Raw genomic sequence first — 60,948 nt, 5'->3', positions numbered from 1 at the left:
TTTAATCTTTGAGTAGGTACAGGTACTCTGCTGAACCTAAAAAATTACATTCAGAAAATAAATATTTAAATTAAATACAAATAGAAGGATTTTACACATTATCGTAGTGTATTTAAGTTTAAATAATTTTAAGGAAAAAGATATACAGCTTTAAAAATAACATGTACCTAACTAAATGTAAAGTTTGAAAAGTTGCAGAAAACTTGAAAAATAATTGTATTACATATTTAGTAGATATAAATGTTAAAATGTATAATATTAGTTAATAGTTTTAATCAAGCAAGCCAGAATCATTTTAAAACAAACCGTATAATCTTAATTAACTTTTACACTTGTATTATGGCTAGTAAATACAGTTTCATTAAAATATTTAATGTTATAATTGAAGTTTTGAACTACAAGATGTTAAAACCCTTTAAGTATTTGATGTCATCAAAAAAATAAATAATGCAATCAAATTAATTTTTGTTAGAGAGATAGTCGTCTTTTTTTTATAGTTCAAAAATTATAAAAGTTTTTGAAGATGGTTCAGCAAAATATCAAATTTATATAATATTTTTAAAATGCAAAGTATAAATTAATTTTTAACTATTGCATTTCTCCATTTTTAATTTTTTACTTACTAGCGCCTCGCCCGGCGTTGCCAGTGCCAAAGATTTGTATTTTTTTAAATATATTTACAAAAAAAGTTATACACCATATTTCTACTAATTATAACAGTAATTTAATATACAACTAATTTTAAACTTAATGCAAGCAAACGAACTAAAAAATCTTCTTTTTTGGTGAACTGAAAGAAATGTATACGTAATCTAGACACTTCATTCTTTATTTTCGTAAGAACCTCTATCACGAACCATTAAAATAAAAAATAAGAATGAGCCAAATCGGACCATCGGTTACCAACAGACACCATTTCATTTTCATCATATAGATAAATTTACTTATAAATATAACCTTTATTGAGCTGATATTTTTATAGTTACTACCTATTTGTGCAATACTATACTAAATACAAACTTTTTTTTCACAACAATAAATTTAACTGTGAAAAGCTGCATTTTTTTATCACCACCCACATCGTACCTACAAATTATGAATTAATAGTTTTATTAAAAACGAAATACGATTAATATCTAATATTTATAGGTTTTGTATTTAATTTTTTATCTATCACCAAGTATTTTTAATTACAATGTAAAATTATTATTGAATAAAATATAAACTTTAGAATTTACATTGTATTAAAAGCCTAAAATGCATTAATAAATTAAATGCTAAGTATAGTGTTCATTGTAATTGGTTTTCATCACATAATAATATAAATATTTTCTATACTCCTCAGTCTTCACTATGCGGAATTCTAAATGTTCTAAATAAATCTAAGCACTTTAAATAAATTCCTTTTGATTAATATATAAATAATTATTAACTTGAAGGTCTTACCTATAGTTTATAAAAATATTTCAGTTAAAATAATCTTATTCAACTAAACTGTATAACTATCAATGATAAAGATAATAACACTATATTATTATTAAGATACCGATATTTTTCATTTGGAAAATAGTCGAAATAGTTTGATATGACTGACATTCTTTGCTGTTGTTAATAGGTACTGTAATATACTCTTTGATTAGTTTTAAAATATGTTCGATGATGCTGTTGGTAGGTTACCAAATATTGAATTACCAATCAATGAGTTTTCACCAGATTGTTGTATTGTTTGCATTAATTTCTATAAACATACACAACATAAAATTATAAAATTATAAAAATAAAAATATTATCTGTCACTACATCTCTTTTGCATACATGAAGTTGGTCCCCAGACACTCGATCGGACAGAGCGTCGAGGGCAATATGCATTTACCACCCTAGGACTAATTTTTAACTCAACAACCGAATGAGATATATTTACAAATTCAGAACGATTCAACTTTACAATTATTCACTATTAATTTACAATTGTTTGAAATAATTTTTAAAGCAATTTCATCAGGTCGTGGGTCGCCAGCGCCCAACTTCATGTACCTGTCACATCTATTATAAATTATATTATACTAAAACTATAAAAATAATAAAACAATATTTTCTGACTGTTCTAAAATTTTAATTTTAATTTTTAAATTAAATGTTAGCCAAAATCACATTATTTTAAACCCGATTGATCATCGAAACTTTACAATACAATTTTAAACTTTTTATTTTCCATCAATTGTTCCGCAAATTATTGTTCCACGCATTAAACATTTTTGAATAAAAACTTTTAACTCATACATTTTTAGATTTAAAACATTTTATAAAATCAGTTCCAAGAGATAATTAATTATCCAAGCCCCCGAGGTGTTATAATTGTGTCACGGCCACTCCACCAGTTGGCTCTTGGCCAAAGCGTGCAGAGCTGCAGAAGGGGTGGTGAGCGGCACAGAAACTGCATCGATGACTAAAAATAAAATAACACTCGGTATTGGGGTGAAACCCACGACCTTTCGCACTGTGTAAGTTAACAATTTTTACACTGGCGGGTGTAAACACTAGTCCAACGCAGTTTATAAATTTAATATTGTTGCATTCCTTGGATCAATGAACGAATCGTAAGGTTAAAGTAGTAAAGTACAGGAGAAGGCAAGAAATTTGACCCTGTCAACTATCCACGATGTATCAATCATAATATTTTATACGTGTCTTACCTGTACCACTTGGATGACAAATACACCAAACATTAAAAATGACATAGTCATTATTGAACGTTCAAACGTCGGTTCTAAGATCACAGAGGAAAACGACGGGTTTTTTTTATTCCCTTGTATTCTCTTGTTATTTAATAAACTCCGTCGTTCAATTGAGTTACGACGAAGTCGACAATTAAGTTTCGTATCGAAAAACGTCCGTTGCAGTAAATTCAACAAATAATCTACGAAAAAATAAATAAATAGTAGGTAATATAGTCTTATAGTTACAACTCATAACGTAAAAAGCATTTATGGACAAATATTAAACAAGTCAGTGGTGGTCAAACGTGGGGGGGGATAAATCCCCCCTGACCTTTTTTTTCTTTAATATTTATAACAGTAACATTTTTGTATATAATACTTTAGTATTAATGTACTAAATTTTACTATTACATTTTTTAATTTATTTAATAATATAATACAAATATTATATAATAAATAAAGTACTAATTAAATAATGTATACTCTGCATAACCATAAATTATATTTTAATGATTAGGTAATGCATGTTAAAAAAATCAGCCACAGTACCGACTAAATGTCTAAATTAACATACAAAACATTTACTTTTTTATGGTCACCGAAAAATTTAAAATTGGTTTAATAGTATCATGGAAGCTAAAAAGGAATATAGGGCATCAATACCAAAGTAACGTAATATACGAATTCGAGTTTTTGTCGAACATTCCGGCATTTGGTCCTACTTGTTTCAATTACATGGATAAAAAACAAAACAAAATTATATATGTACAACGCCTAAAAATAAAAAAATTAATATTTTAACAAATTGTTATCCCCATTCGTTATATTTTATACATAGAAAAAAATACATTAATAATAGTACTTAAACGAATACCTAAAATGTAAATCAAGATATATTACAATATATTATTATACTAGACTACTAGCTGTAAGATTTTACCTAGATATCGATTTTGTTGTGTCTATTTTATAATTACTATTATTATTAATTTATTTTTATATAATTTAAAAAAATACTTTATATAACATGTTTATTTTAAACTGTATTTTTTTAATAATTATTAAACTAACTCTGTCACTCTGACACAAACTTTATGCTTCAAAGAGAAAGAGAAAATCACAAATCTGCATTCATACACAATCTATTTTGTAATTGTTCCTTACTTGTTGTTTCTTGATTTAAATAAACAAAATATGCATAAAAAGATCTGCAGTAACTACCTAATTAGTAAAGATAACTCTCGAAAAGATAAAGTGATAAAAATGTTAATACTCTTAAACCCATTCAAATACCTTCTTAGTTCTTAGATTTACAGCACACACAAATAAAATAGTATCTTGAAAAATGTTCACTGAATACATTTAAAATATGTAAAAAATTAAAAATATATATATTATGTATATTCCACCTAAACAAGGCTGTAATTATTTTATAGTTTTTAGTTTTTGCAAGACAGAATACATTTTTGTAAAAATATATTTTTATTGAATTCTCGGAATGAATAAGACATATTTATAAACTATAAGCATTACACATCTATTATTCGTTAAATCATCAATTTACTATGAAAATAATTGTATTGTTATCATAATGCATATTTAAAAATACTATACAGATAATTGCATTATGTTCCTCAACCATTTTAAAGCCATAGAGTATTTTTCATTTCCTATCAATTTTGAGGCACAAATAAAAAAACTTTGAATTTATTCAGTATAATTATAAGATGCATTTCCAGTAAATAATAATATTATTATCTTAGTTAACACTAGAAAATCGTCAGACTTACGTATCCTGTTGTACAATTGATTTCGGGCATCCAACAGGTATCCAAGCATCACTTTGGTCACAGCCGTACCGCGTCGCCGATCTTTATGTTGATCTTTCACGCCACTATTTCCATCATCTTTCTCTTTGGAAGCACCTTCATCAACTTCTACATTAAGGATCGTGACTTCTTCGTCGTACATCGCTTGGCCTTCATCATCATCACCGCTTTCAATTTCTACATCATGATCGTCATAGTCATCTTCGGCATCGGTGCCTGCGTCTTTTTCTTTTTCTTTTTCCTTATCTCTTTCTTCTCCGACGTCTCCTTCTTCTTCTACGTTTCCTTCTTCTCCTACGTTTCCTTCTTCTCCTACGTTTGCTTCTTCTCCTACGTTTCCTTCTTCTCCTACGTTTCCTTCTTCTTTTTCTTCTTCGCCCACCTCGGTGGTCTTATTATTGAAGTGTTTGGTAGTCGAAACCCAATCTTGCCTGGTAGTCGAATTGCCGGGGTGTTTTTCTGTGTTGATAGTGTTTCGACCACCGCCTAGTGTGATTTTCACTTATTCCACCGAATCATCCCCCTCGCGCCAGCTTTCTGAGACGCGGCCATTATTGTCTTGGTAGACATCTTTGGGTTCATTACTTTTAACATGAACGCCGCACGGCATCGTCACGTTCATCAGCGAACTTCCATTACTCGTCAACGTACACAACCGGATCCATTGGTCACTTCCAGCACTGAAGTCTTGCGCAACGAAAAACAACACTGAAGATAACAATAGTGATTTTTCCACGAAAATTTGAGTCGTTTTCAACGACTGGGACGATGGGAAAAAAGACGACATCGTGTGTCTTGTCACCGCGATGAATGTGTGATGGTAAAATAATGCGACGGTGTGCTGAACGGTAAGTTTACGAAAGAGTTAAATAGGAGATAATGACAGGAATTAAAAACGTGTCCCAATTACCATCATTTTCGAAAGAAAAAAAACAGTTATTTTAATTTGACTAAGCCACAGGGAACGCGTCAACTGTACACATCACCATAGAGTACTTCTCGTACCTACACCGTTGCAGTAATTATGAATAACTGGCGGACGACTGCACGAATCTCATGGTCATGTATATTACAATTTATTATACACGGTGATTTTCCGGTACACATTACTTGCCACATTAATAAGAGCAGATAACTTGCGTCCAAACATTTCAGGCATAAGTTACTTGTTGGTTATTACCAGTGGTAAATTGCGCCTGAAGTCTGAACTGTTTAGACTCGACTGGAATCAACTTACCTGTTGTATTTATATTGACATAGTTTGATAAAATTATTATATTATTATTATATTAAAAACAATAATTTAATAATTTCTTATCTAGGACCCCCCCCCTAATTTTTTTAGGAAGAATTATTTTCTTAGAAGATGTATTATTTTTGTCAATAATAACCTCCAAAAACATTAACCAACTAAAAAAAAAATCAAGTTTCATTCAATTTTTAAGTTTATTCAATATTATTATAGTAGGCTGATGTCTCCCTCCCAAATCTCAAACACTTTTTGTGCCTATTAAATTCATTATTTAAGACGGACAATTTTTAAAAAAAAGTTGATTTTAAATATAAAAATTGTCATGTATGTAACAAACCGATTTCATTAATTTAATTTAAAGTTAAGATAAAAGAAGTGGACTAGAATAATCTGCAAGATTTGTAATGCAAGTTGCACATTCTCGAAACCCGAGGACGGAATACTATTATTAATTGATCGGTTTAATGCTTTGTCCACAGTATGTAAAGTAATTTACTGTTTTTCCCCTAGTTGTTATTTATAGCCGTACGCTGTAATTTATTGGAAATTGGAGATTAACCGGTAATATTTAGTAAATAAATTATTAACCATATTATGAGTACCTAAATCTGAACTGTTAGGTAAAATTACTGACTGAATAAATTTCTCGTTAGAGTATTTAGAGATGAAATCGGATTCCGCAATAAATTAGTGAAAATACCATAGAAAAACTTATGCGAAATAAATAAACCTATTAAACCACCAAAAACCCAACTTGGATCTTATCTTACATGTAATATATTTCAAATTTTTTCTCTCATAGTTAAACGTTATACGTCTATAAAGTTTCAAATAGCTAAACTATTGGTTTGAAAGGTTTTCAATAATTGGTATACGTATTACTTACTAGGTATTTTAGGCTTGTGATTCCTCCAAGCTTAGAGTAATATATTGAACAAACTTAAGAAAGTGTAGTTTTAAATTGGTTCCTCTTTACAGAGTTGTACAGATTTATTTTTGTTTTTAAATTTTAATAATTATAGCACTATTCAATGGGGTCGAGGTAATCAAAACAAGATGAGTTATCAGAATCCATTCTGTATGAATGCTGTCAGCTTTTTAAATAAAATCAGAATTATGAACACCTTATTAAAAGACCTTGTCTAAAATAAATTTTGAATGTAGTATAGTATTTTATTTTTGATCTTCACCAAACATAAATTACATGTGAAGCAAACTAACATATTTCCAACTGACACTATAACATTCGAAAATCAATAAGGCGCCATTGTGATATTTAAAGTTGAATAAAATAATAATTGGTTTTAACAATAAAAATGTTAGTATAATAATATACAGTATTGTATTGTACATATATTACAATAAAAACAGTTTTATACTTGTAATAACTTACAACTAACAACAGTTGTAGATACCTAGAAAGTTTTATTTATAATTGGACGACTTATTTTAATTATTCAGTAGCAGTCATAATAATATAACAATAAATACATTTATGACAAACTTCGCCGGTTGAATGTAACTCATCTAGTTAACCATATAAGTACCTATAGTAAGACTGCAATCAAAATAAATCCACTGAAATTATAGAAGGAGCATCTAAATAGTTTAAAATAAAATAAATAAAAGATTTTTTTTTCTGTTTAATATTACATAATATTATTTATGTAACATGAAAATGAAAAGTATCAACATTTCTAGAACATATATCATTCTCAAGTATTTTTATTGAAAATGTATGTGTTTTTGAGTGTAACAATCTTTTTGTGAATTTAAGTTCTAATCTCTTTATATTAAAACAAAAGGTTAAGTTAATTAAGTTATTTCAGTAATACGGAATACTAAATAAACTCAGTTTAACTGAGTATAAAAAGTTGTAATTCAAAATGAAATAATAAAAATGTATATCATTTATATTATCTAGTTTCTGTACGGTTACTGTTAAGTAACTATAGGTATGTAATGATTAAAATTAAAATAACTTAAGAAAAAAATGTAAGTTCTAAATCACTACTAGATTTGCGATAAAAACAACTTAATTTGTGAATTTATCAACTTTCACTATCTTAGTAAACTATATATATTTTTTGGCATACACCTCTATACTGAAATTAGATTTGATATTTCAACAAAATAAATTATGACCATAGTACATAATATTATAACCGAAAACAATTCAACATCTGTGAAGTACAACTCTAGTCATGTTTGGTAATTTATAAAAATGATTTGATTATTATTAATTTCTTATCAGATTATTCTTGATTATGAAACAGTCAGCGATGGCCATTTGGCAATCTTATCGGCCGTCATTTTTCATCTAGTATTTATCAAAAAGTAAATATTCATATTACTATTAGTAATATTATTTGATCCGTAGATTCTATCAACAATTATGAAATTAAACACAAATTATATTTTTTAACAACTAGTTAATTTAAAATTTGTAATGATAGCCAATTGATAGGCTTATTGATCCTGGTGGACTCTAATAAACTTCTGCATGGTTGTAATTTGCTCATTTTCCTCCTATTACGTTTTTTTTTTTAATGACTCTTTAAGTAATGTCTCTTTTTCCTACACCTATCTGTAGATCTACATTTATCAACCAGATTTTTTTTTCTTTAAAGAGATAAATAACTAATTTCAAATTACCGTCACATTTTATTAATCTTTATCATTCCCAAATTATTCTCTAACATCATTAATCCTAAGCTCGCCCCGCTTTTCAAAATTATTCTTGTCCAACAACAACACAGGCTTTTACAAGAAAAAAACTACTATCATCTATCACTAATTTAATATATCTTTCAAACAATACATTTTAAATTAATTTTATTTTTATAATAATCAACAGACTGACGTCATAAAATATAAAAGTACTGACTTCAAAAAAAATTGTCACCAAATACAAAGATGTAAAAATCATTTATATAAGCCCCTCGTTCTGATAAGTTTGCGCGTGCGCTCATGTGTGTGTGTGTGTGTGTGTGTGTGTGTGTGTGTGTGTGTGTGTGTGTGTCATATGAAAGAATAAACAAAAATAAAATAAGATATTCTACGTTTAAGAACACAGCAAGATAAGTATAGTAATTAATATATCTGAACAAGTTCACAAGTATTTCTTCACACTGTATGCATATAATATAGGTAGCTCGCGAAACACGTGCAACGAAGTTATACACGACTGATTAAAAAATGTCGATGAAAATCCTTTTTTTAAATTTCAGTGAGCAAAACACGACATGTGTGATAAAAAAATGCGAACTTTTCACAAGATGCGTTTAATTGAAATATATTTAACGGTATAAGAAACAATTGAACGAATACCGTTTAAAATTGACAATTATACCGCAATAGCAGTGTTTAGTGTTTACCGTCGTAGGTTTTTAAAAAATCAAGTGGACCGTGTCAAGCGTCCAGGCAGATATGGACACGTGTCAGCGGTCACACACACATTGTATCAATACGGGTTTAAATCGACGAAATGAAATCGTCATTTGAAATTACGAGTCAGAGTGCCAGTAATAAAATGTACGCACGAGTTACCAAGTTACAACGCGACTCGCGCAACAAAAAAAATGTATTTTTTTTAATTTGATCTTTTTGACTTCAGCGTAAGTAAGCTATATAACAAACTATAATTCACAATTCACCCACGTTGCTTCATAACGATCTCGGTCTAGGTTAATATTCGTATACGGATATTTTTTTCATTCGTACATTTGTGACTTTCCTCGTATTCCGCATCTGTTCGAGATCAGAGGACGGTTTTGTCCAGTTGGTTACGTACAGGTATATTGCACACTTTTTGTTGTTCGTCGTGCCATCGATATTATGCTGGTGTGCGTTTCACCGTTATAAGCTGTGCTGTTCCTCGAAATGTCAGACAATTAGCCGCCGTGTAGAGGAGGTTCACGAAAATATATTTAATATCAGATGGTTATTATATACTTTCAATATCAGCGTTGAAATATTGCACACGATTTATTTTCTTCGAGTTTCCCGACACGAAATGTGTGTACCTACTATACATTTTTGTGCGCATTAATATTTCAATAGAGCTTCCGATTTTCTTCCGATATCATATTTTAAATATGTCTTAAGTATATTCGTTGAAGATTACTTAATACTTTCTACGGGACGAAAATAAAATAAGATGAATATTTATCTTTTGAAAGAACCTCGAGTACCTAGTTCGAGTGCATAAACTTTTAAAACTTAACACCTCGGTTCTCGGTATATAGTAAGAGCGCGGGCGGCAGTAAAAAGAAAACGATTTATTATTATACATATTATACACATCACGACTACACGGAGCTTATTTTGTTCCCGTAAAAATGGTGTAATTTTAAGTATTTGTTTCCGATAATAATTACTCATAGTACCTATACTTACAGTACTAGCTGTGATAAACCACTAAATATTATTATGGGTTTTACAGTATATCAATACATTGTATTTAGATATATACCATCATTTAATCTGAAATGAAATAATAAATGTGCTTCAAGAATTTCAACTGTTTTACAAAATAAAAACGATTTTAGTTGATCAGCTTGCAACGCCATATGACTTATAGATATAATAATAATTGCATTAAATTATTTTAAACGAAAATAATTTGAATCTCACGGGCTACGTCACGTTTCTAAAGATAATTCTGAATTGGAAATATTATGAAAGATTTATTGGTGACAAACACAAAGTTCTCTGTCAACCTGACTCAGTATCCTCAGGCGGATATTTTATTAATAAAATGTACATAATATATTATAATATTATTATGTGTATAAAAATAAGTTGACAAATATAGAGCTTATCTGATAATATTTTTATTTGTAGAAAATTAGAATAGTACCTACCCAAGTTCATTATTAAAATGTTTTCTTATTTTTAACAGTTATAACTGCAGTTTTAATATAGGTACTTAAATAATTGTATAGGATAAAAATGAACCAAAAAAGCATATTTTGATGGTTTATCAAAAGTCAGTAACTTCGCTAAATATTTTTCGTGAATTAAGGTCAACAATCTAAATTTTAATGAAGAATGAGTTCAGTATTGGCTATATTACTGTTTTTTAGTTAATATAGGTACATAGAAAATAGAATAAAATACCAAAAAATATAATAATTAAAAAAAATTTAATTGTTTTGATTGTCGTTTTATTTTTAGCGCATATTTAACTTATGTACTAACTTATATAAGTAATAATATTATATTGATAGCATATTTTTAAAAAATTTAATTTTTACCGTAATAATATGGGTGGAGAAATTTTTTTTTTTTTGGTAGGTACATAACAGTCATCGCTCTATGCATAACTAACATTATAAAAATATAATATAATATTTAGTATAATTATTGTATATATCACAATGAATTTAATGTACTTAACAATTAAATATGATTGATGATTACATTAATAACAATATTGTCAATATTAAAATGTTATACCTTATATAACTTTTCAACATTCTAATATTCAAATTAAAATTAAAATGTCTATGACAATGGAAGTTGTCTCCTTCTTTCTGTTGAATCTGCATTGAACTGATCAATAATTATATCAAAATTGCATTTTAAAAATATTTTCATTTACTAAGTCTTTCTTGGCCAATGTTGATTTTCGTAAATGTTTTGAGGCGACGAAAAGATTCAAGCTAACGTTCACTCAAAGCAGAACTCATTGGAACAAAAAGGACAATTTTATAAATATATAGGCGTAAGGCGTAGCAGTACCTTCAATCTTCATATAATATTAGTAATTACCAAACGAGCCAAATAAATCTTTTACGAGTACAAATTTAAATGGGCTTCAAAATATTCAGTACTAATAGATGATGAACATAATTTCCCAAATAGTTTTAATTCTGCCTTTAAATCATCGAACTTAATATTGTTGGTGTTACAAATTTCCAAAATATATTCATCTCTCGAAATGAGAGTTTCACCTTACGTTTTGTCTTGACACGAGAATTACGAGAAGATTAAATGTTGTTATCATGATGTATTGTTGTGATGGCAAATGACAATTGTTTTATCAATCCATACATTTTTTTTTTATAGCTAATCGTTTAAAACATACTTTTTTGAAAACATATCTTACTTCATCATTCAAAAAATGCCTTTTCAATAATGTTTGTAAAACATTTACAAAATACCCAGGGGGCATTGCCCCCTTTAATTTTTATAGGAGGGTCAGTTCCCCCCCCCCCATGTCCCAGATAAACAAATATCGTCATAGGATATAATATAATATTAAAACCACCGTATAAGTCTAATAGTCGCACTAGTTGACAATAACTACCTATAACTCTGGCTAGTATTACAGGTACTTAATAATTATTGCGAATCGGTCGGCGCCGGTCGGCCGTGTAAATTTCTGTATTACAATTGGCAAATTGCCAATTACAATAATAAAACCAATAAGAGACCCCTCATCGCGTACATCATACATTACAATATGTAAAAAAACCGAACTACAATATCAACATACTTAAATTGTTATATATATATGTATTATATATAACAATTTATATTTAGATAGACTCGTGAGAGTTTACATATATTAAAAACTAAATGGGTACGTTTCAGGTAGGTACTAGGTAGTAAATACTGTCTACAGAAGTCTGAAGCAAACACCGCAGAGTTCACTATCTTTCCATTTAACATTCCAACCTGTAAATATTAAATAGGTAATACCTATATAACAAAATATGCATACACTGAAAATGTAATATAATATAATTTATTTTTTTACAAGTCACTTTCCCGTCTTGCTCACATGTACAACCACACTTGTTAAAAGCACTTTTTAGAAGTTTTTAAATACAATTACTGCCTTCAAAAAATATTTCAAATACTTTCAAATACAACATAGCCACATAGGTACTTACATTTTTAACAAAAATTATTTCCTCCATAATACCTGTTTAATTGTTAATACCTAAAATATTCATCATTGCCATTGATAACAACATTTAATAATGGTACTTACGTCATCGAAGATAAGTAATTTCTAGAAAAAAAATAGAAGAAAAACCAAAACTAAAAATCTAGTTTAAAAGAATTTTGTATTCAATATTTTTAAATATGTTATAATTATTTTTTGGGTAGTTTGGTAGATCCATTCATTAAAATATTGAAGCCCTAACGATCCAATTGAGATCACTCTATGTGCTATAGGCGTAAAATTGGGGGAAGGGAGCTACAGCCTCCACAGAATTCTGTTTAACCCCTTTGGAATTTGCTTGAAGTTCTAGCAACGTAGCCGATACCACAAGGAAAAAACGGCTACAGCCTACACTCCCACGTTTAAATTACGCCTATGCACATGTCCTTTACAAATCTTTATCATAAATTCATCTTATAATTTCAACATACACATAAAAAGAATTAACACGTCGCAATGTACTGAACTACACAAGTGAAATATAAATTTTTTTCCGCTTAAAATAAAAAGATACCATCAATTTAGATAGTCACTAATACAATTAAATAAAACTTAATTTAGAATAACAAAATAATTTACATATTTTAGGGATTTTGACCATTATGTAAAAATTTGAAATTCGAGTACTTATGTAAAAAAAATTATCGACAACCATATTGTATTTTTAATCTAAAACTAAGTTTTTATCAAACAACAATGTAAGAATTTGAGCAATGGTATTATTAAATTGTCAGTATCAACATTATAGTAGAAATTGTAATATAAGTTTTTTTTTTTCCTTAAGGGTAACATTCCGCAGTGTGAATTACCACTTTAAAAAATTGTACCTCATTTATTAATATTAATTTTCATAAAATTTGTCCATCAGAATAATAAACATTTCATTTCAGTATAATATTTTAGAGCACTGTGCTGTTATTGCCTTAAAATAAATAAATTTATCCTAGGCAAGGGATTAAAATACACTATTTTGTATTTATGCATTGCCATTGGTTATAAATAGCGTTTTGAAGATGTGATGCTGTGTAAATCACAGGCAAAAGGAAATCTATGATTTAGTTACAAGTTTATTTCTAAATTTTAAAAATGAATAAAAATCTAAATAGTTTTTTTTATTTTTTTTTTTTTTATTATTAATAAGATGATGTACAAGGAGTCAAACAATTAAAAATAAAATTTGTTTTTCGTTCTTTAATCAGCATTATCCTCTTCGTCATCATCTTCAGCATTATTGATCTATAACAAAAATTTTACAAATTAATTGTTTGGAAAATTATACCAATTGTTAAAGATAAATTTGATTAATTTTAAAAATTGAAGTGACTACCTAGTTATGAAATTCAAAGATAAGGTTAAGTATGATGGTTTTTACAGTAATTACATTTTTTAGTAAGTTAACAAGTTTTGAGTATGCACTTGTACAATTCTAAAATGTTCATAACTCACTAAAAAGTAAATTACCATACAATTTAAACATACAAATACAGATAATGTTCTTACCATTAATTTATAATAGGTAGATTCATTATAATTTTTAAACTAATGAAGCTAAACGTGAACACAGCTTAATGTACAATTGCTATACTTAACACTTGTAAGATGAAGACAACAAATACAGGTGTAGCGTTCTTAAAAAGGCATATTATATAAATTTGTATTCAATATTCATAATTTATTATAATAAATTGGATTATCATCAATCAACTGATTCTACCAATTAATTTTTAAAATATTGAGACTAGAAATATATATTTAGAATAATTAAAATACTGAAAAGGCAACACAGAAAATTAAACTAAAATTATTTATATGATTTGTTCAGATAAATAGGACACAAGACTATCATTCTTGGTAAAACAACTAAAATCACCATGGGTTTGTATACCATCATCTATTAAATTTGTTTGTAATTTATGGCTAAGGCAAATGATAATATAATGTAAAAGAAGTTTGTAATACGGGTGCTGTTAAATTACACTATACAGAAAATATTATTTTATACTATATTTTCAAAGAAGTAATTGAATATCAAACATCAGCCATCACATAGTATATGTTGCTCTGGTGTGTAATTTATACAACAATATAAGAGGTTTTAGCGTATTTGGTGTATTATGATCTTACATAAAAATGAATTAATAACCTATGTAATGTCTATAATTGTCAAAATATAAAAATAATAACTTAACAAATAAATAAATAAAAACAATTGACAAATTTTCAAATTTAAAGGTAAAATATTATCTGTGTTAGTTCACCAGTTTCCTCTAAATTTTATAATTTTGAAGTAAGCAATTACTATATGAAGTATAAAAATATTCATCTCACAACAGTACATATGATATTCTCAATTTAAAAATTAAAAATAGGTAAATTTACTAGAATATTAAAACGAACAGCACAAGATGTCCTATACTGTATGTTTGAAAAACATCACAATGTGCTTAAAATGTTTATCATTATCCTATTACTATAATTAATTTACTGTATTGATAATTTTAAAATTGTCTATTTTACCTAAGATATAACAACCTTGTAATAATTGTTTACAATAAACATATCTTTCCATTGTAAATAATACCCAAATTAAATTAAAATTATTTACCTGGAAGTATCTGAGTTCATAGCTGTCTGGTCCACTGTGGACTACCCTCAACCAATCTCTCAAATTATTCTTTTTCAAGTATTTCTTTGTTAAATATTTTAAGTACCTAGAATTAAAAAAAATAAATTAAATATGTTCAGTTGTAAAAATATTTAAAAGCAAATAATATGATTGATACATACCTCTTGGTGAAAGGTACATCGGAATTGACAATAATTTTGGTTTTCGTCTTTTCCAATGAGATAACATTACCAAAGTTATTTGTTTTTCCATTATACTTCATTCGTTCTTGGAGGAACTTTTCCTACAAACAAATAATTTTATAATATATAAAAAATATATAAATACTTGTCAATTTAATTTAGCCTTACGAAGTTATTGACATCCATAATACTGTCTTCCACTGGATGAGTACAATCGATTGTCATCTTTCTAGTTTCCTTCTTCTTTTTCAAAGCAGCTCCTTTACCCCTCAATGTTGCCTTGGGTTTCTTCTGTACAGTGTTTGCTTTCTTAGTTAAAGCGAGCTTTTTAGGTGCACCCGGTGCTTTCTTCAAGGTTGGAGGAGCAACTGTCTTCTTAACGGTTACAGCAGCAGTCAAAGGTTTTTTGGCTGGAGCAGGAGCAGTTGTAGCAGTGGCTGTTTTCTTATCGGTAGCTGGTTTCTTTTCAACAGTTTTCTTGGCGGCAGCAGCTGGAGTTTTCTTGGCAGCTTCAGGTTCTTTCTTGACAACTTTAGCTGGTTCAGGCTTCTTTTCTGCTTTGGCTGGTTCTTTCTTGTCTTTTTTGACAGCTTTAGGAGCTTCTTCAGCTGGACGCTTAGTTGCCTTGCTCTTGGGTTCTTCCTTCACTTTTTTAGGTTCTTCTTTCTTTCCCTTGGTTGGCGGTGCTGCTTGTTGTTGAGCCTTCTTGGTTTGTTTTACTTCAGGCTCTTTAGCTTTCACTGGTTCGGCTTTTTTAGCCTTAGGGTCAGCTTTGGCAGCTTTGGGTTTTTCCTTAGCTGGTTCAACTTTAGCATTAGCCTTAGATGGTTGCTGTGGAGCAGGCTTCTTACTGTCCTGGCTACCTTTTTGTGCAACCTTCTTTGGTGCAGGTGCCTTGGAAAAAAAAAGGTAATTTAAAATTGAGATACATATAATTAGAATTGTAAATAATCAAAAATAGTTACGGTTTCTTTCTTGGGTTGTTCCTTAGCCGGTTTCTTGTCTTGTGCTGGTTGAGCCTTAGGAGCTTGTTGTTTGGTGTCCTTTTTCGGTTGTTGTTTGGGTTCAACTACTGGTTCAGCCTTCTTAGGTTGGGCCTTAGGTTCAGCTTTTGGCTTAGGTGCTTCCTGTTTAGCCTTGGCGGGTTGCTGAGCCTGCGGCTTCTTGGCCGCAGGCTTTTTATCACCACCAGCGGCTTTTGGCTAAAAAATAGAATGCTTCCAATTATTTTGAAATAAGGTCATCATTTTAAGTAAGTAAATATAATAAGTGTAGATCAATAACATTTAGCAAACATTTTATTTTAACTAAAGAAAGTAAAAAAAGAAAACATGCCCTACGCAAAACACGAGTACTTGACAGTCATAAATTAGAGTATGAGATGGAAGTACGTGTATCACGATTAAATTTGTAATATACAGAATATACAATTAAAAATAAACTCTTTACCTGTTTTGCAGCAGGAGCCATTTGAAATGAAAATATTAGCTAGAAATACAAAATTCTACAAATTAAAGTAACACTCGCTAAATAACGTGGTCGAGTATCACGAACAGAGAGTGAAAAGACGTGAAAATTAATCGTCGATAGATGCGATGCGGGCCGGGGATGCTTTGGTGCTCATGGGAGAAAAAATATACACGAACATGGCATTCTAACCTGTAAATCATACAGTGTGGCACGCGGTACAATAGTTTTTTCACGGTTATTCTTTTTATCTTTTAAAACCATAGACCTTCTTTAATTTACAGTTGTCTTACCTACAACAACTTAGTATAAGGTCTATGTTTATTGTCTAAAACGCACGTGATCGTTTTTGTAATCAATTTTTAATAACATAATATGACGAGATTTGAATTCCTGAAATTTTCTGTAGATATGTAAATGACATGTCTATTGATTACAAAATATAAAAAACAATTTACGATTTTACAAAATGACTTTAAATGACTAATTGAATGCCTTAGATTACCATTACCATATTTCTTATGAAATATCCGACAATATTATTGACAATTATTATGATCGGAGCAAAGAGATTAGACAATGATGATTAGTGGCATTCAGTTTCAGTAAACGAATCGATATTTGACAATATTGCTCGCTGTTCTGCGACAAAACACAGTATTGATGATGATTACTGTAAGTTGTCTCTTATTCCTTCGACACTTATTGACTATCCGGTGAACACATAAAACATTAACTGTTCGAGACGTAAGTGCGCAACTTACCGAAACTCCACATATTCAACACGAAATAATATTCTTTTTAACCTCTTTGCTTGTACCTTTATAATTCTGTTAAGAAACAATGAAAGACTAAACTAAAGTTGCTCGATGTTCTTTTTTTTTCATTTGAAATAATGAATAATATAGTCCACGTTTTGTGTTAATGGTTGTATAGATGGATCGTTTAAAAAAATAACGCCACTCAAAATAAAAATTGACACAAACAACATGTTTAACAATAAACAACAAATTTAATCGTGTCGTACATATTAAATGATTTGTATAGACATGATATAAAATATAATTTAGATTATTGATAAGTTATAAATACATTTGTACAATTAAAATTCTACTTTTTGATAAGTGATAAATACATATTATTTTGTACAGTTAAAATTCTACTTATTGATAAATTTACATACAGTTTCACAATTTTAATATTATTACATGGTTGACAATATGAAGGCTGGATGCCTGGTTTTTATGAGTAATTTTTATTATTACAAATACATCAATTCTTTTCAAATATTATATTTTTTGTTTTATATAAAAATATAAAATTTACTTTAACTATTCATAAATAGTTCTGAATAAATGTTAATTTTCTACTTAACAAAATGTCAGTATAAGTTATCATTTCTTGTTGGATGTCAATAGCTGTATTGAATATTGTGGCCGGTAGACTGTTATTTATAAATTATTCAAAATGTACTCTATTAAATCTTAAAACATTATTAAGTATTGAGTCCCAAGAAAGACTATGAATATTGTTTAAAATTTAAATAGAACACATAAGTTGTGAAATACCATACTACTATTTAGTTTGTATATTGTGGAACTTGATTGCTTTAGAAAAAAAGTATAATTAAAATACAATACTGAATACAAGTTGTATAAATACGAAATAGTATAAAGAATATAATATGTATTTTGCTTATTGCTAAATGCTAATATTAATAAAAAATACTTATAGAAATATGTTTCCTTGTTTAGATCATTTAAAAATTGTTTATTTGTTATTTAACATAAGTCTAACAATTTAAAACCAGTCTTTATTAACCCATTTTCAGCCTTTATTAAGTACCAATTGGTATTTATGGGTAAAGTAGGAATTAATTAAAAATGTTTGTTTAGTTTCATATTAAAATTGTTTTTAAAGTAACTTCAATGTAAACTGTATATAAAACTCATTAAAATACAATTTTGTCATATTAATATTTCATAATATTTATAAGATGTTTCATTGATTTACAAGAATTAAGGTAAAGTATAAAAGTAAAATCAAAAAGTATAAAATAAAACTTTAATTAATTCATTCCAAATAAATTAATCAATATATAATATATAAACAAACTAAAAATAAAAAAAATATAATGCAAACAATTCAATTAAATTTTAAAAAAAAAACTGTAATAAACATATTACAATTTACAAGCAACCAAGGATATCAATTCAGTAAATGGCAATTTTATTGACATTTTTATTCATATTTCATAGATATATTTTAAATTTTCATGCCTAATATTTAAAATTCATTAAAAATACTACTCTCTAAAAAATATTTTCCTATTTATTAAATAAATATTAACATTTCTATGGCATGTATAATACAATTATCAATTCAATCATTTCTACACGTTAAGAAATTATTTATAATGAAAAATATATAAATTATTTACACCATTATAGGCTATAAATACAAAAAATTGTAACAAAATAATTACACATTTTTTGTTTACAGATTTAAAAAAACCTATGCACAATGGAAGAACCCATATTTGAACATGATTTGCTATTGCTGCATAATATTAAATTTAAAACTATAATTTATTTAACGCTACGTTCCTACATTCACAGTTTAAAGAATAGATTCTTAATAAAATTGGTTATTTGTTCTAATAGTGAAATTTAATTTCACGATTTTCACAATATTGTTCCTATTGGTGTTCTAAAAAAACATCCATTGGTAACTGATTAAAATATTTATCTATTTTCTACAGAAAAGTAAAATAAAAAAATATACATAAATACAGTATTTCTATACATAATATTAATTTTTTAAACAATAGTAAAAATGTACAAATCATTGTGTTTTAGAGTTTATAATGTAGAATATAAAACCATTGTCCAGTGTTGCAAGAATTAATATATTTTTGTAATTGGTTTTCTGAAAAAAAAAAATCAATTTATTAGTTTGACTTTATATTATATAGGTTCAAATAGGTTATTTGATATTTCAAAGAAAATGGGGTTGTACAATAAATTATTCAGTATTCAATAAGTAATGATATATTAGAATATATTATCTAATATAAAATGTGCTTGATATACAAAGAGGTTGAATGAAAGCTGAAAATTTTTTAGTTTTCCTCGGAAGTAAACAAATAGAAGTAATAATTTGAATCAATTATTAATCGATTAATACAAAAACGAAAACCATAAAATTTTACTGAACATGTGTTGACATGTCAAATTTAATTGTTGATACATATATCAAATTTTTATTAGGTTAACTTATATCAAGTATTGTTGGCAAAATGTAAAAAGCTTTAAACATGTAACTTTTTCTCAGTTTTTTTTTACTATAATATATATTTTTTAAATTAAAATAGGGTATATTCAACATATCATAAAGTTATTTTACGAAAGGGTTCATAAATTAATGATCACTACTATATATTTATATATATGATAGACAAAAGGATTAACTAACTCTGTGTCTCTGTACCATATTAAAAATATTTATTAATTTACCTTAGTTATTCCTGGAATATTCAACCAACAAAATCTTCGAGGAAATTGATTCAATATTTTTCTGGAAAACAAAGAAAACTCACTATTAAAATTATACATTGATTTACATTTATTACAAAATTGTATAAAACCCAAAATATAGTTGAGGACAAAAATGTGAAGATAATAAATTTAAAATATGACACAATTTTTCAAACTTTACTACAAATATTAAATTAACAAACTTACTTTTATGAAAAAAAAATATGTGGCAACTGGCTTATTTGATTCTCATCAAATGTCAATGAATAGTTATGTACAAACATAAAGCAAAACTGAAACAGTATTAAAAATATTAGCAACATAGTTACAAAAATTTATTATTTTTTTTAATAACATTACCTTTTAAAGTAATAGTTCAGATGAGACTTTGGAATCAATACAGAGCAAGAAAAAATTAGGCTACATATTGTAGTAGAAACAATTTATGTAAAAAATTAATAATAAATAATAATTAAGGTATAGAATACTTGGTTATTTAAGGTTAGATCATTTTAGTAAACTGAATATTTAATCTTTAGGACTTTGGTTTTCATCTTGTTTATCATCATTAGTTTCAGATAAAGGTTCATTATCAAAACTTGTCCATTTACCACTGTCCTGATTATCCTCTGTGTCGGTATCCAGCAACTCAAACGTTAGTTTACAATTAGATTTGTATATAAGTATTTTATAGCAATTGTTATCGTTACTCAAAGCAGCTTCAGCCCTGCGTTGATATGCTGCTTCTTGTGCAATTCTTTGACATGCTGTACTGCAAAGACCACCTGTTCCGTTTTTTTTACTTTCTTTCATAAATATATTATAACACTCTTGACAGTATTCATCAGATACTAAATGCTGCAATTGACGAACAGCATAAACAACAACCTTATCGAGTGTAAATCCTACATATGCGTGGATACCATACATTTCCCTTAACGTGTCTTCATAGGTATTTGAATCCATGTTGCCATCCAGCACATTTTTAATCATATCAAGTAGAGCAGGATAATAGTCTTCTAACAGAATTGATGAATTGGGATTGAGATGAAGTTTTGAAGCTGCAGTCTCTGACCTAGTCACTTGGTAAATACATTCTTCATGAAGCAACTGTGAGGCTTTTTTATATATTTGAGTAAGCCGATCACATAGTATATGATGTAGTCTGAGGAACAAATACCAGTTATTATTACCATAAAATAAAGTGTAACATTCTTCTGTACTAGAATGTTCAGGCGCTTTTAATTTATCGTTATCTGTTATTTTAAGCTCGGGTACATCTTTTTCTTCGGAGATTCGCAAAGATGCTTTAGTTGTTTCAGGTGAATTATTATTAGAACAATCATTTTGACCATCACGTTCATCGTCACTTAACTCTTGCCTTGGATGATGAAACATATCAGGGATGAACCTTCTAATAAGTGATTTTATTTTTTGTTTGTCTTCTTTATTAATGCTTGCTTGTCTCTTGACATGATGTATCAACAAATTAGCAGCATCATCTATAATTGATTTATCAACATATGAAAACACCATATGAGGTCCAGTGATAGTATCACTCTGTTCATTCCGCTCATCGTATAAAGTTTCAATTTCATTTAATAATGATTTTGACCTAAGAAATTTCATGTCACTTTGTTTAAAATTAACACCTTGATGGTCTAATGATTTAAGATAGTATTTTTCATTTTGACTTTTCCATATTTCATTAAAAGTATTTCTTGCTACCTTCCATTCTTCATTTTTGGATTTTAGCCTTTTTAAAACTATCGGAACAGCAGTTAATGGATTTTTTTGAAGTCCTTCAAGTATATCAGTTGTCTTATCACCATATAATCTTTTAATAGCACGCCTATTGGTTGTCATTGAAGTTGTATCACTACCAAAACTACAGTCTTCCATTTTAAATTTCGATAGTTCTTCAGGTGTCATTCTATTAAATCTTCTTGTTAGTTCTTCTAAACAATATATTGCTGCCAAATTAACTTCCATTACGAGATCGAGTTCAAATCTTTCATCTTCGCACCTATGCATATATTCTTCGTATTGTGTTTTTCGACTAGTGGCAAATGATGATTCTTCAGACCACGTAGGGAAAGAAACCCACGTGTCATTCAGTACTTCATAACACATTTTCGTCCTACCACTACATTTAGGAGTTAGATAATCTGAGGGTACAGCACAATAACTTGCACCTAACCTTTTACAGATACTATAATCTATATCAGTGGGTAGATCACCAGCAGATCTATCTTGACGATTAGATCCAGGGTCGAGTAACGAAAAATGTGGTAAGCCACAAAGTTTGTTTTCCGTTGGAACTGCAGCAGCATTATTACTTTTTTCACTGGTCCCAATAAAATCTTTGAATCTTCTAAATAATTCTGAGTATTTTCCAAGGAAAGGTTGCACTAAATTTAGCAGTTCTGATTTAGATATAATTTCAGTGTAATATAAAACTAAACATCTCAAGAAATCATCATAGGCAGCAGCATTATGAATCGACTTTCTAACGAGATCAAAAAATGCAAAATCTGTTAATGTACCATATTTATATGCTTCTTGATATGATACGTCTCCCAAACTAGGAAAAGGAGATTTTGGTTTTTTGGGCGGTGGTAAATTCTGACTGGAAGAAAACGATGAAGTTCTTTTCAAAGCTACGTTTGGAACACTTGACTCTTTAATAATTTCCTTGGTAATTGGAATAGCTGCCGGATGTTCTTTTTTGATGGGAGGTGGTGGGGGCAAAGGAATTACAGGAGGTGCACTAGTAACAACGGTAGCCGCCTTCTTAGGAGGGACAATGATTGCTTCTGCCGCCTGTTTGGCATCAGGTGATTTAGCATCAGGTAGAAATTGTCCAAATTCCAATAGTAAATCATCTTGGTTTTCGAATAATTTAGCAACTTGCTGATATACTTCAGCTTCAGTTAATGTTTTTTCAGCAACTGGCACGTTATCTTTATGTGTTTTTTGCTCTTTTTGATAAGTATGTAATATTTCCAGAAATCTTTTATATTTTTCTGGTTGCCCTTGAAAACGATTTTTAATTTTATTCACATAATTTATGGCGTGATTAAACTCAACTGGTTGATTTTGTGAGTTGGTTGATTCCTGAGTTGTAGGTATCGACACTTGAGGTATATTAGATGCCACTTGGCTTAAACTAGCTACAGACAAAGGTATTTGGGTTGGATGAACACTGCTAGTAGGCGCAGTTGGTGTCACACTATTGTGCGTCGTATGGTGATTTATTACAACCGAAGTAGTATTGACCTGGTTTATGGTAGGTGTATGTCCGGCTGGTTTAATTACTACAGGCGGTGTTGAAGTCAAAGTGACTGGTGGAGTAGTAACTATTGGAGTGCTTGACATAATATGTTGAGTTGTCGAATGTATAATTGTCTGGGATGATGTGATCGCCGGACTTTGAGGTATCGACACAGAAACATGAAAGCCAAGTTCGTTATTTTTTATTTCTATTTTATAACCTGGAGGTAGGAACGTATTAAAACCCACTATGAGCTCAGGATGACCTTTGAATAGGTTTGAGACCCGTGTTATCACTCCGGGGGTGTCTATGCTCTGCGATTTGAACTCTTTCATTATGTCCAAGAAATCGTTGTACACTTGAGGCTGATTACTAAATTTATATTTCACCTGATCCAAATAGGACAGGGCATCTTCGACCTTGAGCCTCTGAAACTGAGTCTGCTGCTGCTGCTGCTGCTGCTGTTGCTGTTGTTGTTGTTGCTGCTGCTGCTGTTGCTGTTGGATTATGGTCGCGGGCGGCACGACTTTTTGCCTTATCTGTTGAATATTGTGTTGCGTCTGGATCGTGTGGAGGGCCGGCATGGCGGAGCCACCGGGTAACGAACCAGGAACCTTGTCGTTGATGGCCAGGACCGGCATTGTGGGCGCGCTGAACGGCTGCACCGTGTTGAACTGTATGTTCGGGTTGTTTATGGCCTGCGAAACGAAGTTCGACTGGACGACATTGGAAATGGTCACCAGGTTGGGCCTAGACCTAGGCGGTGAACGGGTGGCGGCGGCGGTGGCGTATGCGCCGACAGTGTCCGCGGACGCCATGTGTTCATCCGAATGCCGTTTCATTTCTCGTCACATTTGTCCGGTTAACTAACATCACGACGTGCATCGGACCTGACCAGCGAGCGGACGTTAACATGGCATTATCGCCGGACACGGATGCGACGGTCGGCGCGAAAAACGAAACGTTTGGACTCGGTGCGCAGTGCTAGCGGTCTAGCAGACGGTTTGCGGCGGATACGCGACGGAAGCGGACGGTACGACGGGGACAGAACGGTTTTACGTGCGAGTAACGATACGCGGACCGACCGAAATGCAATGCAACGCAAAGTGTAAACAAACGTTATGCTACCGATCAGCGTTAGTGCGGGAGACGGGCCGCTTGTTGAGGTGAACCCCAGCGGGGAAGGGCGGGCGGGCGGTGGGGACATATGAGAGAAATCTAGCCGTAGCCACGTTGCCGGACCGAACAACGGCCGTTCCGTTCCGGCTGTGTCGAGTGATCCGACTGATTGCCGTCCGGCGGTTTCCCCGACGGAACGCGACGCGTCTCTTATCAGCGACGGTCCGGCAACGCCGCACCAGGTGTTTCACCAACAACTGTTGCAAAATGGCTGACGATAATAAAACTATTGTCGCGGTAAAATACGAACGCCTCTGCGACGTCCGCGCACGGCACTACGACTACAGTGACGAGGACTTCGGAGGAAGTAAACGATATTGTTTCCCCGAGCTCCCGACTTCCCGTCGTCGTCCTGCAACAAGCAACTACGCAAGTAATCCGGAAATGGCTCGAGCACAATACGCTGTCGTGTCGTGTAGCGCTCGCGTTTCCGGATTGTCGTCCGCGATTTGTACCATTCCGGCCGAACACCACAGATACAGGTCGATCGCGGACGGTACCAATTAATGTCATTGCTATTACGGTTTTCGGTCGTTGTATTATTTTATTGTGGTCGGCACGCCGAAATCGAGATGGCTGGTGTACCGTGAAAAATACCATAAAATCATTACGTATTTTCATAGTACACAGCTGTTACGGCGACGGTCCACTATGAAAGTGATGACGACGAAAAGTTGTGATCCCATCGTATTTAAGGCTTGCGTTTGCACACTTGTTCGAACAATAATGTTGTACCGTACATCCATTGTGGTTCGAAGTATAATATTATTATATTCGGTGGATGGATAAAAACCATATACAATATAATAATTATGTAGGAATAATCCAAAGATATGATATATATTATTGTGCGTATTGTTTTAGAGGAAAACGAATAATTGCATAAAGCCGCCGTAACGTATCGCTCGTTGCGGTTTGTGAGATATGTTATTATGATATTTATATTATATACCACCTACTTACTTTTACTTGAGTATATGATAATATAATAAACAATTTTACGATATTATTTTAATTTTGGTCGCTGAAATGTCAGCGAAACTGCCGGTTTTAAATGTCCATAACGTATGTTAATCAAACGTTAGGTTTTCGTTATTGTTTTAAATATTGACATGATTCAATTTATGGACAAATATTTATTTACTAAATTTTGTTGGCATTATATTTTACTATTATAGGGTCAAGGTTACACTCGTACGTCTTACATACATATATATTATATAGGTGACTAACTAACTCATATTTGTTCACAGGTTATGTGGTTATAATTTTTTTATCACCGTCTTATAGGTTAAAATATGTTGTTATAGACGAATATAATAATAATAATAACAACAATTGTTTAGGGCTTTAGGAGCAGGTACCTACTTACCTATTCACTATTATATGTTTGGTCTCCATGGTACCTCTGAACAATAACAAATTAAAGTTAGGTCGTTGTGTACCTTCCTCTATAGTGTATAAAAACTAATAAACCTTCAATAACTAAGTTTACTGATATTTTTAAACATGGCTTTACAAACGTATACAATTTTATATTTAAATTTAGTGTGTGAAATGATTTATGTTGTGGCAGAAAGATTAAAAACGCAAAAAATTCAAATTGACAAATCTAAATTAGGTACCCATCATTATAAATTTTACTAATTATTAATGCCGTTAACATGAAAAAATAAAATATTTTACATAAATACATCAAATTTACACTAATATAAAATGTGATACCTAATTGATTTGATATATTGCAGTTCTAAATGACATTATTGCTGCATCACTTAACTGTCCGTTTTTGTTTGTACCAACATCTGTCATTAACAAAGATATTTTAAATAAAAGTATATGTTGTGCGGTTCATTCTTCAATAATGCGACTAAATGATTCTAGTATGGAAAAGTTAATGGGTTTGATAGAAACCTCAGTTAAAATGCAAATGTTCTCATGTAATGGTCCGAGGCAAGTATTATTAGTAACATTGAATCATTTAGATTCCATCCGTGAACTGGCATGTACTCATCAGTTGAAACAAAACATTGATGTCATACAACACAATTTCTATCAAGTAATTGTGGTATACATTAATACAAAGCTTGAAATTTGAATAACTATAATTTGTTATTGATAAAGACTTTTGAGAAAATGACAAATGGAGAAATAATGAGAGTACGTTATGCAATGTTGAATTATTTGCAAGATATACATGTTAAAGTTACAATATTTATTAAAGAAGGTTTACAACGATACAACGGGTCATTTGTTTCAGTGGGAAAATGGGTGATTCCATATGGTTAAGTATAATTGTAGTTTAGATCATAAATTGTATTTTATGTAGTCATTATTTATCTTGTTATGTTAAAAATAATTTATAAAATATTTAAAAAAGTGTATATTTTGCTCCATTATGAATTTGAAACATTTATTATTATTTGAAAATGAGGTTTGTAATTTTTATCATAACATTATTGTATATCAAACTATTATTATGGTTAATGCCTTGCAAATTGTAAGGATATTTTTTGCACAAACACAGTTTTAATTCGTTGACATCTTATTATTTTTAAATCAGCATATATTCAGCTATTTATATTAATATATATCTTACTTTGTAAGGTTTTTACCTAACCTAAATTTGTATACTATATTAATAATAGAACATTTGTTTAAAATATTAACTAATTATCATAATTGTTTATAAAAATATTTTTTTTATAAATAATAAAATAAATAATTTCAGTAGTAAACCATTTTATAATAATAATGTACAATTAAAATAACACATTCAGTTCTTTATATAAAAAAACAACAATTATGCTGGAATAGTTAAATTTAAATTATAATAGTTTGTAAAAAATAAATTATTGGTATTCTTAAAATAAACTTAAAATAGTAGTTTAATAGTAAAATGATTTTAAGTAGGTAGTAGTTATTATCAAAATATTTCAGATATTATATTAATAATGTATTGCAGGATGTGAAGCTCCAGGTGTTATAAGAGTATTCAATAAAAATAGTACTCTTATCGACATAAGTACATTTCATCCAATATCATTTTACAAAGTAGAAACTGAAGTAGGTTCAATTAAGCCTAATAGTCCTCGGATCACTACTCTTGGGCTTTCGATGTAAAACTAGAAAAAAAAAACAGATAAAAACATCAACATAGTATAATAAATATTTTTTTTTTTTAGATTTAATATTAATAAAAATATTAAGCAACCATCTGAAGAAACATCAGATCCATTATTTAATGGCCAGACTAGTCGTGATGGATATAAACAAGAGATGGATCTTTTTGTTACCCAATTGATGGGAAATGATAATGATAGTAAAGAAATCAGTGATTTGGATCTTGAAATATTAGAAACTTCATTAAATACAAATGAAAAGTAATAAGAATAAAATATTTATCCAAAAATTTGTGTTTTATTTTTAATTATTTAATGACATTGATATTACAAGACTATAGATTTAAAATTGTATGATTTAAAGTTAGGCATATTTTTCAATGAAATTAAATAAGATAATGATTGTGTAACCACAGAATAAATGTTTATAAATTAAATATATAAACAATTTTATTTCAGCAAAAAAGAAGAAAAAATTTCAGAACACAATATTTTAGATTTTACTCAAATTACTAGCAATTTGTCTTTACAAAATATCAGAATGGAAATGGACGATTCGGTTTCAAGACAGACTGGAGATATACTAAACATGATGCAGTTATTAGATTTAGAATAATTACTTGTAGAAATTTGAAAGTTTAATCATAAAGATTGTTGCGTTCCAGATCTCTAAACTCTAAAATATAAGTTTTAAGACGTAGTTTAAGTATTTCTCGACAAATATCTTGACTATGATCTGGATTTATAATGCCCATACGATACAGTTGATTTTCATTTATTCTTATTAAAGCGCGTCCAATTATTTCATGCTGAAAATAAATGAAGATATAGTAATCAATCATAATATTTATTTATAGAAATATAATTTGTGGTATTTTGTGTTTAGTATTATTTGAATGTTTATGTTGTTTTTTTTAATTATTCAATTTTATAATTATGTTATATTACGTATTATTATTAATTGTTTTTAAGCAATACAATAAAATATCCATTATTAGTTTAAATGTTTAATGTATCAGTTAATAATTTAAAGATTTAAATTATAAAAATGTATAAGTTTACAATATGATCATCTTACATTGGCATATTTAGGATTTTGTAATCCCAGGTACACATTTTTTTTAATGCCTTCTTTCCCCACAATTTTTTTTTATAGTGGCAATTTTTCTCACCTATAATAAACCTATAACATACGTCAATTTGCTGCCTAGAGCAACTGCCCCCCATGCCTTCCTAAATATGCTACTGTCATGTTATTAATATTAATATTACTAAAATAAAAAGCATATTTCTTATAAATACTTGCAATTCAATTCCAAAGGAAAAATAAGTGTTAAATAAGATCTTAAATAAAGGAGTTTTTAATTATGTACTAATTAGGTAAATACCTGCAAGAATTTTTCTCCATATAAAACATAATAATCATAGCAATGACGACGAAACCATTTTTGAACATCTTGTACAGTCCATTGGTAAACAACTTTAGGCCGAGCTGCTCGGCTATTCTAAGAATAAAATAAAATTTAATACATTACATATATAAGAGTTAAGTGTTCAAATTTTTAAAAGTCATAATTAAAACATAAATCACAAGAGTATATTTTTCTAAATTATTTTTAAATAAAAAATGTTTTTGTATTCAAAATATAATTCATAGATGTTTTGTTCCTTAAGATTTTAAGAGTTTAGACTACACATTAAAATAATTCCTGCAGTCTGAGGTGTAAAGTATTAATTTAATGTTAAAGTATTTAAAAATTATTACTCAATAAAACATTTTTTCCGCAAAAATATAATAGATAAATCAGAAGTATAAGTCTGAATATAATTAAAACACTAGAACAAACCAATAAGTGTTTTAAATTTTAATCATAACAAACAAGTGATTAATAATATAGGTAAGTAATTGGTATTTGGTAAGGTAATTATGGGTATTGTAGTAATTGCAAATTGCTTATTAAATTTAATATATTAACATATTAATCATGCTAATGTAATTATATAAATAGTAATAACAGAATCAGTATTTTAACTCTTACCCTTGGTTTGATGACATTTTGGTTTTCTTCCAAAATCATTGTTTTCGCTCAAACTATACTAAGTATACGCTTAAAAAATATCAGAAAATTAAAACGTTTTCATATTTGAATACCTAATATGGCTATTTCAACAATTTGAAAACATTACATTAATATCATTGCAAGAATACGGTCAATGTAATAATTACATCCTAGGTGTATAGATAATGTAAGTGTTGAAATTTAAAATTTAAAAACAACTTCATTTGGTGTAGGTATGTATCATGTTATATTTTTTGGTAAACTATGACCTAAACTCTAAACAGTTTAAAGTAGTCACCGCTTGGAGATATTCTTTTATTTCATTAATATACGTACAGTACAAGCAACGACTTACTATAGTTTACTACAGTATGTATAGCAAGGATCTGGCAGTAGAATTAAGTAAAATAGCTCCGACTTCGGAGTTAGTAGTGAACAAACAATAATAACAACATAATATAATACAGGCACGGATTTCTAAGATAATTCTTATCAATACAGCCACAATAATATTGATAACGTCCCGAGACCTTGGCGGTAAATAATCATAGATAAAGGATAAATAACACTCTACGCCTTAATGTGACGGCAGCGGCACCTGCTCACACGTGACTACGCGAGTATGGCCCGTAACAGCATTGTACAAAATATTATGTGCATGTGGCATGTTCTTTGAAATGTCTGAAGTGTCTGAACACGATGTGAACCTGCAGCTGCTGCCCATGTGGCAGGTACTTATATATATGGCTGTATTATTTTTTTGTTACCTACCTACCTATTCGTAATAATACGTTAGGTACGGTCATTCATTTCACCGATTGTCAATAATATTGTGCCGTTGTTATTTCTCCAATGGTTTTGTATAATAATAATTCGGTCACAATTCTCGAATGAAATAATACGAATAAATTAATACAGCAAATAATAATATTATTATATACCTACCTACTTAATAATAGTATCTATTTATTTCATCACGCGATATTATAATGTTTTGTTTATTCAAATTTGAAACTTAAATTTATGCATGGTTAACGGAAAGGTACCTGCCCACCTACTGTGCAGGAGCCATTATTTACTTTATTTCAACTATACTTCGTCTAAGACCGTTTTTACTCTAAATCGTAAATCAGTTAGAAACGAAGTACGAACTATCAGGATGTGTATTGTAAATAATGTAATATTGTATGATACACGAATAATGCAATTATACCCCTCCCTCACTATAGCTCCAATGCGTTTGAACTTTGAGTTCTCAACAGAACATGCAATTAAAAATCAATATAATATTATAACGAACGACATTTACCCATTGAATCGCTCTGTATAAACAAACAATAACGAGACAAATGGTTGCTATATTGCAGTTTTGCATTAAACACCCACATATATATATGTACATTATATGTATATTATTATAAGGTTTAACTGTTATGAAAAAGTGCTTTCACGAATGAGTTCCAAACGTATGGAATGGTAACACGCAGTCGTGATTCTTCATTCCAACACGATGCAACCACAAATTTCCTCGGAGAAAATCGAAATATTATAAGCTCCACAGCTAAACCACCTATAAATTCACAGTATGGACGACCGGACAGTAGACTTGATTTTCGCAGGTTCCCTCGAGAACTTGCCTCCAGTTAGTTCTAAAATTGTTAGAATTTTTACCAGCTCCACATTTACAGGCACGTGATGATAGTTACGATGACGATAGTTCTTAAGAACTGATTACTAAAATGATATATTATTAATTCGACGTTCGAAAAAACATACATTTTCAGATACTACGATGGAGAGAAATACGTTGATGGCTCAATGTTATCCAAAACTGAAGGATTTTTGTCGGGAAAAACATGGACTAGAATTTCAGGTGAAAATAAACTGACACGAAATGAAGTGAATCTAATTTGTGTGCAATATGTTTTGTTCGTTCTTCAATTATTGCTTTATATATTATCATGTAATTATAAAATTATTTATTATTTAAGTAGTAGATAGTAAGCTATATATTAATTCTATGCACAAAGATAAATTAGAAATTAAATTTTTTTTATATCATTGTGGCATCAATAACGAGATTATTAGCCAACTAAACTATGCTTTATTCAAGGGCGTCCTCAGGAATTTGTCTAGGAGGAGGGGCAAAATATTTTCATTTATCAATTTTTGTTTCACTATCTGATTAGTGATAAAGTATTGTTAGTGACATGTTTTGTTTCGTATAGGTAGGGAACGTCAAAATTATTTTTGAATTATAATGTTAAGATAGGTAGTTAAAACTTAATCTGGCAGCATTCGTTTTAATTAATTAGTATACAATTTTAAATTTAAAAATTCATTTTTTTATAAATAAAATGTCATAATTTATTTGATAATTCTATAGATAACCATATAATTTGAATATTTTGAGAACTTAAATCTAAAAACGTCAAGTAAAATTATTCATCGCTAGAGAGTTGCCAGTACAATTTCGAAACAAACTACTAAACTAATTACCAGTTATAAGCAAACTAGAAAATAACCAAAAATAATGAAAAAAAGTTTGTTTTCTTCTTAGATCATAATTATTATACTCTTACGTGGATGATTTAAAGTTTTATTATTAAAAAACGATTATATGATACCAATAATATACCATACTTATTAATTAGTTAATACCAGTCAGTTCCAGTTATTTCATATTAATTTTTAATATCTTAAAAACAGCTAGCAGCAACCTTATCATAAAATTATAATTTTTAAAATAAAAATGTGAAGAAAAAAATGTCTGGTATTTGATATTACATAACGATTATTATAATTGGTCCAAGAAAAAGTCAAGGGGGACTTATCCCCCTCCTTGCGGACGCCCTTGGATATATGATTATTTATTTACATTATTTATAATTAGGTAGGTACTTGAGTATTTATATTATAAAATTATTGGATGGAGATTTGTTTCTCTTATAAGAATGGGGCACTTAAGAAAGGAAACAGTTGTACCAAGTCACTACAATCAGCATTCTACGCAGTACGCAGGTTCAGCGAGAAGGCCTTTATTGTTACAGACTTACAGTTGACATTTTGTCCATTCCGGCATTCCAGAATGTTCTTAATTTTTACAAAATATTTGTATAATAAAAACAATACAATACATTGGTGAATACTTAAGAATTTAGAATTATATATTATGCTACAGTGGAGTGTTTACCGTGATTTTAAAGAGCAGTTGTCCGATCATTTTGAAGGGGTGGGTGGGTTAGTCAGCTTTAGTGAAAAATTGTAGTACAACTTACTGTAAAAGACTAACTCCATCTGAATATATGATATTTAATAAGAGTAATAACTTCAATAATAAGTATTATATTAAGTAGTCAAGGCAAGGTATAGGTCATTCAAAAAATGAATTGCCCATTGTAATATTTCACTTCACCACGCTTATGCTATAACACCCCTCTTAGTCGTGGAATTGCGCCAATTGGGTAGGAAGGACTGTGGTAGTATAATATTATAATATTTTAAGCTGAATGCTCATCATAACTATCTGTGCACTGTGCAGTTATTATTTTTATTTCGTGATGAGGTAGAAATCTTTCGAAAATACCTACTGCATGTAATTGCTAAATTTAGGATACACGCGTCATCTAAACTGTAGGCATTCGATATGAAGATGTGTAAGATACTTATATACATTAGACTGAGAGATAATAATCTAATAATAATTTAATCTATTTATATGATTTATATTTGAATATATCAAAACTTAAAATATTTTTCAAGAATACGGAAATGGACTATTCTTAATAACATGCATTTTTTATAGATACTTCTTGCTTGTTTATCTATTTGATAAATATATTTTATCGGGATTCGGGACATACCTACCAAATTTATTCGTGAACTTTTTTTTAATATATATTGTATTGATAATAATATAAACTATTTGGTTATCTCGCCTTCTATATTTATTTTAAATCACCCTTTTTAATTTGTACTCTTAAAATGTCCCCCCATATTATTAATTCATTATAATATTGATGAATACCTATACCTAATTATAAATATACTAAAACAATTTAAAACAGAAACATGCTAACATGCATGTATGGCTACATTATGGTATATTTGATGTATGCTGTATAATCTACTGTAGTTGTTATTGTATTAATAGTATGCATGTTTATAAGTATTTAGACATTAGACATGATATAAAAGTCTTGTAAATCAATACAATAAATTTGACCTTGATGTATATCTACGTACCAGGTACGGTTGGTAAGTTGCATATAGGTGCCTACCGGTACCTATTTATAATACCTATTTAATTTTAGGTGGTTGATATGAGATGGGGTGTTCGTGATGAAGCCACAGATGATCACATGACAACTGAACTTTGTATGAAAGAAATTGAAAACTGTCAACGTTTATCAATGGGACCTAACTTTGTGGTAAAACTTAAATCCATATCCTAAAAACTGTTTACAATTTTGTAAAATATAATACATTGTAATATTACATACATACACGTTTTATCTAGTGACGGATGTAAGATTTTGTGTAAGGGCCAGGGGGACCACATTTTTGAAAACAATATTCAAAACATATTTATAAAAAAAACCCTTTTAATAGTTTTTAAAATAAATGAATTTTACTATTTACAATAAGTGTTCCGTACTGAAGTGTTAAAGTAGGTATAGTATGTATAAGTTACTCACACGATTCATGTTACTACCACAGCTAATATAGCTGTAAATTGTAATATAATCCCTCTATCACCTCTTAAATCTACCGCCTATTTTGTACACACCCATTCATTCATTATCTTGGGTAATGGGTCTACGCTAAAGGGTATTCAGGGCCCTGGCAAACAATATATGCGTCATTGATTCTAATGAAATTCTCTATGTATGGCATATAGGTCATGAGTCTGAGAGAGAAATTAAAAGTTCACTAATATCTAACATTCTCTTAATTAATAATTTGCTATATTATTTTCATATTAAGTTTTTAATTATTCTTATATTTTATGATCATACATTTTACTATCTACTACAGGTATTTCTGGGACAAAAATATGGCTACCGTCCGATTCCTACGTATATTACTTCATCAGAATTGGAGTTATTGAGGGAAGAGTTGGTCAATGTTGGTTCAGATGTTACCTTATTAGACATGTGGTATAGAAAAGATAGCAACGCTGTGCCCCCAATTTCTGTTCTACAACCAATCTCTTCAATACTTATTAATTTCAATAATAAAGTAATGTAAAAACTAATAATCAATGTATAATTAGACACGGTAACAATATTTTTTTTTTTTTTTTAAGCTATATGATTTATTATTGTAGTCAATAAAATATTATAATCCGAAGTTGAAAAATAATAATTATTCAACTAGATAGGGTTGAAAATAGTCACGTGCCGTCATAGAGCCGATAAGATGATGAATGTACAGCCGCCTATGCTCTACGTGTAAAATTTGCTTGGTCTACACTATGATTTAAATTAACTTAGTAGATAGTGTTTTTTTTTTACATTTATAATTAACAATGCATTTTTTGATGAATTTTCACTGGGAAACAAAGAGTAGATTCTTAAAAATGTATTAAATTATTATCTGATGGAATTATTTTGTGCTCACCCTTCATAATTATTTAAAATAAAAATGAATGCTAGAAAGTGGAAATATAAATAGTAAAAGCGAATAAAAATTAGTCACAATTTATTTAAAATAAGAAATAATTTCAAGAAAGATATAATATTTTAGGTGACGAAATATGTTTATCAACATTTGTGTCACATGGCTTAATTGTTAAAAAATGCATTTGTTTATTTATGTGTTTAAGAAAATGTTGTGATTTCAAATGTACTATAATATCCTGTTATTGTATATTTCAATATTTGAATACCTAATAAATAATAATTAATATAAATACTGAAATCTGCCACCGCCACACCGTGCCGAGCACTGCAGACAGCATTTTACGAAATTTACCTATTCTTATAGTTTTAAATACTAAGAAAAAACTAGAAAGTATATCAATATTATAACCTCACCAGTGTCTTAATACATATACACATCAGATTACATACAAAGTTAACTTTAGTGATTGAAATCATTGAGGTTGGTAACGTACTAATCTAAATGGTACACTTTAAAACATACGCCGTCGTTCAGGCTTCTGCCTCTACAGCGTTACATGAGTGTTTTAAAACGTTTGTAGGTATCTCATCATCGAATAATTGGAATTAAAGACTTTATTAGCTTTTAGTATACAAATATTACAGGCTATAGCTTAACAATTAAAGTATTATGTAATTTTATATTTCTAGCGAATTCCAAAACTTCAACAACAAGATCAAGGCATTTGGTGGGATACTTTGGCTAAAATGCAGAAATTATTTAGGAAATCTTCAATAAGTTTATTTAATAGTGGGAAGATTGATAAAGACACTATGCACAACTATTATATGTCGGGTAACTACAAGAAAAATAAAATAAAATTGTTTATTTAAAATCTAATTGTTGACTATTTAACTTATATTCAACCTGTTGAATTGGAGTTTAGTGACAGAAAGAGAAGTTATAAATGGTATATTAAAAGTAAAGAACACAAAAAATCACTGTCTTGCTTATGTACGCTATATAAACAACATCAATCTCCAAAATCTGAAGAAAGCTTCAAACTTTTTGGATATAGTTAACAGGAGTATCGATACAGAGGCAGCTCGTTTACTGGGAAACTTGAGAGATGAACGTCTCGTGCAAAAAATAGAAACAACAAATTACCAAAAGTAATTATATCTAATTAATTAATGTTAAATTTACATAATATATTATAATACCTTATACCTATTATACATCATAATAATAAATTAAATACCTAAATAGTTTAGTTGAATATTAAATTAGGTACCTAGACCTAGTCCATAGGCTTAAATAGTGTTTGCGATTTGGGGAGAGGGCTGAAGCCCTATTGTAATAATATTGAATAAGTTGAAAACAAATTTAAGAAAATGTTAGGGGTGAGAGGTTATTCAATTTTTTAGTGAGCTTAGCTCCTAAAGCCCCCCTACTATTTGCGACTATGATAGGTATCTTCTATTGTTAGTATATATGTGTTCCCATAGGTAGAATTTGGGGGGGAGGGGGTACTGAGAGGGAAGCTGCCACCTAGAAAAAAAAATGGAAACGGCAAACTTGTCATTTTTAATGGGCCATTAAATTGTGATTAATTTTTACCCACTCTTGAATTAGAGCTAAGTGCTTCTTTTGTGTGTTTCCTAAAAGTATTTATAATGTGTGTATAATATTTATATCAAAAAAAATTTTAAATATTCAATTTTTTTATTAATATTATTATTATTACATTTCTTAATAATTTATTTATAAGATAATGTCAATTTTTTTTATTTTAATTTTAATTTTATTTTGTTAGATATACAGTTGAATGGATTGGTCGGGAAGGATTAGACACTGAAACACATCAAGAATATTTACAAAATTTCATAATGCATTTTTACAAAAATATTACCAAGTTAGTGGATAGAGCAATGAGAAAAGAAGATTCTAGTCCTCAAGGGCAAATTGTGACTGAAATATTACAGCATTTGCACGCTTGTCATAACTCTGTTAAAGTTTGTTTTTCAGGTTTATTTAAGGATTTTCAATGCTTGATTGTATTGTTACTTTTAAAGGTTTTTTACGGGCGCGAAGACAGTTTGAAACATATTGAACAATATATGAAAAGTAAATGTGAAAAGCCAATGATACTTTTCGGTGAAGGTGGTTGTGGTAAAACATCACTCTTAGCGAAGGCTGCGGGCTTAAGTTATTCGACATGGTTTAATAAGACAGCCACCAAACCGCTTTGCGTGATAAGATTCTTAGGGACAACTCCAGACAGTAGCACATTAACACCAGCATTAATATCTATATGTCAACAAATATCGTACAATTATATGTTGCCATTTGATGACATACCTGATGATTTAGTCCCACTGACAGCACATTTTAAACATTTATTAACATACGCAACTCTAGAGCAACCTTTAGTATTGTTTTTGGATTCAGTGGATCAATTAACAGGCACCCAAGATACTAATAATGTGTCGTGGTTGCCGACAAGACTGCCCAATAATTGTAAAGTATGTACTATGTATACCTGATGCATATTTTTTTTATCAGAATAATTTTCTTTTTACTATTTTTACCAAACAAATTGCTGTTCAAGTTACTGGTGTCTGTAGCAAAAGAAGAAGGGAATTCAGACGTATCTCGAGATTATCATGTATTGCGTAGAATGATTGACGACGGAGAACAGTTCATTGAAGTAACTGCGCTTGGAGAAGAATTAGCCGAAGAAGTAATAAGGTTAACTTTTAAACTATTATTGGCTTTACTTCAACAGTTTATGAAATTTTGCTCAATTGTCGTTTTTTTTAAATATAAATTAAATTAATAATAATGTGTATACGTTCTATAATAATGTTTTTTTTATCATTGATTACTAACCATTTTTATTTTTATGGGTTTTAATCATAGACCTATATTTAAAAATGTTTTGTGGTTGCGCATGCCAATTTTATAATTAATTTATATTATCTACCTAATCTGTTAAACTAAAAAACCTAATTTTATATTATACATTTACATCATAGGAAATGGATGGAAACAGCACACCGAGATTTGACAAATTGTCAGTGGAGACTTGTATCTAATGCTATCAATCAATGTTCTTTGCCAATTTTTGTTAAACTAGTATTTGCTGAGATTTGCCGTTGGCGAAGTTACACAAAACCACAAGAAACTCATTTAGCATCTAATGTTATGGACTCAATTATGATGCTTTTTGAAAGGATTGAAAAGCAACACGGTCGACTTCTTGTATTTCATGCTTTAGCATATATAACAGCATCAAAGAGTGGGTTGTCCGAATCAGAACTAGAAGATTTGATATCGTTAGATGACAAAGTATTAGATGACGTTTATCAATACCATTTACCACCAGTCAGGAGAATCCCTCCTTTATTGTGGACTAGGATTAGAAATGATTTACCTAATTACCTGTCAGAAAGAGAAGCGGACGGTGTTAGTGTATTAAACTGGTACCATAGGTATGTTTAATTCAAAATATTGTTCATTTTCAAATGTAATTAAGTTATTAAAATTGAATATATTTCTAAATCAATTTTTACAGACAATTTAGAGACGCTGCTCGAGAAAGATACTTTAAAAATATGAATATGGTTACTTATTTTCATTCGTCTATAGCTGATTATTATTTAGGAATTTGGGGTGGAGGAAATCCAAAACCATTTAAGTATACCGAAATCCAAAGACATAGATTTAACTTACTAACTAGAGATGGTTCAGCAGATAGAAAAGTACCAGTACAACCTCTAGTATTTTATTCAAAAGAAGGAACAGCTTCTAGATATAATTTAAGAAAAGTTAGTAGTATAAAATGGCAGGATTGTTTCATGTTTGTACTATTAACAATTATAAATTCAATTGATAGTTTGGAGAGTTACCATATCACCTTGTACGAGCTCATCGTTTTCAAGATTTGTACAAGAATGTCTTATTTAACTATCAATGGTTGCATGCAAAGTTATCTTCATGCCCTCTACAAGCAGTTCTAAGTGACTTTGAGGATGCTTGTGCAAATATTGATGATCGAGATGCCACTAGGTAAAATTTATTCTAAAATAAACCTCATTTTAATATTTATTGAAATATTTAATGTATATTTTCTATTTCAAAACATCAATTAGCAATGAGATCAAATCAAAGCAAAGGTCAGGTTTTGGTTTTATAAATAAAATGTGATTGTCCTTTACAGGATATGCCAAATCTGACATGGCGATGGTCTAGGATGCCATACATCCTGAATGAAAATCTTTTTTAGAATTTTAAATAAATCTTAAGTGTTGATTTTTAGGGAGTTGATACTTGTCGCTGATGCTTTAAGATTAGGTGGAGCAATACTTAGTGAATTTCCTGATATGCTTGCTCCTCAATTAATTGGTCGTTTATTACCAGAAATAGGATCAAATCCAAATATAAAAAGTTTATTAGCAGAATGTGATAAATTTGGACCAGATAATTGTGCTCTTATACCGTATTACCATTGTTTACACACTCCAGGAGGCCCATTAAAAGTATTAAATATGTTTACTGTCATCATTTTTTTATTAACTGTATTTTATTTGTATAGTATTCTCTGGAAGGTCATCAATTTGCTGTTTTTGATTTTCAAGTAACATCCGACTATCGATATATTGTGTCGATATCAAATAGATTCATCACATGGGATTTATCTACAAGTGATATGACTAGGAATGTGAATCCAGGATTGGAAGGAATCATGCAAGCATTATGTTTGAGTCCTGATAATCGCTATGCTGCAGCTTATACTAATAATAATCAAGTAAATTTGCTGTTTCTAGATAATTATAAGAATTGTATATAACTTCAAAGTATTATTTCATTATGTACAGACTGTCTTATTGAACTGTCTTACAAGTGAATTTACTGTTATTGAAAATCCTTTTGAAAATGGAGAAATGGTTTCGGGCGTTAACATGCTAAATACTCATTTATTTGTGCATGGATCTTTTTCACTGTGCAGATATGACTTGAGAGGAAATTTAGAATCCAAGTATTTCATCAATTATTTTTAGAAATGTATTCGACCCATTACTGTTTATGAGTTTTATATTTGGAATTTTAATTATCCATTGTAAATTAAGGTTATAAACTATATTACTCACTTGGTTAATATTGTTTGCAGAGTTTCAACAAATGAAGATCCTAATCAATGGGTTTTAATGTCTGTGAAATTCAAAACATTAACTTGCAATCGTTTTATATTTTGGTCTGGCAAAATGGATGACACTAGGATGATGATGCAAACAATGAAAGATAATAATACTTGTCCAAACTTCTATTTTCATAGTGCTATGGCTATAAATAAGGATGAAACTAGATTATATTGTTGTCCAACTAAAAATTCATATGATATTTCTCAATTCGATTTTATTGACAATGAGTGGAAATTGATTAAAGATTTAGAACATAGTAAAATATTTTTTTTTTTTTGGATTTCACTTGTATGATTTGTATTTTATCACAATAATACAATATAATAATTAATTTCAGTTGGCAAATTCTCAGTGCTTCAAATTAAATTATCCGAGGACTCGTCTTCACTTTTGGGTACAATTTCAAATGGTTTTTGTATTTGGGATTTGTCTTCAGATGGTACAAAAATATTACATTTACCACATGGAGTACGTAACATTACTATAAACATGATGCAGTCAAATTCATGTATGTTGTCAGCTGACAAACGGTTTTTGGTTGCTGGAGTTCGGTAGGTATCAAACAATAATTATTAACCTGGCCTTCCAGTAACTACATTAAATTGATAATGTATGCAAATGGATGTTTGATTTGTTTCAGAAAAATGTTATATGTGTGGAATATGGAAACTGAACTATTAATTAAAGTATTAGATGCACATTTTGGTCGCATAATATCGCTTTTGCCATTAACTACAGGGAATTGGAATTCAGTAATTACTTCATCCATTGACAGATCAGTAAAGGTTTGGAACATCAACAATATATTTGAACAAGTCCATGTTATAGATCGACATGAATTACAAATTGATTCTATAAGGTAAAATTATAGTTTTTAAAAATAATTCTAAGTAAATGATTAATAAATATTGAAATGAATTTCAAGTTTATCACACTCTGGTTTGGCAGCGACTGTAACACGAGGTTGTGTTGGGGTATGGGATATAAACACGGGAAGGTTAATCCAACAGCTAGCAGACAATTTGTTAGGAGCTATTGTCACTCAAGCGTTAATTACACCTGATGGAAAATACATAGTGTGCTCTGAGTCTGGAAATTTACTCATCTGGAATCGTATTTTATGTCGAGTAATTTTTAAGCAACAACAACCTGGGATCCAACAAATAATGCTTTTAGATGAAGCGACAAAATGTCTTACGGTTTCCAAACAAGAAGAAATAAATATAGAAACTCAGCAGAATATTGATGCCACGGCCATTGTGAGATCTATTCCAGATGGAAAAACTATTTATTTATTTGATTATCAAGTACGTAATGCAACGGGTATGGAATTTAAAGATCTCGTTGTAACTGCAGATGGACTCAATTTGATTGCACTCGCTAGTGACAAAGGTCACAGAGAAGCACTTCATATATTTAATGCCTCAAACGGTGAATATGTTACTAAAATTGTTCTCAAACAATCCGGGATGAAGGTAAGCATAGTCATAGCATATGATTTATTAGTACCTAGTTACTAGTTAATATTAAACATAATTCATATTAGCTACTAATGTTTAGAATTAACAGTGGTGGACACTGCATAGGTATACATGTAAATGTTTACTGCTCTGTGTTACTGTTTATAATGCTCTGCAGGACTCTTAAAAAACACACTTGTTAATCTTTAAGATTTAAAGATTAATTTAATCCATAATTTTAAATTGAAACATAGAATAAAATTTGTTCAGTTATTTGAAGACAAAATGATTCAATTCTGGGGACCAAGCAATATGCGTACAGTCCAGTACTCCAGTCCCCTTGTAGTAATGCCACAAGAAAAAAAAAAGAATAGTTAAATTATTCTACTCGAGACTAAGTATCAAGTACCGGGAATGAACTTATGTAAGTGGTGATGTTACCCTGTGGGGGCAATGACTTACATAAATCCTAAAATTTGGAATATTGTGTTACATTTCTAATTGGGCTTGCTTAGCTGTATTTATATGTAGCCAGGGGCGCACCCAGAATTTTTTTTTGGGGAGGGGGGGTGGCTAAATTCAAAAAATTGTTATATTAATAGGTAGTATTTATTTTGAAATATGTACAGAAATCTTAAAGCTTGTTAATTAACAATTAAAAACGAATAAATAAATAAGTTCGCGAAAAACCAACGATGTCGACTTGAACAGTTGAACGACAATACTAGTTGATCTACTGAATAAGTATTAAAATGAAAGGGGAATTTGTCGTAAAGATACCTACGGTTTGAGATAAACTAAATTGTATCGATAAAAATGTATAATCTAGACGTTTTCGGTATCCTATACAGTACACAGTTTCAACTAACTATACGATAATAATAAGCAACAGAGGTCTCTCCCGGGGCCCAGAATGACAGGTATAAATATAATATAATATTATGTTATACCTAATGTTTAAATTTCGATAATTGATATTTTTTTTTTATAATAATTTAAAGTCAAATGTCAATTGTCAATAAACCTAATAAAATATGTTTTGGGGCTAGCCATTTGGGGTGGGCTAAAGCCTGTTAGCCACCCCCTTGGGTGCGTCCTTATATGTAGCTGGTTTTCGGTATGGACATAGATTTATACTTTCCTTGATTATGAATGGAGATCATTCATACAAAAAAGCCAAGTACTGATTATTCAATACTCAAACCAATATATCTAATATGTTTCCTTCTATTATTTATATAAAATATACCAGTCGCATACTAGAATTTATGCACATAATTGAAGTTAACTTCAATAATTAATTACATATAAATTAAACATATTATTTACTGCAATGACAACCTATGCATGCATAATGATGCATATAGGCTAATTATACCCTAAAAAAGGAAAGTCTCTCCCCAATTTTCAATTTCTATTATTTATTAAGTAGGCACTTATAGATTGTAGAGGAGATCTATTTTATGAACCATGAGTGTTGATGTGCTGTACACTAGTTATTCAATTGTGTTTTTTTCAGTCCGTGGTCGGTCTTACATGTTCAAGGTCTATAGAAGCATAGACACAACTAGAGCTTATATTTTTTTTAAGGGGAGGGACTAAATGTGCCTTGCACACAATTTTGAAATTTATTATTTTTCATCTGGTAGAGCTATGGAAATATTGGAGGGGGATCGCTTAGCCTAGCTGTGCTTATGCATATAGAAGTGCTCGGTCTGCTTTATTATTTTGTTATATTATTGAGTGTAGTGTTCTGTTTAATATATTTGATTGTTTTATATAAAAAATTAAATGTTGATGTTTGTTAATACAATAATACATGTTAATTATTCATAACATTTCAGAAGTAGAACCTGACTGTTGAATGACCATACCCACAAGAGGCAGTTATTAAAGTTTCACTTCTGTTGATAAGCAAAAAATGAATAATTTATTTTTGTTTTTTTAATTGTGTATTGTGCGGTTTGTGTAGTCTGATCTTATGACTGGGAAAATCACAATGTTCAATGTCAATAGAGGTTTAAGTGTTTAGATTTAAAAATCTATGGTTGTGTGGATATATGTGTTCATGAATGTATGAGAATGAAACCTAGGACAAATCATAAATGTGTGCGAGTTCTTGGGTCGTTTCAGCGAACTTCAATACACATTATGATGTTGATTCGAACAGAAATAAAAAACAACCGGAAAAAACCAGGAGAAACCAAATAATGCAGCTTTGTACAAAGGAAGTCATGATAGTGATAATTATTATAGAATGTATTGACTTTACAGGTATTGAAAATGTAGACTAAAAATGTTACTAAATGTAACCTAACCTAACATGACTAGTGGAAGGAGAATATACGGATATGGTGTATAACTTACTGCACTCCAAAATCATTTAACGTAATTGACTTAAAATTATTATGCCATTTTTAATACCTGTTGTAATGTTGGGGAATGAGATTAAGTGCATTTCACAATTAACTCGTCATCTAGACCCCAGTACTCGGGTATAATTTGTTAATTGAAGTAACAATGTTGTACTTATTAAGATTATTTATTATTAAAAAAATGTGAAGTTATGTACTAATAGGTATGTTTTTCACACAATGCAAATTTTAACGTATTTTAATGTATTCTTAAGTATGTGAAAGGATATAATATATTGTTTCTTTTTGAATTTATAAATCTATTTTGACTTCACGTTTTGTCATCGGAGTTGTATAATGTATTGACAATACACAAAGCACAAAAGAATAACAGAACAAACAAAATAGACACATAATTTGAATATTACGTGGTAGTCTTGACAGTGCTCGTTTCTGCCACTTGTTTGGCATCAGGTAATAATGTCAAAATTCCAATAATAAATCATCTTGGTTTTAAAATAATTTAGCAACTTGCTTATAAACCTTTGGCTTCATATTCTGTTGAGTTGTCGAATGTATAATTGTCTGTGAAGAAGTCATCACCGGCCCTTTGAGGTATCCACACGGAAGCATAACAATTAATGTCTCATAATTCTATTTGATGACTCGGGGGTAACCACATATTAAAACCCAGTATGAGTTCGGGGTGACCCCTGAATAGGTTTGAGATGCGCGCTATCACTCCGAGGGTGTCTATTCTTTTCGTTTTGAACTCTTTCAACAGGTCCAAGAAGTCGCTGTACACTTCGGGTTGATTACTGAATTCGTATTTCACACGATCCATGTAGAACAAGGCATCTTCGACCTTTAACTTCCGTGATGGGGCCGGTTGCTCCGGTAGACTAGCCAGACTAGGGTTTTCCCTCACTTTTCCCTCGTCATTTTCGATTTGGTCGGGCATTGCACGGTCGTTGCTTGTTTGTTGCCTGCGAATTCGACTGTAGATAACGGATATTGGAATTTGAAAAATGGAGAACGGTAACCACGCGGCAATCACCAGGTCGTTGTAGTGATTGACGAACCTAATACAGTACTACCACAGAAAAATACCCGCTGCAATACCTACTAACTGCTAGTATCATGATTCACGATAAACCAAATACTATAGATATTATAATCTATAGTATTTGGATAAACTAAACTAGTAAACTACAACAACTATAGTGGGCATCGGGCTACCAAATAAAAGAGTGTGACTAAACTAAATTAATTGATCACAAAAAACCAGTTTTCGTCAGGTTGGCGCATCCCCATATTTTTGGTCGTCCAATTATACAGTGTGATTTTGTAAGCGTGCTCGTCCCATTTTTATGCTTAAATTTGGTTAGCATATTATATTAAAACCCAGATTTTTGGATTCCTAAATAGTAAATACACTTCAAGACCATTTTTCGAATCGTTGAAATGTTTTTGTTATGTTCAAATGGGAATCTCTTTTTCATTTTTAATTATTTAGCAGATATTTTTTTTGAGAATTTTGACGTATCTAGAAGAATGATATCTTCAAACTAGGAGTTTTTGAGTTATGTAACTTTGTGTTTTTTCAGGATAATAATACTCTATGGTGATATATTAAGTAGATCGGGGCCTAGACTATTTGAAAAAAGTTAGCAATTATCATTGATTTATCAATATCAATAATTTTTAAAAAATTATCCAAGTATAATAAATAATACACCTAAGTACATAAAGTTTTTTATTTTTAAGGATTATTACCCTTAGCATAAACATTTTAATAGCTCAGAAACTACTTACTCATTAGAATTTTGATTTCGATAAATCAACATTTTCAAAAAAATCATCCGTTAAATCATTTTCAGTAAAAAAGGGGAGGTTCCAATTTGAAAAATAGAAGTTATATATCGCCACAGGATACTACTTAAGTATATAGGTAGTACGAAAAATATCAGCATTTTGAAAACATGATCTCCAGCCCTCCAGGTCTATTTGAAAATTCTTAAAATCAGAATTCGAATAAATACACTACTGAAGAAAAAAGGGGGGTGAGCATGCTTAAGAAATCACTCTGTATATATACTGTGCAGTGTGTGCTTCCAATGGCCAGGATCATAGGCGTGCGCACCGCTGGTGCAGCGTATGCAAGTGAACCACCTGCGGCTTTGTGGTCTTGTTTTAGAAAAAAATTGTTTACTCAAGCCTCAAGTATGTTACTCTTCCATATTTTGGAATTAATTTCAATTTGAAACATTAAAATGACATTTAAAATTGGGTTCCTTATCAATTTAAATTGATTCAATTACATCACAATTGATAGTAACCACAGCTGTATTTCAGTTTTAAGTCATTGAAGAATTTAAAGCCTAACCTTTTTTATAGTAACTCCTGCTATACGTCGTCTAGAACTGAAGTTCCTATTCAATTAGGTAAATAGTGAAAGAAGAATGCACCACCCGCAACTGGCAAGCAATGTCTGTAGCACTGCGCACGCCTATGGTCATAGTGTACTATAGACTATAGTACCATGTACATGTACTCATTAAACTGATTATTTTTTATAGTTTTTTTTTTTATAGTCCAGTGGATGTGCTACGCATATCATGTGGATAAGACAGCGAAGACACTTTCTTGTTTTGAATTTTTATTCGGACTTGGGAGGAACTTTCGGGAAGTCCCATATTTATGTCTTTTATTTAGCATTTATTTCGTATGTAGGTATTCCATCGGGAATTCTACGAAAGGATATTTATTTATACCTTTGTTTGACTTTACTTAGAATGTACGTTTTTACATGATTTTAGTTTCTGTGAATTCTACTAGTACTTATTACTTTGGTATTTTGTTACTTTTAATATGATCAATTAATTGTTAATTTTGTATTTACCTATTAGGAAGATACCAATGTACCATGGTCTATAGAGTAAAATTTTATCATATTTTATATGTCTATTTTGACAAATTTTGTCTCATTTAAGACTGGAGTTGTATAATATATAGGTTCTATACTAAGCACTAAAAAATTACAGAAAGACCAAAATAGACATAATTTGAATACACTTGTGTTTGTGAATTGTGACCTCCAACAATAATATTTATATCAATTTTTATTCTTTAGTAAAATCATGTGGCTTACATAGGACATCAGGCGATGGAGTGTAGCCCATCAATTTTTATACCTATCTACTAAAATAAAACTTATATAGATTATACAAATTACTATTTTTTAAATTGAATTTTGTATAGGTATCTGCATATTTAAATAATAAAGATTCATTGATATAATTAAATGTATCAAATTAGGTACTTATTATTTAAATAATAAATATAAAAGCTAAATACTATAGTATGTGTATCTATTTATGAGTCACAAATTTAAAACAAACTTTTGATTCATTCAAGTTTTACCCATATCAATATAGTTTTAGTGTATAAAAACAAATGAGTATTAAATACTGTATTAAGAACAACTTAAAAGTTAAAATAAAATAAATTTTATAAATAGTTTGAGTACATAATAAATAGTATTAAATACACCATGAATTGTTAATGCTTTTTTAAGTATAATACGTTGTCTCTTTTAATAAATGTTATCTTAATATTTCTCTATTACTTATTGAGCCATTAAAATCTAATACGATGATTTAAAAAATGTATGCAAAATATTTATAACTGCATAATTAATAATTATTATATCTTTGGAATATTATAAAAAACTTTAATTATTAACAACATTAATTATTTATAGCAAATAGTTGAGTCAATAATAAAGTTGTTAGTGCTTTTTAAACTATAGTACATTTTCTATTTCAATAAATGTTATCTTAATACTTTTTTTATTACTTATTGAGTCATTCAATTCTACTATGATAATTTAAAAAACGGATTAAAAATATGTAAAACTACAGTATATTCAGTTATTTAGTATAAAATATTATAGTAACTTTAGAAAATTATAAATATCTTGAGTGAATTAAAAAATGTGTTCAGTACAAAAACAGATTTTAACCACGACAATTATAGTGACAATAATAATTTCTAAATTGTATTGTATAATTGTTGTAATATAAAATGATAGTAAATCACTTGTTCATATTATATTTATGGGTTGACAAAGCTCAATGATCTTCCACCTTGACCTTTAACTTTAATGCTGTAGAAAACTTAGAATTTAAAAAAAGTAGTGTTTATTGAAAAGTATGTACACAATAATTATAAAAGAAATATTGGTTGCGATTGGTAATCTTCCTTGAAATAATCATAACAGTACATAATGTTACTTTTTTATTTTCAGGATATTATGTTTATTGTAGCAATGCCACATCGAGCTAATTTAGTTGCTGTAATAAACCCTGACAAAGGTATGTTGTTTGACATCCGTACGAAGAAATTTTTAAAATCAGTTCCAAAATGGGGAGGATTTTGTACAAAAGACGGAAAATATGGATTATATGCACCCACCAGAGGGGGTCTAGAGCTTTTAGAACTAAAAAAAGGAAGCTCTGTTAAGACGTTTATACCCAGGGTTGCTGAGGGCGTATTCACAGTAATTTGTATGTTTAACAAGACTGATGAATACGTACTGTATTATCATAGTGGAAAAAAAACATTGAGAGTTTTTCGGTTTGTTTTAAATCTCAGTAATATTAAGTATTGTGAATTTATTTATAAACAATTACTTCAACAGACTTACTGATGCAAAAATGTTAGCTAACTATCGCGTACCAGCAGAACTAAGTGCTATTGAAACAACAGAAGATGGACGGGCAGTTGTTATAGCTACAGTAGATGGATGTCTAACGGTCTTAGCCATAGCTGATCCAAATAAAAATTCATTCCTCTCGGCGTTGCCCTCTAGAGATGAAACAGTAAGTGTTGAGTATTTTTAAATTTTATCAGTTTAAATTAACGATTTTTATTTTAGTGGAAAAAGAAAATGGATAAACAACGAACAGCAAAATTATTTAAAGCTGCTGCTGCTATTACTAAGTTTTGCGTATCTGTAAGTGAACCAAATTCAAAAGAAGAAGTCGGAAATAGTATAAATAATTCACAACTACATACATCAAAAATATTGTCAAAAGGATAAAATAGATTTATATTTATTTTCCAGAGCTTAATTAATTTGTAGTTATATACTAAATGTATTGTTTTTAAATCGATATTAATAAATCAAAATAAATTATTTTACATCTAATTACCTACTTTAAATTTTAAAATTATTTTTGTCAATTTATTTAGATTTTGGGATTTGTTTTTGTCAACTATCAATAAATTTAAGAGACCACTTCTGAAAAAAATAAATTATTTTAATTTCAACAATTAATACATTTTTAAAAAAAATAATAACTATTTTAAAACAATAAATATTGTAAACTATAAAAAAAATCTAGGTCTAAACAGATTCATTGGTAACTATAAAACAAACTCAGGAATCAACCCCAGTATCTAAGTGTAAAGTCTGTTTCATTAATTCATAAGTAGAAAATGACACAGCAACCATAGGTACAGCTCTAATGAAATTAATACTCATTCCTCTATACAATCCGTTTGTAACACCGTCAGTACGATAAACTGTTACTAAGGTCTTGATCATACCATGTCTAAAATGAGAAACAGATGGTTAAAAATAAACTGTATATTTTAAATATACTACACGCACTTTAAAAACATGACAAGTTAACACGGGAAAACTCCAGGGTTTTAGACAACAAATTGGTCATGTTCTTATTGTGCTCAGAGTATAGAATTACAACAATTGCAATAAAAATGATAAATATTATATTATGTGTTTTGTCTGCATTGAAATGTAAAATGTAGTTTTATGTAAGTTACTCACCCGTATTTTGCATTGTTATCCATGCTAGATAATTGCATTCTTCTCCTTGTTACGTCTAATGGATAAGAAACGCACTGTGCAAGTGCACCAGATAAACCACCACATAGCAGTTTTGCTGGTATAGTAAGTACGGCACCACCTATTCAAAATATATTTAAATAACTCATGTAGCCTTTAAGAAATTTGTATAACTCACCAGAATCTTTGTCAGATGGTTTACTAAACCATGTTGGTAATGTTTTCAAACAAAATTTTTTAATAGATTCAAAACAGAAGAATGTTAAACCTGCATATGGGACCATACCACATAATGTAGGAACAAAACCACGATATAAAGCTTTTACTCCTCCTTCCTATTAAAACTGTTATCAATATACGTTATAAACTTTATATAGCATGCGATTTTCAAAGTACATTTTGGATAATGGATTTAGCGGTATGTATAATCCCGGTGTAAACATGTTCACCAGTCACTTGAAATGCTAATCGTGCTCTAATTGTATCTAGAGGATATGTGATGGTAACTGCTGTGACACCAGCTGATGAACCAGCCACAAACTTTCCAATATGTGAACTATTCCCAAGAATGGATCCTAAAAGCTGAAAATAATTCAAAACATTTTTTAAAAATATTATAACTAAATTAAGAATTAATTAGTTAAATTATAATATTACTGTCTTGTAGAATTCAAATGAAGTAAATTGAATAGCAGCATATGGGAAAACTCTCACCATTTGGGCACCATTGCCTTTATATAATGCCAAAAAACTCTCACGCTTAACAATTTCTGCAAGACCACTAAACACTCCTAAAATAGTGTATATAAATTAATTAATATTGTGGTTAAACAATTTAGAATAACTTATCATATTTTTAAATTACATAAGTATAAATCAATTTTAAAGTAATAAATAAATAAACCCAATAATTTATAAATACTCAACATATAGCTATATGTGTTATTTAACTGATTATTTAATACATTATACATGGATCTAATATGTTAATGTTCTATGACATTTAATTTTGATAATGATTATAAGCATTTCATAATATTTAATTGTTTAAACTGTCAAATAAAATACATAGGTAATCTACATATTTAATTATCCATTATAAAGTTATTAAGTTACATAATTGCAAAAATAATTTATTAACCTAACATAGTTACATAAGGTACATTTTTTTTCAGAAATTAAGTTGTAACAATGTAGTTTATTTTTTAGAGTTGAAATACAAAAATGAAATGATATGGTACATTTTTAATCGAAATAACTTTTTTAAAACTGATATTTCTAGGAAAATTGTTAAAGAAACCTTAGGGAGTAAAAAAAAAATTCTTTTACGTTTTAGTCAGTTTATTACATTATTGATATCACTTTTCTGTATCTAATTTCCTTGTCTCCTGGATCTATCATTTCTCCATTATAATACATTAAATATATTTTATATTACATCTACTTATTTATTTGGTATCTAACATAATATTATGAATAAGGAAGTCATTAAAATATGATTGAGGAGAAAATAGTACATTAATCATTTTTGGATTTAGGTACTATTTGTATGTTAATAATTAACATATTGCTTTGTAAACATCAGTATCATATAATTTATTACATAAATGTCATAAGCAATATTATATTAAATGTTATTAAACTTGGAAGAATATTAATTAGCTGAAACATTTTAAATTAAATAAATATAAAAATTATTTAATTCATATTTAATAAATTTTATTTAAAGTTTTTTTTTCTCCAAATTTTTTAAAAACTGTTTAATTACATAGGCTTTATTAAAGTATTGCTATTTTGGTTGGTTGAATACTAATATCAACAGTTAGGTACAATTCTTTTTACATTTTTGACTAATAGTATGAATTTCTATGTAATTCTCTAGACTGTTCTTTTAATTTAAAATGATTCCAACATTTCATTTAGGTAGTATTTTAAGCATAATAATCTTAAAGTTACTTAACAAAAATACAAGGTATGTTTACCAAAATTTGCATAATGCTTGTTATGGGCCTGCAATAGTATTTTTATTCGATCCAAAGGAGCAACAGTCGTTTTCGAACACATACCGGCAACACCTATAAAAACAATAAGATATTATTGAAGCAATCACATAGGTAATTATGTATCATGGCTAATAGATTCGAAATAAAGTCTCACCACCGGCAAACAGAGATTTCATCACATAGGTAAAATCTTTTTTTTGCGTTTGCTTAAGCACGATCACTTCTTTGCTCTCGGACGCCAAAGCCATGGTCGGTAAGGATTCTGCTGGAAACTATTAACAACGAGCAGCCGTACACTTTCACTCGGAACTAGAGAGAGAAGAAAAATATTCGACGAATTCGGTCGGTAAATTTACGACGGGAATACTGCGGCAGACCGGAAGCACCACCGCACACCGCCAACAGTCGAATGCGCCATGGTCCGACCGTCGCTTCGGGTTATATCATTCAAATTCCCAACTACTGGGCACTTAAACTATAGGCAGGTACAACTACGGACCTTGAAATTAACTTTCACGCGCGACATTCAATTGAGGAGGATACGCCGTTGAAAATTTCTACGATAATATTATTATGCACGCGTGAATGCGTGATGCCGCGATAACAAAATGATATTACCCACACCGCGTGAAAACAATAATACTACCGACGCGCACTCACCAATTGCCTCAGACACATCAGACGTACGTCATGGCATAAATACACTATAAACCGAGGTATAACCATAGAACAATAATTATAGCACAACCGTAGAAAAATGTAATTATCTATGCGTCTATGTTTTGTGCCATGACGAGCGTAGAAAGCACGGTTCCGTATTTACGTCTGACTTCAGAGGGGATTTTTTGAAAAAAGTTAAACATTTGAAACTTGTATTATTAATATAATATTATGATCTAAAAAATAAAAAAATGACAAATATAATATAAAATAGAATTTGAATTAAAAATAGTCTTAATAAATTATGGTAGTAACTATAGTAATTAGTAGGTAGGTAGGTATACTATACTTACTAGTATACTCGGTCAGTGGTCGAACGTGGAAACTACTTATTGTTCTGTGGTAGAAACGTTCAGGACGTTCAGGTATGACATTTTTTTGACGGGCCGTAGACATGCCATGGCCCGTCGGCCGTCAATACTCAGCAGTGACGAAACAATTCGTGAATTCGCCTCTTCTGTGTTCGGTATTTTTGTCTTGGCTGAGTACTACAATAGCCGGTGCTGGCGAGTGGAGAGTGGTGGTGACTAGTCTACTCTATGAGTGGAGTGTTAATAAATTAGGTAATAATAAACGCGGCCAAACTAATCGCAGATGCAGCATCAAAAAGCGAAGCGACTTCAATATTCTAGATCACTGGCCAATATTTTTAATTACAAGATAAATATGTTTAAATTTTAACCAATATTAACGATACAATATTCTAGTATCCGAGGCCCACATTTGATGAAACCTAACAATTATTATTTGTATTAGGTAAGTACCTATACATATGCTGGGTTGCTTAATATGAACAATCACTAAACATTTAAATGATTAATGAATATTATGTTAATAGGTATATAAATATGATTAATGTATCAATAGTTAGCTAATGTGGTTCCTCAAACTGAGTAGAATACTATTCAGTGGCCCACGATTGGTTCATTCCATTTCAGTGACTAATTAAATTGGTAGGTTACACTATGTGTACAATATTATTTTCAGTTTACACATCTCAGGATTAATATTTATACTATTATTTTGTCTATTTTTAGAATATTTTAACTGTCCACACATCCACAGCTTTTTCGGAAACTCTCTCGAGTACCTTCTAAACTTCACAAATATTAGATAATAAGGCCATCAAGTAAAAATAGTAGAAATTAAAATTTGTTCTCAACAAATCAATAATCATAATGTATTTTGGTTTCATATTTTAGAGTTAAGGTTTAAATATTTTGGGTGGATAATAAATAATAATACGACCCAATTTAGACAACTGAATGTAAGAATGTATTATTATATAATAATATTAAAATAATAACGTTTTGGGTAGATCAAGGTGAGAGATCATTGATCAAGACCAACAAAACATTGCGATTTGCTACCAATTCTTAGCCATGCCCACTGGGAAGAATATCTGTAGTATGTAGAGTTACCTAGTTTTTTTTGTGTAATTGTGTATGTACAAATTATATTTAGAACTTTAGAAGCCTATACCTAGACTATTTTAGATGTTTTAATTTTTTACAATTTTAAAAAGTTCATAACTTATTTCAAGTTTCAACCTCAAAATAGGTATTTAAAAAAATCCTATAGGTACGTGGGCTCTTAGATAGAATTTTTACTACCTTCGAATTTGATGTTAATATGTCAATTCACATTTCACGTAACAAAATTAAAACAAACTTAAAAATAACTAAATAAAATGCATTATTCTGAAGGCTGTTACCGAATTTTAATTCTTTGACCTGAACACAAACGGGAATCAAATCGGCTCAACTCAATAAAATGCCTTTTTCAAACGGTAACCAATTCGGTGCCTTATTCCATTCTGAACGTACAATTTGCGTTTAGGAACAGATGAATTAGTAGACGGATATAAAATATGCGGATATGACGTTTAAAATTTAAGGCCATGCAATAACTAAATTAATATTTAAACACCAAGTAGTTTAATGGTTGTAATATTGTATTATTATAACTTTGAAGTGTAACAATTGAATAATGGTAATAAGTTTAAAATAAACTTAAATAATTTGCTAAAAATACACAGTTTAAAATTAGATTGCGTATATTGCATATCTAGGTATATACTATATAATAATATTAGGTATGCGGTGTGAACCCTCTTATGCCTCTCTGCCTTATAGATATGTGGCCAGAAAATATTTATTAGGTGGGTCCTCTCCTTCCCGACATTTTTTACATGACTTTATAAACTTAAATCTAAATCCTAAGACCGGACACATAATAGAGTGGACCAGGCACACAAATATTCCCTATATTCGGGAATGGAAAAAAAGTAAAACGTTGTCGATGTATTTCCGAACTGAACACATTTTCACCTTTTAGGAATATTCTCAAGGCACATGTCACCACGCACGTATAGCACACTCGTACTACCGCAGTTTTACTGATGTATACTGATTAGTGATTACGGATCTAATAGGTATATTATAATAACAGTCGTGTTATTATATTTTATTCATTTACCGTAACGGTCTCTGCAACGTCTGTCTATAGACGCGTGCGAAAAACACCGCAATTGAGTAATATATTAGGTGTATATCGCTTAGCGCTGGCTGGCGGACGGCTGTCAGACATAGCGTCGGTACCTGTATAATATTCTATGCATTATACGTGTAATACATAATATATATTATAAGCGTATGTCATCGCCGCCACGTACCTATTCGTATTGATCGCCTCTCACAAACGAGAGGAGAAATTTCGCATTATTGGCCTCGTCGTGTATACAAACACTACAACGTAGGTCTATGGTATAGGTTACCTGCGTTGAAATTTGACGGCGAACAAGAGAAGGACCGACGTATAACGTATGTATTAAGGTATACGTATACGTTATACTTACATGTATAAACATGTTATGTTTTTTTTTTGTTTTCTGTCACGCTCCGATGGTCATTCGCCATTCGGTATATGCTTATTCGTTTAATTTCCAACGCGTGGCATACCTATACAATATAAAGTTTATACAGGTAATATATAGGAACTGTATATATATATATATATATTATATAGGCACTCATACCACTCATTACCACAGGTTTATACGCTTACGCGCTCATCTAGTACGCACCGTTAGCAATGAGTAGGTATTTACCGCGTAGGTACCTATAAAATGCGTGAATTCATACTTTTAATTGAAGTGTATGTAGGATTTAAGTAGGTATACCCAATACCTATAAGTGTGTATATTGCATATTTTGTACACTGTACTGCAGTACGATTATCCGTAAGAAAACGCGTAAACACCTATAAACTCTGTCACTACCTGGGTACCTATAGGTATAGGTGTATAATTTATTGACACAGTTGACAGTATGTATGTGAAATGCAATTTATTTGTCGGCTAGTTCCTATCTCAATAAATATGCTATACGACTGGATGAAATCCATTCATTCGTTTAAATGTCGTACGATAAAGATCTGTATTATACAAACATCCGTAAAAATAATGATCACAATAATACAATATATACATACCTAATATATGCACATAGATTAAGTTCAGTTATACTAACACACTCCCTTCTAAGCCTACATTATTATGCTAGACCATGTGGATTCAGAGTTCTGATTACAGTATTTACCAATAATTTTGATTTGCATACCGAAAATATGTTTTTAAAAATGTCATTCATATATATACATATATATTATAAGTAGCGCCCTACTATAGATGTTTTTCCTTGTAGAGTAATTGAGATATGTTTTTGGATGTGCAGTAAAAAAATATCTAGTAGCATTGCTACATTTTGTTGGGAATTTAATGTACCTATGTATTAGATTTTGAGCGGAGAGATGAATAATGTATTGATTTTACAATGATGTGTGTTTTTTCATATTTTTTTTGTGTTTGTCATCACGTTTTGGGACAGTAAAAGTGCTTCGATTTTCTTCAAAAGCATCTTTTCTGATAGTAAAGTATTAAAGTAAATCTAGTTGATGCTTTGGGAGGAGGGGGGAAAAAATTCACAATAATTCCCTTTTCAAAAGCGGCAGGAAAAACAAACAACAAATTAAGGGAAAACGTTAATTTTTACTGAAACAAAAAAATCAATCTTGGTTTTTGATGTAACTCTAAAAAAACGATCGTAGATACATGAAATTTTCACTGAATGTTTGTATTCAAGTTTTCAAAACACCATATCATTTTCAAAATGACTCGATTTTGACTCGTTTCAAACTATTTATAGCTGGTATGTGAAATTTTCGATTATTATTTGTATTTTAAAATTAATGTCGATAAACAATTTTTCGCTTTATTAAAAAACTTGAAAATGTAATACAATGTTCCTCGTAAGTTATGAATTTTTGAATTTTGAATTTTGAAAAACTTGTAAAAATCACAAAAATTTGCAAACTACTTTGAGTCAGAAATGGAAGTCGTTGTGTGTATAAAATATAATAATATACTTAAAAAGTTTCAAGTCATCACAAATAAAATTTTTAATTTATAATAAAATAGCAAAAAAATTTTTATTTTGTTTTTATATTATTAAATAATTAAATAAACTATAGTAATGATTGTTGTTGTTTTGTCATAAATTAAAAATATTATTCGTGGTTACTTGAAACTTTTAAAGTGTATTATTATATTTTATACACACAATGGCCAATGACTTTTCAAATGTATTTTTTTGGCAAAAATGAATTTAATCTACTGTGTATTTACTAATGCTTACTTGTAAAATTAATTACTTTAATCACAATAATCATCAAATATACTAAAATACTAGGTAATATTAATTTTTATAGACTGACAGACGGTCTTAGCTCAGAATAGTTTTTTGTATACAATGATTTTATATCATTGAATTCAAATTTAACACCATCCATTACAGTGACCCACTTGTGGCCTAACAGAGCCACATCCACTTACCCTCTTTTTTGTTTTATTTTTATTGTTGATTTGCATTTCTATACTTAATAAACAAAGCGTTACAGAAATCGGTTAGAAAAAAAACATGCCAACAGACAACAGCCCAAAGGTATATCCATGTTAAAATTTCTATACCTATAAACAGATTTGAAGCTAATAACTGACCGGTACTACATGGTTACGTTTATATTATACACGGTTATGGTTAATGGTTATTGGTTATAACTTATAGCTGCAGACTCTTGCTTCAGAATTTTTCATTGACGAATTAATAGTCAATGGATCATTGAATTATAATAATTGGTATCCCGTGTCTGTGTGTGAATATGTGATAGTTCCGGTTTTAGAGTTATGGTATGTGCTTATAGATTTATGACAGTAAATGACTCTTAACGTATGAGTTCCGACATTTTGTGAAATAAATTAAAAATTGTTCAATAAAAAACTAATAAAAACACACAATTGTATGATCTGTAAAAGTTATTAATGGTCAATAAATAATCAAATTTTATTGCTGACTATGTGTACCAGGTACACGTGCCCCACTGTTCTGGACGACTATTACCATAGTCTTTATTATGTAACGGACAACAAATCGTATTATTGAGTTACATTTAACTTTTAAGTACACCTTTTGCTATTTTAAACTAAGTACTCAGTAATAGTAGTTGCCTACTTAAGTTACCTAATCAAAATAATTGATCAATAAATAATATGGAAAAATGTATTTTATTTTTATTTTTTATTAAACTAGCTCTTATAAAAATAATATAGATGTCGTATATCACTGTAATTAAGTTACAAGTCAAAACTTCCGACTTCCTCTTAGAATGATTGCGATAGGTCTATGGTCAACTGCTCTCAACACCTTAAAATTAATCTATAATTGAAATGGAATTTATACATACAAATGTAGATACATATAGATATAGATTATAGGTATTAGTAAAATGTTTAAATTATTACTAATTATATTTATATAATAAAATTATGATTATTGTATAAGAGAAAAAAATCGATATTTTGTTTAAATATCTATTTTCGTAAAAATGTTTTAATTTTGAATGTTTATCTTAAAATTCCCCAATCCCAAGGCAAGGACAAAGTACAAACTAAATCTAACGTTACTAAATCAACCTTTATATTGAAGGATGATGCATTTTCTTGTTAAAAATCTAAATTTAAATCTGTTATGAGACACAAAAGAACAACTTTATTGTCACGTTATTACACATATCGCTTCGCACAGAATCTAAAACGTGCCTACACCGATCTCTCTATTCATTATATAAATGTTATAGAGAGAATTTAAGTATAATTTAATTTACTATACCTATATTGTAGATTTTCTGAACTCACATAGTCAATGTTTACCTTCGGTGGTAAAGGCACATGTAAATGCACATTCATGAGTTATAATTTATCATTAAATGCAGACCTATATTTTTAAATTGTTATGTTTTGCCGTTTCGGTATATGTATAATGTATGCTCAAAACAATTTTACTTCGAAATTTACTTAAATAATAAATCAACATCTTGTGAATGGAGTACAATAAATTACAATCACGGTCTACCATCTAAATTATTACATAATTTTGACTATTTATAGTAGAATTTTTACAGGGCACATATATTTCATCAGGAATTGATAAAAAGAAATTAATAAATGGCAATTTTTCCAAAACGGGATTTTATGGAAAAAACAAAGCGGAGGCAAAGGTGAAAAATGTAGAAAATTAAGTACTTGGCTGAATAATAGCTGAGTTGAGTATTGTCCGACCGCGGAAAAACCTAATTTGATTAAATCATACAAAATAATAGTATAATATGTATTTGACTCATTGTAAATGAGCCTAACCTAACAAAGAAAATTCTCGTCACACTCTTGATATAATGTTAAAATAAACATTTAATAATAGGTATTATAATTATAATTTAAAAAATAATCATTAAAATGTATAAAAAAAAAATTAGATTTCGATGAAAATCGAAAACTTTTTTCTTGGACATTCGAAACGATTTGAATGATTTAAAATCAACGATTTAATTAAACTCACACCAAATTTAAACACTATATAAAATTATAAATAATTTATTTTTTGTTTTATTATAAGAAAAATGAAGAAAAGTATAAAAAGAACAAAAACCATTTTTATTCATCAATTATATAATATTTGAATAAAAGAACCGTAAGTCATCCTACCTCAGTTAATAGCTGTGTGCAAAATACTTGAAAAATAAATTCATGACAGCTCTGCAGTACCTTTATTGCATACCCATTACGCCGTGTTGTAATAGTATTTTACTATATAATAATATAATATTAAATACATATTTTAACAAAATATTGATATTATCAATAATTAATTATCTTCATTATAATGTATCACCTTTCATACCTACTTAAAAGATACCGGAAAAATAGGGTCATAATTTCAATCAAACATTTTTTAATAATAATACATAAAAGATATTAATTTAGCATGCCTATATGGATATTATGCTTTTTTGATCTTTCACGATTACATAACGGTATAAAGCCATAGGGCATAGATCATTACAGGTTATTAAAATTACACTTAAGTTACCATTTAAACATTTTATAATTTAAATTTAAATTGTAAAACAGCAATATG

At 29.6% G+C, this 60,948-nt stretch overlaps 6 protein-coding genes and 1 pseudogene across 12 annotated transcripts; 2 read left to right on the top strand and 5 right to left on the bottom strand.

The window, feature by feature from the left end:
* Positions 1 to 1,215: 1,215 nt before the first annotated feature.
* On the bottom strand, positions 1,216 to 5,510 carry LOC111042557 (annotated as a pseudogene).
* An 8,376-nt stretch (positions 5,511 to 13,886) lies between these two features.
* LOC111042552 (60S ribosomal protein L22-like) lies at positions 13,887 to 17,149 on the bottom strand. Its single transcript, XM_022327198.1, has 6 exons — positions 17,014 to 17,149; positions 16,530 to 16,766; positions 15,733 to 16,458; positions 15,544 to 15,665; positions 15,362 to 15,467; positions 13,887 to 13,992 (listed from the first exon to the last, which is right to left on the bottom strand). The coding sequence occupies exons 1-6, from the start codon at positions 17,032 to 17,034 to the stop codon at positions 13,948 to 13,950; spliced, it is 1,257 nt and encodes a 418-aa protein (XP_022182890.1). The 5' UTR covers positions 17,035 to 17,149; the 3' UTR covers positions 13,887 to 13,947.
* A 3,625-nt stretch (positions 17,150 to 20,774) lies between these two features.
* LOC111042538 (paired amphipathic helix protein Sin3b) lies at positions 20,775 to 24,942 on the bottom strand. Its single transcript, XM_022327171.1, has 2 exons — positions 20,928 to 24,942; positions 20,775 to 20,860 (listed from the first exon to the last, which is right to left on the bottom strand). The coding sequence occupies exon 1, from the start codon at positions 24,681 to 24,683 to the stop codon at positions 21,096 to 21,098; it is 3,588 nt and encodes a 1,195-aa protein (XP_022182863.1). The 5' UTR covers positions 24,684 to 24,942; the 3' UTR covers positions 20,775 to 20,860; positions 20,928 to 21,095.
* A 165-nt stretch (positions 24,943 to 25,107) lies between these two features.
* LOC111042539 (protein OSCP1-like) lies at positions 25,108 to 28,758 on the top strand. The gene is made up of 6 exons (XM_022327172.1): positions 25,108 to 25,516; positions 26,769 to 27,079; positions 27,145 to 27,304; positions 27,986 to 28,139; positions 28,206 to 28,403; positions 28,602 to 28,758. Exons 1-6 carry the CDS (start codon positions 25,228 to 25,230, stop codon positions 28,756 to 28,758), a joined length of 1,269 nt encoding a protein of 422 aa, XP_022182864.1. The 5' UTR covers positions 25,108 to 25,227.
* On the bottom strand, positions 27,985 to 30,696 carry LOC111042541 (protein aveugle). 2 transcript variants are annotated; one of them, XM_022327177.1, is made up of 5 exons: positions 30,539 to 30,696; positions 30,182 to 30,250; positions 29,531 to 29,647; positions 28,763 to 28,951; positions 27,985 to 28,145 (listed from the first exon to the last, which is right to left on the bottom strand). In XM_022327177.1, exons 2-4 carry the CDS (start codon positions 30,218 to 30,220, stop codon positions 28,781 to 28,783), a joined length of 327 nt encoding a protein of 108 aa, XP_022182869.1. In that variant the 5' UTR covers positions 30,221 to 30,250; positions 30,539 to 30,696; the 3' UTR covers positions 27,985 to 28,145; positions 28,763 to 28,780. The 2 variants fall into 2 exon arrangements, with proteins under 2 accessions (XP_022182869.1, XP_022182868.1); XM_022327176.1 differs by having other exon boundaries at positions 30,558 to 30,695.
* Positions 30,697 to 30,825: 129 nt separating this feature from the next.
* Positions 30,826 to 49,962, top strand: LOC111042536 (NACHT and WD repeat domain-containing protein 2). Of its 5 annotated transcripts, XM_022327166.1 has the most exons (24): positions 30,826 to 30,933; positions 31,625 to 31,890; positions 31,987 to 32,075; positions 34,516 to 34,632; positions 35,240 to 35,443; positions 36,517 to 36,661; positions 36,753 to 36,978; positions 37,623 to 37,821; positions 37,882 to 38,331; positions 38,418 to 38,557; positions 38,845 to 39,300; positions 39,384 to 39,636; positions 39,705 to 39,877; positions 39,961 to 39,984; positions 40,128 to 40,347; positions 40,404 to 40,616; positions 40,687 to 40,847; positions 40,980 to 41,266; positions 41,348 to 41,561; positions 41,651 to 41,869; positions 41,936 to 42,485; positions 49,134 to 49,462; positions 49,527 to 49,707; positions 49,764 to 49,962. In XM_022327166.1, exons 2-24 carry the CDS (start codon positions 31,788 to 31,790, stop codon positions 49,926 to 49,928), a joined length of 5,118 nt encoding a protein of 1,705 aa, XP_022182858.1. In that variant the 5' UTR covers positions 30,826 to 30,933; positions 31,625 to 31,787; the 3' UTR covers positions 49,929 to 49,962. The 5 variants fall into 5 exon arrangements, with proteins under 5 accessions (XP_022182858.1, XP_022182862.1, XP_022182859.1 ...); XM_022327170.1 differs by lacking the exons at positions 49,527 to 49,707; positions 49,764 to 49,962 and adding an exon at positions 42,741 to 42,894 and having other exon boundaries at positions 30,878 to 31,890; positions 49,134 to 49,219; XM_022327167.1 differs by lacking the exons at positions 30,826 to 30,933; positions 39,961 to 39,984 and having other exon boundaries at positions 31,133 to 31,890.
* A 270-nt stretch (positions 49,963 to 50,232) lies between these two features.
* On the bottom strand, positions 50,233 to 53,835 carry LOC111042540 (graves disease carrier protein-like). 2 transcript variants are annotated; one of them, XM_022327175.1, is made up of 8 exons: positions 53,713 to 53,835; positions 52,854 to 53,008; positions 52,679 to 52,771; positions 51,354 to 51,487; positions 51,093 to 51,278; positions 50,875 to 51,031; positions 50,679 to 50,817; positions 50,268 to 50,442 (listed from the first exon to the last, which is right to left on the bottom strand). In XM_022327175.1, the coding sequence occupies exons 2-8, from the start codon at positions 52,945 to 52,947 to the stop codon at positions 50,268 to 50,270; spliced, it is 978 nt and encodes a 325-aa protein (XP_022182867.1). In that variant the 5' UTR covers positions 52,948 to 53,008; positions 53,713 to 53,835. The 2 variants fall into 2 exon arrangements, with proteins under 2 accessions (XP_022182866.1, XP_022182867.1); XM_022327174.1 differs by lacking the exon at positions 53,713 to 53,835 and having other exon boundaries at positions 50,233 to 50,442; positions 52,854 to 53,292.
* Between the last annotated feature and the right edge of the window lie 7,113 nt (positions 53,836 to 60,948).

The sequence above is a fragment of the Myzus persicae genome, unplaced genomic scaffold (assembly GCF_001856785.1).
Source record: "Myzus persicae strain clone G006 unplaced genomic scaffold, MPER_G0061.0, whole genome shotgun sequence".
Lineage (NCBI taxonomy): Eukaryota > Metazoa > Arthropoda > Insecta > Hemiptera > Aphididae > Myzus > Myzus persicae.
Note: the sequence above shows the minus strand (reverse complement) of the source record. Positions and strands in the feature narration are given on the sequence as shown.

What these genes read in the sequence shown, in the direction of transcription:
- LOC111042536 (XM_022327166.1), top strand. Translation starts at nt 31,788, where the DNA reads ATGGACGACCGGACAGTAGACTTGATTTTCGCAGGTTCCCTCGAGAAC. An exon ending in CAATGGGACCTAACTTTGTG is followed by an intron (nt 34,633 to 35,239) that starts GTAAAACTTAAA and finishes TATCTACTACAG; the next exon opens with GTATTTCTGGGACAAAAATA. An exon ending in AGAGGAAATTTAGAATCCAA is followed by an intron (nt 40,848 to 40,979) that starts GTATTTCATCAA and finishes TATTGTTTGCAG; the next exon opens with AGTTTCAACAAATGAAGATC.
- LOC111042540 (XM_022327175.1), bottom strand. Translation starts at nt 52,947, where the DNA reads ATGGCTTTGGCGTCCGAGAGCAAAGAAGTGATCGTGCTTAAGCAAACG. An exon ending in CAAGCATTATGCAAATTTTG is followed by an intron (nt 51,488 to 52,678) that starts GTAAACATACCT and finishes ACACTATTTTAG; the next exon opens with GAGTGTTTAGTGGTCTTGCA. An exon ending in GATAACAATGCAAAATACGG is followed by an intron (nt 50,443 to 50,678) that starts GTGAGTAACTTA and finishes TTCTCATTTTAG; the next exon opens with ACATGGTATGATCAAGACCT.
- LOC111042539 (XM_022327172.1), top strand. Translation starts at nt 25,228, where the DNA reads ATGGCTGACGATAATAAAACTATTGTCGCGGTAAAATACGAACGCCTC. An exon ending in ATACAGGTCGATCGCGGACG is followed by an intron (nt 25,517 to 26,768) that starts GTACCAATTAAT and finishes GATATATTGCAG; the next exon opens with TTCTAAATGACATTATTGCT. An exon ending in TCATTAAATACAAATGAAAA is followed by an intron (nt 28,404 to 28,601) that starts GTAATAAGAATA and finishes ATTTTATTTCAG; the next exon opens with CAAAAAAGAAGAAAAAATTT.
- LOC111042538 (XM_022327171.1), bottom strand. Translation starts at nt 24,683, where the DNA reads ATGAAACGGCATTCGGATGAACACATGGCGTCCGCGGACACTGTCGGC.
- LOC111042552 (XM_022327198.1), bottom strand. Translation starts at nt 17,034, where the DNA reads ATGGCTCCTGCTGCAAAACAG. An exon ending in TGGCTCCTGCTGCAAAACAG is followed by an intron (nt 16,767 to 17,013) that starts GTAAAGAGTTTA and finishes TCTATTTTTTAG; the next exon opens with CCAAAAGCCGCTGGTGGTGA. An exon ending in GATGTACCTTTCACCAAGAG is followed by an intron (nt 15,468 to 15,543) that starts GTATGTATCAAT and finishes TTTTAATTCTAG; the next exon opens with GTACTTAAAATATTTAACAA.
- LOC111042541 (XM_022327177.1), bottom strand. Translation starts at nt 30,220, where the DNA reads ATGATTTTGGAAGAAAACCAAAATGTCATCAAACCAAGG. An exon ending in AAAATGTCATCAAACCAAGG is followed by an intron (nt 29,648 to 30,181) that starts GTAAGAGTTAAA and finishes TTTTATTCTTAG; the next exon opens with AATAGCCGAGCAGCTCGGCC. An exon ending in ATGGAGAAAAATTCTTGCAG is followed by an intron (nt 28,952 to 29,530) that starts GTATTTACCTAA and finishes ATTTATTTTCAG; the next exon opens with CATGAAATAATTGGACGCGC.